This window comes from Phocoena sinus, chromosome 10, assembly GCF_008692025.1.
Source record: "Phocoena sinus isolate mPhoSin1 chromosome 10, mPhoSin1.pri, whole genome shotgun sequence".
NCBI lineage: Eukaryota > Metazoa > Chordata > Mammalia > Artiodactyla > Phocoenidae > Phocoena > Phocoena sinus.
In genome coordinates this window covers 401,497-454,276 of record NC_045772.1, presented here as the reverse complement: position 1 = coordinate 454,276, position 52,780 = coordinate 401,497, and the positions used below count along the sequence as shown (strand labels likewise).

The 52,780-nt window shown below is 62.3% G+C and overlaps 2 protein-coding genes across 16 annotated transcripts; both read right to left on the bottom strand.

Annotated features, from left to right (window-relative positions):
* Positions 1-1,862: 1,862 nt before the first annotated feature.
* PLXNB2 (plexin B2) lies at positions 1,863-31,337 on the bottom strand. 8 transcript variants are annotated; one of them, XM_032644801.1, is made up of 38 exons: positions 31,231-31,332; positions 19,649-19,701; positions 17,490-17,641; positions 14,484-15,570; positions 13,960-14,142; positions 13,737-13,865; positions 13,115-13,215; positions 12,895-13,021; positions 12,354-12,507; positions 11,816-11,930; positions 11,637-11,745; positions 11,456-11,557; positions 10,906-10,998; positions 10,489-10,570; positions 10,246-10,406; positions 9,982-10,130; positions 9,716-9,824; positions 9,378-9,514; positions 9,015-9,185; positions 8,419-8,548; positions 8,104-8,331; positions 7,793-7,969; positions 7,558-7,697; positions 7,364-7,464; positions 7,021-7,250; positions 6,722-6,903; positions 6,255-6,321; positions 5,948-6,094; positions 5,217-5,373; positions 4,979-5,079; positions 4,817-4,901; positions 4,498-4,652; positions 4,258-4,418; positions 4,028-4,175; positions 3,563-3,627; positions 3,271-3,346; positions 2,828-2,902; positions 1,863-2,740 (listed from the first exon to the last, which is right to left on the bottom strand). In XM_032644801.1, the coding sequence occupies exons 4-38, from the start codon at positions 15,555-15,557 to the stop codon at positions 2,636-2,638; spliced, it is 5,526 nt and encodes a 1,841-aa protein (XP_032500692.1). In that variant the 5' UTR covers positions 15,558-15,570; positions 17,490-17,641; positions 19,649-19,701; positions 31,231-31,332; the 3' UTR covers positions 1,863-2,635. The 8 variants fall into 8 exon arrangements, with proteins under 8 accessions (XP_032500692.1, XP_032500690.1, XP_032500691.1 ...); XM_032644799.1 differs by lacking the exon at positions 17,490-17,641 and adding an exon at positions 20,255-20,308 and having other exon boundaries at positions 31,231-31,318; XM_032644800.1 differs by lacking the exon at positions 31,231-31,332 and adding an exon at positions 20,255-20,308.
* A 1,193-nt stretch (positions 31,338-32,530) lies between these two features.
* On the bottom strand, positions 32,531-46,273 carry DENND6B (DENN domain containing 6B). 8 transcript variants are annotated; one of them, XM_032646322.1, is made up of 20 exons: positions 45,923-46,273; positions 40,342-40,380; positions 40,228-40,270; positions 39,499-39,611; positions 38,979-39,021; positions 38,300-38,405; positions 38,099-38,178; positions 37,947-38,009; positions 37,625-37,680; positions 37,002-37,124; positions 36,824-36,919; positions 36,627-36,721; positions 36,448-36,513; positions 36,250-36,314; positions 36,061-36,150; positions 35,914-35,967; positions 35,474-35,583; positions 35,266-35,368; positions 35,049-35,123; positions 32,531-34,967 (listed from the first exon to the last, which is right to left on the bottom strand). In XM_032646322.1, exons 1-20 carry the CDS (start codon positions 45,964-45,966, stop codon positions 34,845-34,847), a joined length of 1,587 nt encoding a protein of 528 aa, XP_032502213.1. In that variant the 5' UTR covers positions 45,967-46,273; the 3' UTR covers positions 32,531-34,844. The 8 variants fall into 8 exon arrangements, 7 of the variants coding, with proteins under 7 accessions (XP_032502213.1, XP_032502215.1, XP_032502211.1 ...); XM_032646324.1 differs by having other exon boundaries at positions 38,979-39,059; positions 45,923-45,952; XM_032646320.1 differs by lacking the exon at positions 45,923-46,273 and adding an exon at positions 45,396-45,696 and having other exon boundaries at positions 38,979-39,059.
* Between the last annotated feature and the right edge of the window lie 6,507 nt (positions 46,274-52,780).

The following is a 52,780-nucleotide window of genomic DNA, read 5'->3' as shown; positions in this document are numbered from 1 at the left end:
AATGCTATCTGGCCCTGTCACAGGGGCCCCATGATTTAGGTGAGGTCTCATGCTCATAACAGGCAAGCAGGGTGTGGTCCTGGGCCGTTTTCTGCAATTTGGAAGGAAAGGTCATCGAGGTCGCTGGTCACCTCCATCCCTGCATCTCCCCACTCCCACTGCATTGGGAGGAAAGTGGGAAGTGGAAAGTGAAGAAGGCTGGGTCACCCCTTGGTCTGCCAGCCTCCTGCCCACCCCCGTGCACCCAACATCCATGCCCAGTTTCTTCACTGGCCCCATGAAAGCATGGCCCCTGGATCCCTTCACACTCCTGTCCTCCGAGGGGGAAGGGAACCCCACCTGTTAGACCTGCAGCAAAAGGTGGGCTCACTGACTCTTCTCCATCTCATGCCTGGCTGAGGAGCAAGTAGCCCACAGGGGTCCAGTCTAGAAGCCAGGCCTCCAGGTTCCTGCTCCCCTGCCCCCGCTCCCCCCAGGGTGAACACTCCCAGACTATGCCGCGCCTGCTCTGGTTTAGCAGTACCTTGTTCAGATCTCCTGCCCATCTGGGTCTGTGGTCCTGACCATAGTACACTGTCATTTCAGGGTCCCTGGGGTGGGGGGGCGTCAGCTGTTTGCCTAGTACCCCTTCCACGTGGGAGGGGTGTTCCATGTGGCTCAAAACGGGCTGTCCCTGTGCAGAAGTGGCTTATGATCGAGGCCGAGCCCATTGAGACTTCTCAGCCACAATGGTGCGCCCCAAGTGGAGGAGACACAGGCTGGGGTGCCCTGCCACCAGCGTCCCAGGTGTCTGAGAATAAAGGAGCACGCGTTGGGAAGAAGTTCAGATAGATGGAACCCAAAGACATGTGAGCACCTGGATCCAGCCATATCTGAAGCTGGACCCCTTCGCTTGCCTTTACGGAGCCACTAAATCCCTTTTCTGCTAGGGTTGGTATTCTTGGAACACAAGGGCTCCCTCAAGGAAGGCCCTTTCTGCCGCCTTTACTGCTGTGTCCCTAGTGCCCAGGACCACGCGTGTTGAGTGAACGAGTGAGGGGCCCAACGCTGGTGCTGTGTGTGCGGTCACGGTACGTGTGCCTGACTGGCCACAGAGGAGCGCACCTCACGACTCCTGCTCCGTGCGCAACACAGGGGTTGGGAGCAGTCTGCCTCCCCACGTCGCCTGCCTCCGGGACAAGCCCCTCCTTCCTACACCAACAAAGGTGCCTCTTGCTCTCAGGCGCCTGGGACCCTAATGGCCCCACAGCCTCGAGCAGGGGGATACAGGGCCTCCCTCCAGGAACCACCGTGTCCAGTGGGGTCTGCACCCAGTAGGGGCTTACTAAATGTGTGCTGGGTGGACCACACCTGTGAGGCACCGCACCTCAGGAAGGAGAAAACAGGTCCCTGAGAGCTCGCGCCACGCCCACCCCTGCCACCAGATGGCGTCCAAGCGGGCCCAGTCCCGCACCGTGGGGGGCGGGGCCGCCGCCCTGTGCCCTCAGAACCTCCACCTGCTTCAGGATCACTTTCAGTGCTGGGGTGCACCGGGATGTGCCTCTGGGAGACGTTCGCACCCCAGCGCTCACCTCCCACCCCTGACCACCATCCTGTCCTGCTGGGGCAGCAGGAAGGCGTGGACTCAGCAGAGCTGGTGGCCGTGGACGGGCTGCCTCAGCAGGCCTGGCCCAGGGGAGCCAGGGACTGTGGGATGGGTGCGCGAGGGCACACGGGCCCACCTTCAGGTGAGCTTCTGGGGCCAGAAGCACACAGGAAGGGAGGCCGTGGGCAGGACAGGCCCGGTACCACAACGGGGCAGGCGTGTAGGGACGGGGACGGCGGGTCGGCAGCCCCGGGAAGAACCCAGCCAACCAGCAGAGTGAAAAAGACAGCTGTATTTGATTGACAATTAACAAGATTTACAAAAAGGGTTGCGGGTGTCCCGGCGGAGCTGCTCCCGGCCCCCCGGACCTGGGCAGGGCCTCCAGGTCAGCCTGTCTGACAGGCCGGGACCCTGACCCCCAGTCTGCTGGGTCCCTTCTGGCCGCCTGGGCCTCGACGTCTGACGTCCAGCTTGACCTTTGAGGTGGGGCCTGCAGCACGGGGTCCCCCGGGAGAGCCAGTGCCCGGCAGGGCAGGGCAGCGAGGTCAGGAAGGCATCGTACCACTTTTCTGCCCCAGTCCAGGTAGGGCAGACGGACAGAGTCTGGGCACTAGGTCCTGGGGGCCGAGGGCACTCAGACCTCACCCCAAGAGGCCCAACCCAGGTATCTGAGGAGGCTGCTGGTGCCTGGGGAGGGGGGCTGAGGCCCGACTGCCCCCAGCAACCCAGCGTGGCGCTGGGGGCATAAGGCACGTTTTCGAATCACTCAGGAGGCTTGAAGGAGACACCCCCGATGCTGGTTCTGCAGGAGGGAACTGGTGCTGGTGGGCGCCCGGCACTATTGCTCAGGAGAAGGGTGCTATGAGGCTACAGATGCTGAGGTGGGGGCCCCCCTGCCACGCACACACTCGGAAGCCCGGGGGCTCTTCCTCTGCCAGAGAGAGAAGGGCTGAGTCCTGCCCGCTTGGCCGTGCTCCCCCGGGGCCGCCCAGCGCCCGGCAGTGGGTGTCACACACCTGTGTCCCGAGACCATGACAGTGGAGGTCGCAGTCAGAGGTCCGTGACCTTGTTCTCAAGCGCAGCCGCGATCTGCTGCAGGCGGAAGGCCAGCTGCATCTTCTGGGCGGCGGGATCCTCCTCCAGGGCGTTGATGATCTGAGGAGGGGTCACGTCAGAGCACAGGCCAGGGTCAGGGTTAGGGTCAGGGTGAGCACGGCCGTCCTGGAAGGACCGGACCCCTACCTCGTCGTAGTACTTCTGCGTGTACTGGTAGAGCTGGTGCAGGGCCACGAGGGTGTTCAGGGAGTCCGTGTGCGCCTGGGAGGGTGGCGGAAGGGCTGCGTGACCCAGGGACAGGAGGCTGTCTCCCAGTGGAGCAGGCAGACGCGAAGGGTCCCCCCCCCCCCCCCGGCAGTCGTGACACGCACAGCCACAGCACACCGCGGACAGAGAGTCTCCCACCCATGCAGACCCACGGCAGGCGGGGCTGGCTCAGAGCTGCTCGCGAGCCCCGCCGTCCCCCATGCCCCCTCGTCTGCGCCTCTCCTTTCTCCCCCGTGGGCACAACTTTGCCCGGCCCCCGTGCAGTCTCCTGGCCCGCGCAGCAGGGCCTTCCGGGGGGGCGGGGGTGGTGGAGGGCTAATCCTGGGGGGGCTCAGCTTGTGGATCCCCTGTGCCACCCTTACCCGGGAAATCTCTGCCAGGTGTGTGTTCATGTCCTGGTCGCTGACCTGCACCATCTGTCTGATCCCCTTGTAGTAGCTGTGGGGGGAGGGGGAGTTACACAGGGTGGGCCGCGGGGGGCGGGTACCGGAACGGTGGAGGGGGTGGCGGCGGTGGCTCCCGGACGCTGGACCCGAAGCTACCCACGGGCCCCACCTCCTGATCACAGGCCTGCACCGCCCGGGGGCCCCGCTGGGTGGGGGCTGAGGGTGCGCAGCCAGGCTCTGGCCTCGTTGGGGGGTGGGGGGGACTCACTCCTCCACCATCTTCTTATAGGTGGAGATCTCCTTGGCGTAGAGTAGCTTGTTGCTGGGAGAGTCCTGTGGGAGTCAGAGCCAAGTGACACCCAGGCCGAGACACCTGCATGCACTCAGGATACCCAGAGAAAGAGGGGTGTGCGGGGGATGGGGGTCCAACGGCGGTAGCTGCCCTACCTATCCACAGACCTGACAGTGTTTTCGTCATTTTGTGATTAATAGTAAAACTCACTTTTTCTCTCTCACGGAAGGGAAGGAGCTCGGGGTCCCAGGCTGCCACAGGTCCACTGCCCAGGGGGCCCTCCCTCCGCCCCAGGTACCCTGCACCTGTCTTTCTACTGAGCTCCAGCCCCCGCTGTGCAAATCCATGCCCCAAAGCGACCTCCTCACCTGCACCACAGCCCCCTCCCCTGATGCTTCACGCTGCCAGGAAGCGGGCTGGGCTGCCCGCAGCTGCACTTACGCGGCTCAGCTTGTGCTCTGTACGTGTGCAGGCGTCCATGAAGGTCTGTGCGATGACCGACAGGGAGGCGTCCACCACCTCGTGGACGTGCACGTCAAAGATGAAATGGGGGTTCTTGAGGATGTTCACCCAGAACCGGAGAGGTAAACTGAGGCGGGACGACAGGGTGTGAGGGGCCGCCGAGGCCTGGAGCAGGGCGGGCGGGGCGGGTGGAGGCACGGAGCCCATACCTGTTGGTCTTCCAGATGTGGATGGTGTCCTCGTCCTTGATGTCGTGCTTTTCCGCCTGCTCGTCCAGGAAGTCGAAGAAGTACTTGACCGCGGGCGGCACCGCGTGGCCAGGCGCCAGCACGCTCTGGAAGAAGTTGTCCACGAACTGCTGCAGCGTGCCCTGCGGGGCGGGAGCGGGGCTCAGCGCGTCCCACCGGCGCCGTCCCAGGTCTGCCTCCCACACGCCCTCCGCGGCCCACCTTGACCGAGAGCAGGCGGGTCAGGTAGATCTCGGTGATGGCCTTGGTGCGCTCCTTTTCCTTCACGCTGCCACGCTTGGACTTGCCTTCGTCCACCTCGTCCGTTGGCCGCACCAGGTGCCACACCCGGTTCTCCTCCTCCAGGAGGGCGTGGCCTGTGGGGGAGGGGGGCGCTGAAGGACGAGGACCGGGGCCCGGGGCCCGGGTCCCGGGTCCCATGCCGGGCTCACAGCTCCCCCGAGACGGCGGCATGGGGCGGACGCTGGCTCACGATGACCTCCAGAGGCCAGAAGGGCCCGGACGAGGGGAAGGGACTCACGCTCCCCAGGCAGGTCCTGCTGGCTGTCCTCAGGCTGCTGGGAGACCCCCGCCTTCGACAGGATGAGAGTGGCTCCATCCCGGACCTGGGGAACAGAGTCATGAGGGTGGGCCTCCTGCCCCACTCTCCGCAGGAGCCTCGGCCGCCCGGCCGCCCACTCACGTTGTAGTGCATCAGCGTGTTGACGCGCTTCCACCGGCCCTCCCGCTGAGAGGTCAGGTCCAGGTCTGACAGGATCTGGGCTGTGGACCCAGGACGCCACTCTGTGGAGGGACACAGCCCAGCTCCTGGAACCCGGCCACAGCCCACCCTGTCCGGGCTCCCTCTCGCTGTCCCCCGCCCGACCCGGCCGACTGGGCTTCCACGGGCACAGAGCCAGGCACACGAGGGTGGTGCTCACCGAGGACCACACTGTCAGCCTTGGGCCAGCGGGAGCAAGGCTGCGTGCGGTACACCTGGTCAATGATCTTCTCCTTGACCTGGGAGATGGTGTCACAGTTGAGGACCTTGACAGGGATGGCGTCGACCCCTTCGTCCTGGACGATCACGCTCACCATCTGCCAGGGGACACAGAACGAAGGGCCAGTTGGGGAGGGGCCCTCGCCCTCGCTCGCCCCAAACCGGGGGCAGTCTTGGGGCTCCCCCCGAGTGGCGACACCCTCAGCTGGAGGAGTGGTGGTGGGGATCCTGAGCCCCTTCAGCACCCAGGCCTCACCCTTTCCTGCGTGCCACGGCTCAGCAGGACAGAGGGCAGAGGACTGCTCACTTCTAGCTATCACGCAACACACAGGCATCACGGGGGCACACACCACGTACCACCTCCACACGCACACGAGTCTACCACCACTCACTTGGTGTGCCCAGGCCCCTCAAATGCCTGCAGCAGGCCCGGGCACCCAGGAGGCAGCTGGCTTGGGGCCATGACACTTAGAGCCTCTCTCCAGTGACCCACGGGCCTGCTGAAGACCCATGACCCAGGCCCCTCCCTGAACACGGGCGGGCCCAGCACGGGGAATGGGTTCTAATGCAAGTCCACGAAGGAGGCGAGTGGCATCAGCTTCTGGTCCTGAGGCTGGCCTGGAACCCGGCCCCTGAGGTCTCCCAGCAGCCCGCCCAGCCCCAGGGGCTCACCAGGGGTGCATACTCCACGTCGTCCCCCAGCAGCCCTGTGTCGTTGAGGGTGTATTTGGCTTTCTTCTGCACAGCATCCACCGGCCCCTTCTCCACCTGATGCTTGATGGCCTTGAAGAGCTTGTACAGCGGCTCCCCTGCGCTGTCCTACAGCAACACGGGGCGGCTGAGCCACGGTGGGACTAATCGTGCCAGGGTGGGAAGCAAACCCGTCCAGGTGGAGCTGGGCCGCAGGGAGGTGGACATTCGGGGGGTACAGCACCACCTCGTCCCTCCCCGCCCCCTGGCAGGGCTGTGTGGAGCCCACCTTCAGATACTGGTACAGGCAGATGGACATCCAATTAGACAGCATCCTCTCCACCACTGTCTCTGACCTGGAGATACAGAAAGGCCTTGTGTTGAGGGGCCCTTTAGTGCCCCTAGGATCAGCGGGCTCTTCCAAGTACCCAGACCACCCTCAGAGCAGCCCAGCCTCCGTCCAGGCCAGAGTCTCCGTCAGGCTGTACGTTTACAGCCTGCAGTGACCAATCTCCCAGCCCCCTCAGGGTGGGCCTTTCATCTTCCACCCCATCCTACAAAGGGCTGATGAGAAGGGGGAGCAGATAAGTGGCCAGCACAGACCACCTGCTAGCAGCGATGCCCCCCGCCATCCCTCTGCCCTACTCACTGGCACTGGCTGTACTTGCTGGCAAACCAGGTGCCTGGACAAGCCTGTGCTGCCCCACTGCCACCCCCTAACGCCCCCCACCGCGGCCTCTGCCCTTCCCCACACACCTGCGCAGCATCAGCTTGGGGTTCTTGGCCACCACATACTGCTCCATGAGCTCCAGGAAGAGCGTGCGCATGATGTCCGTGTAGTACTCCAGCTTCCCGTGCAGCGCCACCGTCAGCAGCGACGCAAAGTAGACCTTGGCGCGCGCCGAGAACTCCCGCTGGTTCTCCAAGGTGTGGATGAACTGTGGGGGAGGCCGGTCAGAGCCCCGCCCCCTCGCTCCAGAGGCCCCGCCCCCTCGCTCCAGAGGCCCCGCCCCTCACAGCCCCACCCCACGCCCCAGAGGCCCCGCCCCGCTCACGTTGATGAGGAAGCACTTGCTGTTGAGCAGGTTGGAGAACTGGTAGAGCGCCTGCTCCACCAAGGGCCGCCGTGACTCAGGGATGTCCAGCTTGCCCGTGATCATCACGTCCTTGTCGCCGTCCTTGGAGGGCAGGAAGAAGACGCGGTCGGTGTAGGTCTTGTAGTCCAGCACGGGGATGCCTGCCTCGTGCACGTCGTTGGTCTGGTCCTCCATCTCAATCATCAGGTCTGCAGGGAGGTCGTGGTGAGGCATCCGCCCGCCGGCAGCCCCCCTCCTCCGTCCCTCCCAATGCAGCCTCTTCCGAGCCCTCCTCCCCCGGGACCTGCAGGGCGGCCCCGACCTGTGAACTCCTTCTTGCAGCGGTCACGCACGCTCTCCTCCAAGCCCTCCAGCTGGGACTTGATCTTCTCGTACTCGCGCTCTGCCTGTTGGCTCTTCCTCCTAGGGGCACAGGGAAGCTCCTGGGACCTGGCCTGGATGGTGCTGGCCGGTGGGTGTGGCCAAGGGGCTGAGGCTGCCGGGGGAGAGGCTCACCAGTAGCAGTAGACAGACACGGCAATGACGGCCACCATGGGCACGATGACCAGCGGCAGGATGAGGCTGAGCGGCACGTCACTCACACGCGTGTCATACTCCACGCGGCCCAGCACCCACTCCCGGGAGCCAAACTTCACCTGCGTGGAGAGGCGGAGTCAGCAAGGACAGGTGTGTGGCCGAGACCACGAGAGCCCGGTGCCCTGTGCCCTCCCTGCCCCCACCCTACACGCACAATGAACTCAGGCAGGTTGTGGGTCGTGTCCCGCTTCTGCCGCCGCTTGGGAGGGGGCTGCACCTCTGGGGGCTCACAGTACAGATCGGTCTCCGTCAGTGTCTTCATGATGCACCGCTCGGCACCCACGAAGGCCTCGGCCTCGTGAATCGTCATCGCCTTGTTCAGATTGGTGCCCTGGGGGGCGGGGGATGGGGCCACAGTGCCCAGGAGGGGTTCAGGGATGCCCCGACCAGCTCAGCCCAGACCTTGGGCTGCTCCCCTACACGCACCCGCTCAGGACCTGACCCCGGGGCTGCACTGGTCCTCACCCGCGCGTGAATGAGCTTGTTGACCTGCTTCTTGACGCCCCCTGTGAAGTTCTCGAAGGTGGGGTCGGCGACGTACTCAAAGGCACCAGCCTCAGTCCTGAGCAGGGCTTGGTGCCCATCCATCTGAATGAGCGCTGTGAGGTTGTAGGCCTCGGGCTCCTCGGGGACGGCCGGGGACAAGAACACGACCTTGGAGTCACTGCAGAACACGTACTCCCTGCCCACGACCTAAGAGCCGAGGCAGGACCGTTAGGCCACTTGGCACAGGCTGCATCCTGCCCTGGCGTGTCCCCCCAGCAGCGGGCACCGACTGACCGTCACGGGCTGCAGGGGTCCGGCCTCCCGCCGCCGCCTCCAGGACTGCAGGGGCTCGGCTATGACCACCATGGCGAATTTCTGGATCAGGCTGAAGCCCTGTCCTGTGACGTTGATGCTCCGGCCACCACTGGGGGGCAGGGAGGGGGATGGTGCCTGAGTGGGCACACCTGGGCAAGGGAGGTGCCCAGCCAGCTCCAGAGCAGGTGCCCTGCAAGGCCGTGTCCCTGCCCCCACCCTGCTTTTGGATACCCTTGCAGGTGTGTGCAAGCCCAGACCTGCTGCACTGGCAGGGGCGGGGGGTGGGTGGGGTGTGTGTGCTCAGAGCACGTGACTGAGCACCGCCACCCTGGACTGTCAGAGAAGCAGGGCTGGGCTGGGTGGCGGGGGGGAGGTGGAGGCGGGATGTCGGGCCTGCCCGACCTGGGGGTACAGTGGGGATTTTTGGAGGCCTCCTCCTGTCACCCAGACCAGCTCTGCCATTTCCTCACAAGCCCAGTGAGAAGAGGGCACCTGGGAAATAGCTAGATGGGGTGGGTGTGGCCAACAGTGTGGGAGTGGGGGGCACCTGCCACGGGCGGGGGGAGAGGTCTCACCTGACAAAGCTCCGCAGCGGCTCGAAGGCCCGCAGGACTGGGTTCTCACGGTAGGTGAAGGTGACGCCCGGGCTGGGCACCGCGGAGCCCCCATAGTAAATCTTCAGGGGCAGCTCTCCCGGAGCCGCCTGGGGGCCGGTGACACACTGAAGCTGTGCCCCAAACTGCGTCCTGGGGGTGGGGATTGCCAGTCAATGTCAACCCCACCCTGGGACCACCCGCAGCCCCAGGCCAGTGGGTCAGTGGGTCTGGTTGGTTCCACCGCCCCCTCCAGGATAGACACAGGGTCACGGCCAGAAGGCCCTCACCCTGTCCCCAGGACCAGGGCAGACCAGGATTTGGCGGCCTGTGGGTGACACCCACACTTTACAAGGGATGTCATTGAGGGTCACCCGCATGTCTTCCTCAGAGCCTGTGTCCAGGTGGGTGCCATTGATGGTCAACATGGTGCCGCCCGCCTGTGGCCCCTGCTTTGGCTCCACACTGAGGGGCTGGGGCTGCTAGAAGAGAAAAAGCAGGGACATTTGACTCAGGGCTGGGGCGGCAGGGCTGCGGCCCTCCCTCCCGGGCCTCGACTGGGCCATGACCGTTGTCAGAAAGAGGCAGGGGCACAGCCTCGCCTCACCCCGAGTCAGCGCATGGCCCCCCAGATCCCACCCACATTTGTCCTGACCTGCAAGAGCCACCTGTCGGGTGCTTACCTGATAGGTGAATTGGACATGGGGAGGCGAATGGCCGAGCTTCCCGCTGATGTCCACCTCGACGCCCCCCGTGAAGGGCGCCTCTGCAGCCTCGATGGTGCACACGATCCTGCGTGGGTGGCAGGCAGGTGGGCACACTCTGTGTGTGTGCAAGCCCTGGGCGCCCACGCATACCTGGACCGTGTCCTTCCCCTCCATCCCCCCAGTCCCCCGGCCCCCCAGGGTAGGGCCTGGCCCAGCTCGGAGGGCCCAGGTTGCCCACTCACCGCGTGGACACGGAGTAGCGTTCTGGCTCAAAGGCACAGCTCCTGCCAGCCACGGTGACCCTCTTCACGTCGTCTGCTCTGACCCCCAGATTTGACCCGAGGATGGTGACGCGAATGCCTCCGCCTAGCGGACCAGTCTCAGGCTGGATCTGAAATTGGCAGAGCCCGGCTGACCTGGTGGCTCGGGCAGGCCAGGCTGCGAAGCTGGTCCCGGGCCGGGCTGGAGTCCCTCCTGCCAGGGAGGTCAGGGGTAAGGGGGCTTACCCTGGTGATGACGGGCGGTGGGCACTCGGAGGTGGCGTTGCCACACAGGGCCGCGTACACACACCTGCTCTGCCCGCTGCACCACACACACCTGTAGACGGGGTCAGCGGCCAGGCACAGGCTGCAGTCGCTGCGGCCGAAGGAGCAGTTGTAGAGGGTCACTGCGGAGGGAGAAGCTGGCCGTCGACAGGGCCGCCCTGCTGCCCTTGCCCGCCCACCAGCCCAGCTGCGCAGCCCACCCACCTTGGAGCCGGCTGTCGATATTCTTGCCGTAGGACTTGACATACAGATGCAGAGGCAGCGTCTCGTTGGCATCGTGGGAGAGCTGGGAGCACACAGGGACACGCTGCACCCCCGCCTCCCACCCGAGCCCCCGAGGGTGACCACCGTGTGTCCCCTCACGGCTGACGGGAAGCAAGGGGAGGCCTCCAGGTGGCTAGAAGCTGGAGGCTCAGAGACGGAGGATGACTTGGACTCCAGGGAGACGGGAGGCCCAGGGATGCTCTGAGGCCACACGTGCCTGCCGGCCCCGCTTCCCCAGAAGGGCAGCTGGTGAGCCTGCCCCCGCCCACCCCTCAAGCCCCGGAGGCAGCTGGGCAGCCCCCGTAGGGCCAGCCCTCGGGGTCCACCAGCCTGGCCCACCCACCCCGGGAGGCGTACCTTTGGGGTCCGAAAGGAGAAGGTTCCTTGCTCCTGTGTGCTGACTGGCTCCTCAAACTTGAGCAGGTCACTGCCCACACGCAGGGAGGAGCCCTGCCAGACAGGCCAGTCAGGATACCCAAGGCGGGCCAGCGCGTCCCACATGCCCGCCCTGGGCCCCGGGGCCTGCCGTGCCCCACACGGCTCCCGGGCCAGCTTGGGCGCCCCCATCCCGACTGACACCGAGCCGCTCACAGACAGGCCCCGCCACGGTCAACACCCAGACTCACCGCCCTGCTCCCTCCTGAGTGGCACTCGGCTGGCCAGCCCCTGCACGCCCTAAACCCTCGAGGCCCGTCCAGATGTCCCCACGTCCACCCTGACCCCTCTGCCTCCCTCACGTGCTGGGCCCTGAGCCGCAGAAGGCTGGATGGGCCCCGGCGCTTAGCTTCTGGTCTGCAGGAGGATGGCTCTGAACAAGCCTCTGCCTCTCCACCAGCCATCATGGCCCCTGCTGGGACCCCCAGGCCTGACCTCACTGGTTAGCCAGGGCCCCACAAGCCCCCCGCACCTTCACCGTGTCCAGGTTCTTGCCCTGGAAGGTCACAGCCGTCTCGTGGTTCATGGGAATGACCAGCGGGCTGGGGTTCAAGAACTGGGGGCAGTCGTCCTCCTGCGGGGGCAGGGCTGGTCAGGTGCTGCCTGGCCTCGGCCGAGCAGCCTGGCCCCCACGTGCCCTCACGGCCCCTCACCATGTGGGCACGGACGATGCCGTCCTCAGGGTTGGGCGAGGCCTCCCGACACTCATGGTAGCGCAGGTCCCACTGGCAGGTCCAGCGGTTGCTGGCACAGGAGATGCACCTGGAGGAGAGGGTGGTGAGAAGTGTGGGGTCCGCAGCGGGGGCTGTGAGGGACAGGCAGGGGCACTCACGGCAGGTTCTCCTCCAGGCTCATGGCCACTCGGCAGTCGTAGAAGGGGTACAGGTGGGAGGTCAGGAAGACGTTGCCGCGTTTGAAGAGAAGCTGGATGGTCACAGCCACGTGATCTGTGGACAGCGGACGGGGCCAGCGTCAGGCAGGGCCGCAGGGGGAGGCGGGCTTGGGCTGGGGGAACAGGAAGCCGGAACTGGGCCCCCCCAGCCCCAACTCCTCCTTCCATCAGAGCTCCCCACAGGCGACCCAGCAGAGAACGGGAGGCCGCGTGTGGAGCCCCTGGTCTGAGTGGGGCCCCGCAGGGCTCAGCAGGACCCGCCGCCGCTATCAGACCTCGGCTCGTGTGTCGCTCCCCAGGGCTCTGCGCTGCTGGGCCCTCGCTCTGTCCCGAGGCACCGAGGGCAGTGGTTCCTGGGCGTCTGGGGCAGAGCGCCTGCCAGGTCCCAGCCGTGTCACCGCGTGGCCCCCACCTTCACCAGTGAGCCGTCCTCCGCTGGCCCCAAATGCTCAGGGGACAGGCTCGGGCGGGGCCTCACCCTGGCCAGGCGGCGTGCTGGGGATGCTGCTTGGGGAGTTGCAGACCACGGCGCCCCCTTGCATGCTCGCCACGTGTGGCGGTGATTCACCAAAGAGGCACAGCAGCTTGTCCTCCTCGCTCAGGGCCGGGAGGGGACTGACGGTCAGGTGCACCTGTGGAAGGGCCACTCAGCTCACAGCAGGACTCCTCTGTCCAGCCTCAGGGTGCAGGCAACCTCCCGCCCCCGCCCTGAGCCCCGGTCCTCTGGCCGTTCTCCGGCCGCCCTCCTGCCCCCGGAGAACCCTCTAGAGCCTGGCTCCATTTCATCTGAATGGGCCCCTCTGTGGTCACCTAAGCCGCTCCTGGGACAGGGCCTGGGTCTGCCCTGGATTCTCAGAAGCCCCTCGGGTCAAAGGGGCCAGGGAACCCAACAAAGGATGGGGTCCCTGTCCCCAGGCTCAGCACCGCCGTCCAGGCCAGGAGCGAGATACTACGCGGGTCTCCTGCCGTCCCCACAGCCCCAGGCCAGCAGCGCCCCTGCCTCCACCCCCACTGCACACCTCTCCCTGCGCCCGGCGGCTCATGTTCTGCGGCTGGGTCTCGGTGACGGCCACGCAGGCCTCACTGCGGCTCCACAGCCAGTGGCCACTCTCTTCGGCCCGCGGGCACTCGGCCCTCCTGGTGCATCTGCGGGGGCAGGGGGCACCCGTGAGCCCTCAGGGTGGGGCGGCACCCCCAGACCCAGGCTGGGCCGAACACCCCAGACTCCCGGATGCTCACCGTCCCTCGACGACACACCAGCCGCAGTAGGGGTCCTGTGAGCTGCGGCACTGGGCGCAGGTGGAAAAGCTCTCACACTCCTGCACGGGGAGCCGGAACACCTAGGGGCACCGGGGCGGTGAGCGGGACTACGGCCGCCGCAGGTGTCGGGCCAGCAGCCACAAAGGACCTCGCTCAGACGCCAGACTTTCCTGGGACCACCAGCTTGATCCCACCTTTACCGCTAAGCCTCGAGGCTGGGCGGTGAGGGCTCCAGGCAGCCGCTGCCGGCCAGGTTCTGTGGGACCCGGCCGGGAGGCTGGACCTGACCCAGGATCGGGTGGCGCAGGATCCCGCGGCCCATGTCCCCCACCGTCTGAGCTCACAGAAGCTGCCTGGGGCCCCGCGCCTCCCTGTTTGCACTTGGGGAAGGCCCACTTAGAGCACTGACCCTCTGGTCAGGAGGGCCCAAGGCCGGGCCGGAGACACAGAACAGAGAGAAACAGTTTCAAAGACGGGAAAGGTGCTCGAGAGACACTGTCAAGACCCAGGGACATGAGAGCTGGCCCCCCTCCCAGCATGCTCTGCGTGTCTCTAGGGGCTGGACCACCAAGGCCCCTCCTCCCAGGCTCCACAGGCCAACCTTGTCCTGGGTCATGGCGTACAGACTGGCCAGGTCTGCGGCCAGCACCAGGTCCCTCTTGATTCTCTTGTTGATCTCCACAAGGACAGAGCCATACTCCGCGGAGCTGCCATCTGGAGCGAGGTACACCTGTGGGCACGAGGGCAGGTGCACGGTGAGGGCAGGGGGCCTCGTGCACTGAGGACCCCTCCGGAAACCACCCTGCCCCAGCCCTGGGCCTCACCTTGAGGACCCGGCCGTCCGAGGTGCCCAGGAAGGCGATGGTGTGGCCATTCTCGGTCGTCACTGTCACAGCTGTCAGGTTCAGGCCTCCACGGTGCAGCACGGCTACAGCTGAGAGTCCGTCTCGGCTGCCCAGCGGGTAGGGCAGGTGCTCTGAGCCACACGGGAAACTCTCGCTGGCACCCTATGGACCATGGCGTCAACGGTGGGTGCAGACCCCTGCCCGAGGCCTCTCCCCACCACGACTCCCAGCACTCGTGGCCCTGCACACGTCCCCCAGGACTGGCCCAGGTAGGGCCCCTACCCACGTGCTCACTGCTCCAAAACCCAATGCCCAGCGTGGCTGACACCTGGGAGAAGTGGCACCTACATCTCACACTCACCTGTCCGCTAGGACACCACACACACGCACACACACACACGGCCTTCACAAGCACGTGGGACGTGGACACGGCAAGCAGTGCCACATGCAGAACCACATGTGCGTGGTCTAAGCCCGTGGGAGAACGTGCTGAGGCCACATACCGACCCGTGGCCACCACACTGGATCTCGCCGTGGAAGGGCTTGTAGAAGGTGTCCCGGCCTGCCTCCCGGGTGCCCGTGTAGCAGGCGTCGCGGCTGGTCTCCATCTTGCTGTGGACCTCGTCCAGTGGGAACAGGCAGAGGCCCGCCCGTGGCCCCCCGCCACCCCGGCCATCTGTGCTGAAGACAGTGTAGAGCACCCCAGTCGCGCCTGGCCGGGCCACGGAGGCCGCCAGGCAGGTGCCGAAGGCGGGGACCCGGGTGTCGTCGGGGGCCAGGCAGCGCAGGTCCACCTCCAGGTAGGAGTAGTAGAACGGGTCGTCCTTGCACATACGCGCCAGCAGCGTGCGGTTCCGGGCCGGGTGCTTGTCCTGCTGGTTGAAGACGAAGAAGACGTAGGGGCCGTCCTCGAAGGCAGCCACGAACTGCTGTGTGTTTGTGGACAGGTAGCCAGCCTTATAGGTGGCGTGGTCCGTGTAGGCCTCAAAGGCCTCCCTGCCCTCCGTCCGGTCCAGCAGGCGTGTGCTCACGATGATGCCGTTGTCATGGGGCCCGTTGCCCTTGCCCACAAAGAGCACGCGCTCGCCGCGCGGGCGCGTCATGCTCACCAGCCCCACGGTGGCCACGCTCTCGTCGTTGCTGGCCACGAAGGACTTCTCGCCACTGCCGTCCTCGTAGAAGAGGAGCGAGGAGATGTTGCTCAGGGAACGCAGGGCGCAGATGCCCTTGAAGAGGCTGCCGCACTCGATGAGGCGGTCCCGGGGGGCGTCGAGCAGCAGGAGCTGGTTGACGTTGTCAGTCTGCACGGCCTCGTGGCACTGGCTCGCCTCGATGGGCGGCGTGCACTTCTTGTTGTCCAGGGCCGGGCCCGTGGCCGCCCGCTGCTCCAGCTGCAGGTCGGCACTCAGCTGGTAGAGCGCGTTCACCGCCCCCACATACACCACGCCCGACACCTCGTCCACCACCAGGTGGTTCAGCTCTGTTTCGCTGCGGAAGTAGTCCAGCTTGCGGGACCGCAGGCTTGCACTCGTGCCCGCCAGGCCCAGGATGGTCAGGGTCCAGAGCTGCAGCGCCATTGCCCCCGGCACCCTGTGGGAAGGGAGGAGGGTCAGGGGAGCCCCAGCCTGGAGGACCCACCCCACCCCACAGGAAGCCCCCGGTGCCTGACCCTGCCCAGCCCACCCGAGCCCACGATCCCTTCCCTGCCTTCCCACCCATCTGGCCAGACACACCCACTCTCATCTCTAAGGAGATCATCTCCCGGCCCTCCTCAAGAAGGAACACCTGTAACCTAACCGCTGAGGGGCCAGGCCACCAGCACTGCAGCTCCAGGCCTGGGTGCAGCCGCCTCCAGAGGACTGCACCCTGTCCTCTGCCCCCAGGTTCCCAAAGCACCTTCAGGCCCACCTCCAAGGCAAAAGAGCACCTCCTCCAGAAAGTCTCCCAGACACTCACGCATGTGCCCGCCCTCAAACCCCATGACCCCAAGAGCTCCAGGTGGTCTGGGAGGCACCGCCCCCAGACCACACTGTCCAGAGCACAGACCCAAGCTGACCGACAGGCCCCGAACATGCAAACAGGTGGGCCACACACCTGTTCTATGCCTGACCCTCGGCACACACGGTGTAATCTGACAGGAAGCAGCAGAGCCGCTGGTGGGCCTGCCTCCCCACCCTCTCCCCAAGCCTTCCGGGCCCTCCCTCCAACCCCGCTTCCCCTGATGAACCAGCAGGAGGGCCCCAGCAATCCACCCGCCCTGCCTGTGCCCCGCCCAGGGCAGACCCTCAGACTCAGGCACGCCGGGGGCAGGTCCTGGGAGGGGGTTCTGAGGTGAACCAGGTCTCTGAGGGGGGACCCCGGAGGCCGCGGGGGGTGCTGCGTGCAGGGCCGGGGCAGGCCACATCAGGGTGCGGGTGTCCATCCGAGCACACACGCGGCCCTGCGTATGTGCGCGCGCCCGTGCGTGTCTCTGGATGTATGGGGGCGAGCTACTAAGGCCAAGGGTGGGCTCAGGGTCCCCAGCATGGAGGCCCCTCCCACCTTGGGGTGGTCCAGCACGATCGCCGCCCTCGGGACCCTGATCAGAATCCCCTGAAGTGGTCTTGGCCGCCACCCCCACCGGCCACCCTCTCACAATCTGCGTGAGCCCTCACTCCTGGACCTGCCGGAACCTTCCCTGAGGGGGCCTGTGCCCGGCAGGACATTTAGGGCAGCTGTCCATGCCACGTGGCCGCGTGGAGACTGACCCCAACGGTAGAGGGCCATGAGGGGCTCAGGCACAGATTGTGAGAGGGTGGCCGGTGGCGGTGGCCTCCCAGACTCCCCCCACAGCTGTTGCACCTCTACAGAGGAGCTGACACGCCCCCTACGGCCCCCTCAAACACCACCGCCCTGGAAACGCGCTCATTCCCTCAAGAAGCAATTACTTTTCTCCCCCGCTTTGACAGCCTGCCCTGCCCCGCCCTGAGTCCTCCTCCTCCAGGAAGGCAGAAGGCTGTCTGCTCCGCTCCATGGCCAGGGGAGACGTTTCTTTGGGGGCACTGGCTTTGGGCAAAGCTGTGCTGACTGGAATAGGATGGACCCTGTGATTCTCACATCAAGCCGGCTTCCTTCTTTGCCTGAGCCACTAGGAAGCCCCCCGGCCAGGCTGTGGCTGTTCTCTATCCCCCACTGCATCCCTCTGTTCTGAGTCTCCACAACATTCCTCAAGCCCCTGGAGGAAGCATAACCAAGAAGCAACCAAGTGACAAAGCCCTCTGCACCCCAGAATCACCACCGGGCATTGACAGGGGCAAGTCTCAGGGCTGGGGAAGGTGCCCCTCAGCTGTGCACTGAAGCCCCTTGCTCTGGAGTGCTCAGTTCCTGCCGGGCCCCTGGGGACCCCACAGGCCTCCTCACGAGCTGCTGGCTTGACAAGAGTCCAGGAGACAGCAGGGACCTGGGAAGAAGGTGAAAATGGCCTAAGAGAAGACGGTGGGATGAGGAGACAGAGTGACCCCAGGCCGCACCAAGACGAGGTGATCAGGTCGGGGAGGAGATGGCGCCTTTGGTCAAAGACAGGAAGAGTTCACAGGACCGCGCGCAGACTGTGCAGATCCTGGGCGGAGGCGGGCCTCTGCCACCGCAGACTCCGCTCGGCTCCGCGGGCAACTGAGGCCGTCTAGGGGAGAGGAGGGCGCAGTTCAGAAAATCCCCAGGCTGGAGCCGGGACGCCCGCGACACCAGGACCGCAAAGAACCAGGCGCGCCAGGAGAGGCCCCGGGCGCTCAGGCACCCTCTGGTACCTTCGCTCAGGGCCCGGGGAGCGGGGGCGGGGGAAGGGCAAGGCCGCAGGGCCCCGCCCCCCGCCGCCCCTCCCCCGCCGCCCCAGCTTCCCTGCCGCCCCGCTCCCGCGCTCGCTGGCTCGCCCGCCGCGGCGCAAAGTCCGCTCCCCGGCGCCGCGGAGGCGGGGGGCGTCCAGGCCCCTCGGCCTCGAGCCCAGGCTGGCCCTACCCACCCCCGCCCCGGCCCCGCTCACCCGAGTCCCCGCCGCGACTCTGGTCCCGCTCTGCTTTGGCGGCGGCTGCGGCTCCAGCCATGGGCCGCCGCGGCAAGCGGGGAATGAATGGAATGTTTCCGGAGCCCAGGGAGGGAGCGGGCGGGCGGGGGCGGACCTGCGGGTGCGGACGGACGGGCGGGGGCGGAGCCGCGGCCGGAGCTGGAGCCGCCCGAGCCCAGGCCACCCATGGAAGCAGACCCCCTGGTCCCCGATGGACCCGTGTCCAGGCCCCTCTGCCGGCCGGCAGCGCGCCTAGGACTTGAACCCAGAACAGACCAAGCGGGGAAACTCCTGCCCCCCGCCGCTTCTGAAAGAGCTCTGCTGTGACCCTGAGCCCTGCCTCAGTCCTGGTAGCTCACAGACGTGACAGGACCCAGGAGATGGAAGGGTCACAGTGCATAAAAAAGAATGCTCTGGGGCTTCCCTGGTGGCGCAGTGGTTGAGAGTCCACCTGCCGATGCAGGGGACGCGGGTTCGTGCCCCGGTCCGGGAGGATCCCACATGCTGCGGAGCGGCTGGGCCCGCGAGCCATGGCCGCTGAGCCTGCGCGTCCGGAGCCTGTGCTCGGCAACGGGAGAGGCCACAGCAGTGAGAGGCCCGCGTAACGCAAAAAAAAAAAAAAAAAAAAAAAAAAGAATGCTCTGGCCTCCCTCTGGTTGATGTCCACTTGACTGAGCCCCTGGGGCAGAAGCCCAGCCCTGTCCTTGGCCCCAGGGGCCCCCAGGGCTGGCACACCAGAGGTGCTCCATGAAAGCCATGTGTGTGGTCACGGAGTGGGACCAGGTCTTGCTGCTGACAGTAACATTGGCCCAGATACTGTGCTGCTGCCCCCGCCCCACCCCCCCTCAAGCAGGCCAGGGCCAGACCTGGGCTCCCTGGCCCAGGACCCCTCTGGGTGGTGGGCAGAGTGAGCCTCAAGTCTAAGGGTTCCAAGGGCCCCTCACGCTGAGCCCAGGTCACACAGTCTGGCAGGAGGGACCTGGGTGACAATGATAGGCCTCAGCTCCCTCCACTTCCGGGACAAACAAAGCCTCAGGTGACCTGCCTGGCCAGGCCCACGGGAGCAAAGGGTGAACCACCTGACCAGAGGCAGCGCTCAGGCCGGCCTTGCGGGAGGTGCCGGGCACAGCCGGCAGAGCTTCCTGCGGCTGGCGTTCCTGGAACGGGCGCTTCCTGTTTTGAAGGCAGCCTGGGACCCCCCGCTTGCTCACCGGGCCAGCGGGGATTTCCTCAGGGGCATCAGACGCCTCTTCCTGGCCGAAGCCCGGAGGTGCACTTCCAAGAAGTCGCACAAACTCCAGCCTGCTGCTGGCCAGGAAGGCGTCTGGCCAGGCGCCCCCTCCCCCAGCCCAAATTCCCAGCCCTAACGTTCCAGATTCCAGCACTGCAGTCAGCGCCCAAACACACCGCCCCAGTCTCGCAGCAGAGCCCACCCCTCCCAAGCAAATCCTGGCCCCCCATCAGAGAATTGGGGGGCCTGGCATCGGCCCCCACAGCTAGGGCACCTGGGTTCGGGCAGACATTTGCACACCGGGCCCGACCGGACCAGAGCCTCAGGGACACCAGACGCCTTCACTGCGTAGCTGTGGCCCCCCTGCCTTCCCCAGGTGGTGCCCAGCCGTCACTCACCCAGGCTCCAGTAGTCCAGCTCAGTCTCTGCTCCAGGCCAGCATGGAGATCCTCTAGGAAGCAAAGGAGAGACAGTGGTCTCACCACAAGCCTGGCCCCTACCTCCTCGTCTCTCCTCTGCTCCACATCTGGGGGGGCGAGGAACAGCCCATGGGACCCCAGCTGGCCTCTGCCATCCTGGAGCAGGAGAACCTCAACTCCAGCCTCCTCCACCCGGCCCTCACGTCCCCCCCTCAGACACTGGCCTCCCAGCCCCTAGCCCAGCACCCCAGTGCACACATGCCCACTTGGTGTGCATGCCTGACACCGCCCTTCTTGCCTCTGCTCAAAAAAGGCAGAGGGAATTCCCTGGGGGTCCAGTGGTTAGGACTCTGCACTTTCACTGCCGAGGGCCTGGGTTCAATTCTTGGTCGGGGAACTAAGATTCTGCAAGCTGCGCTGAACAGGAGGAAGAAAAAAAAAAGGAAGAAAAAAAAGCGGAAGAAAAGGGCAAGGAACAGCTTCTCGTTAAGTCTCTTGGTACTGTCTGCTTATTAAACCAGGACGTTAAAATTAAACTTGCTTTCTGAAGAACATGCATACACACGAGCCCGCAATTCTACTTACTAGCTGTGTGACCTTGGGCAAATTATTTAACTTCTCTGAGCCTCATTTCCCCATCTGTGAAGTGGAGACAGTCATAGTGAGCTCCCCCAGGGGTCTGTAAGAACTAAATTATTCCAGCCCGAAAAGCCTCCGGAGAGCCTGTTACACTGTAGCACTCAGCAACGCTTGCTATTGTATCCTCTCCTGGATAAACACCCATGTGTACCCACAGGGAGAACTAGTCCAAGGATACTTCTCAGCACGGTTCATTATAGTGAAAATTTGGCAACCACCCAGCATGCAACCAGAGGACCCTGAAAAACCATGGTGCTGATGAAGGTGGGTGGGCCATGCTGACCCAACGGAGCCCAGACCTGTTGGGGATGGCTGTGGAGCAGAACTCCAGGTATCACCACACGTGGGTGTCGATACAGACACACATGGTTTAACTGAGAAGTTCTAGAAGCCTTCATCCAAATTGAAAGTCAAGGTGAAGCCGGTGGGGGTAGGGGGGTAGGGAGGAGGGGACTGAGACAGCAAAGCAACTTCATTTGCCAGTTTTGGAAAAAAATTTGAGAAAGATATATTTACATACTACTTGTCTAAATAAAAAGAGTTCTGTGTAATAATAATAATCAGACCCCCTCCAGCCCCACTCTGCCTCAGGACACGGCTTGCCAGGCGCTCAGTGACCACACCCCAGCCATCTCTCCGGGCCTATCCCAGGTCTCCTCCCCAGGTCTCCTCGGCCATGGCCCACTGGCTCCCTGCCTGGCTGCCCTCCCCAGCAGCGTTCCCCCAACACCTCCTCCAGCAGGGTCAGGCCCTGCTCCCCCCGTACCCCCCCAGGCACTCCCCCAACGTGGGGAACGACATTGCGAGTAGGGCCCAGGCCTGGGAGGACCCACGGCCAGTCCAAAGGAGACCAGCAGGGGCAAGGCCTGCGGGGGAGGTGGGTGCCACACTTGCGCACACAGGCAGGAAATCCCTCTGGGGCCCTCAGCCCCTGGCTGAGCAGTGACAGGTTAACCCAGGAAGAGGGGCTCAGGGCTCCAGGTGTGAGGGTGAGGGGTGTGTTTTGCCCTAGGCACTCGACAACACAGCCTTTGTGAAAGGGGCAAACTCAGGGGCCAAACCACAGGGTGTCAGGATGATGGAGCCGCATGAGAAATCTGGACCAGGCCTGGCCTCGAGGCTGCATCCAGTCCAGGTGGAGGCTGAGCTCGGGGTCCACAGCACACAAGGGCACAGGGCATGCAGACCTGCCACCCTGAAGGGACATCACTCTGGCCTCCGTGTGCCCTGTGCACCGCCCTCCACTGGCCCAGGCCCCTCCCTGGCCGGGGGTGTGCGTGCTGCAGGTGTCGCCAAGGGAGGCTAGCCTCTTCCAAGGGACACCCTCTTCATGAGGCCACACACCCAGCCTCCACAGCCACCACCTCACCCCTCGACAGACCTGCCCCAAGTGACCCACTAGGGTGGACCCACCTCTCAGACCCTCCAATTTCTCCTCCCAACATCGGGCTCCTCCAGCCAGCACTTCCTCCAGAAAGAAGCTTGGTCCCCTCCCCTTCCCCTTCCCCTTTCCTAACCCGGCCTCAACCACCCTGTCCTGGCCCCCGGCGTGTCCATCCTGCCTCTGCTCTGGAGGGTCATTCCTTCTATCTCAGATGAAGGCCACTCTCCTGGACACCCACAGGCCCCTGAGGCCATGGGTGTCCCCCCACCCCACAATCACACACCCAATGCTGCTGCCCAGAGGGGCCTCAAGGGCTGCGCTCTGGAGCCATATTATTGGGTTCAAACACCAGGTCTCTTTCTACCTGGCTTATGTGGGCTCTTTACAAACTTACACTGTGCCTCAGTTTCCCGGGTGTGACATGGGGGGTAATAACAGCACCAACCCAAGTGGGCTGCTGCGAGGTGTAAGTGAATCCGTGTACAGAAATCCTTCGGTTGTCCTCTCAGTGGAGGAGGAACTCACGGTGACGCCATGATGTCGCCATGTCTCTGCTTTTGCTGTTCCCCCTGGGAAACTCCTGCCCATCCGTCAGAAGCCTGAGACACCCATCCTGACCTGGCCCTGCAGGACCGTCACTCCTCCGCTGTGGTCTGTGGTCTTCACTGGTGAGCAAGGTCTGAACACAGGATCTGAGGCCCTAGGTGGGTCTCAGCCCAGTGAACCGGCAAGGGGGTGACACACAGCAGAGGAAGCTGAAAGCACATGTGCCCCTACAGCTGGCCCCTCGGCCTCACGCACACACTGGTCTGTTCTCCCCCAGCCAGGGCGCTGACGGGCACCGGGCTGCGGGCGGCCCAGGCCTCTCCTCGCACGTCCACAGGAGTGGGAAGCAATGGGAAGGCGCCTCGGCCACTGGGTCCCCTGAGGCTCCCCCTCCTCGGGTTCCTTTCTTCTAAGCAGTAGCTGCCCCCACACACCCGGAAAAGGTAAACAGGAGGCGCCCACTGGGGAAGGGCAGGGTCCTCAGGCCAGGCCAGGGCTGTCAGGGTCCCCCTCTGGTCTTGGCCCCCCCGGGAGGAGGGCCCTGGGGTGCCGGCTAGACCTCCCTGTCGCTAGGGTCAGGCAAACACAGATTGAGCAACTCCTTAAAGCTGAAGGCAAAGCAGTGCACAGCAGCCAGGGCTGTGGAGGCCCCTGGCAGCCTGTGGGCTCGGGAAGGGGACCCAGAGGCAGACACGGAGAAACCCACGATTCAGGCTAAGGCTCGAGTCCAAGGCAGGGACACCCTGAGATGGGGGTGGGGGGAGTCTTAGCACCTTGTGGAGGTCACTACGGACCCCCAACGCGGGGGTGGAGTAACCTACACCCGGCGGACAGGGCGGGGGCCGCGTCGCCCCGGGGCCAGGCCAGGATGCAGCGAGGGTGGCTGTCCCGCCTCGGGCGTCGCCCCTCCCCCGCCCGGCAGCTGGCTGCAGGGGACCGGCCTCTGCTGCGTTTTCGAGGCGAAAATGCAAATCTGCAATTAGCCGGGAGCGCGAAACAAATCAGAGAAAACTAAACAGGCGAGACGCCGGCAAATCCGAGCCTCCGCCGTTTTCAAAACAAGGGCGAGGGAGGGGCGCGAATGGGGCCGGGGGGAGCCCTGCCCCACCCGCGCCCTTCTGGGGCCCCGGGTCTGAGTTCAACCCGGGAGGTGGGGCGGTCCCCAGACGGGGAGGGCCGGCCTGGCCTCGTAACCCCAGGCGACCAGGTGGCGGCGCGGCCCCGGGGGACGACCCCTCGGAAGCCCCGCCCGCACCCCGCGGCCCCGGGGGGAACAAGTGGGCCTCTGAGGAGCCTCCCAGGGGACCCAGGGCGCACGGTCGGCGGGAGCCTGACCTCCGGTCGCCGTGACGGCGGCGGCGGCCACGGCCACGTGGGCCCAGGGACCCGTCCCCAAGGAGCCTCGCGGGGCGTCAGGCTGTCCTCCGGCCGGGAAGGGCGCGGTGGCCAGGCCCCCTGCTCCGCGGTCGGCCAGTGATCCGCCGAGGCCCCAGCCTCCAAACCCCTATCCTGCCAGACTCACCGGGCAAAGGCCGAGCTCCCCACACAGCCACCTAGGAGCAGGCGCGGGCGGGGCCGGGCTCTAGGGACAACCTGACGTCTAGCCCGAGCCTTGCGTCAGCGCGGGGAGAGCCTCCCACAGGACCCCTCCCAGGTGTATAGGGTGTCACCTCCCCACCAGCCCGGCTCACAGCCCGGTTCCTCCGTCAACTGGCGGAGGCCGTGGGCCAGACTGCCCATCCCCGCCGGGGCTGGGGAGGCTAATGAGCCTCCCCCTTGCAGCCTGGGCTCCGGGCCCCAGCATGAAAATCACCCCTGCCTGGTGGCCGCGAGAAGGTCAAAGGCCCAAGACCCCAGGCCAAGGGGGAGTGGGCGCAGAGAAACCAACCCCAGGGCTTTCTCTGCCACCTGCCTTTGGGGTGTCCGGGCCTGCTCCCCCGACCCCATGGGCCTCCCCCCAGCCAAGTCCATAGCCTCCCACTCCTTCCCGCCCTGTGCTCCCAGGCCGCCTCTCAGCCCCTCCGTCTGATACCCGAGGTCACCGTGACCAGTGTCTCTGCATCCAGCCCTCACCCTCAGGCGTCTCAGGGGCTCACCCGGCAAAGCCCTAGGATGTGTGCCGCAGCCGCCCACGCGCCCATGACTGCAGACCCTGCCGTGTGGGCGCTGACCCAGACTGGGATCTCCACGCTGTCGGCAGTCGGGCCCCTCTCCGGTCCCAGTCACTGCCTCACCATGCAGTGCCTAACCTCGTGGAGAGACGGCTTAGGACGACTTGGTTTCAATCGATTACTGTCCTTCAAGAATACCTGCCTGGGCGCTGCCAGCAGCCTCCTGGGCCTCCCAGACCCTCAGGACACAAGGTGGGATTCAGTAGGTTCTGGTGCCCAGACGCCCCACCATGATGCAAGACCCACCTCTCCTCCTGGCCGCCCCCCTGAGTCCCAGCCACCATTGTGTCCCACCTGGACTCGGTTTGGGCCCCATTTCTGATTCCCCCCCAGGCTCATCCATGTCTCTCCTCTGCGGAGCAGTCCTTCCCGTCAGAACACTGCAGCTTAACGCCTCCATCGACTTCCCCCTGCTCGTGGGGACCCCCCAAATGGGCCCGCTGACCTACCCCATCTGCTCAGCCCGAAGCCCCCAAGCGCTTCCTGTGTGCCACACGACGGTGCTGTGTGCTGGGGACAGAGGGACAGGTCTCTACCCTCCAGGGTCCGGGAGCCCCCGTGGAGCTCCCAGCAGCTTGTCGGCCCTGGCACACAGCGGCCACAGTCAACACCCGGTGAACAGATGAATGGGGCTGGCACTCAGGCAAGTGTGGACATCCTCCAGAGACCACCTCTCCAGTGGACAGCCTGTCAGGGTCAGGCTGAGAGGGACAGGAAGACGGGGTTAGATACTGGGAGAAGCCAGATGTGGGCTGGGGCCGGCTGAGAGAGGGCGGGCACTGCAGGGCATCAGGAGCACAGATGAGGCCAACGGGAGCTGCCCAGCCGCCCAAGCACCGGAGGGGCTCCTGGATGAGGAGCTGCGCCCCCGTTCCGCAGTCCCAGCCGGGAGACTGGGGACATCGGGCTCCACGCAGGCAGGAGCCTCTGGTTCTGAGGTCTGCCCCCACCTGCCAGCGCCAACCGCTGAGTTGCCCGCACTCACCTACCCTTTCCAGGCTCACCTCCCACAGCTGGCTGGATGCTGCCCGCCCGGAGCCCCCTTCCTTTCCCAGGCCGTGCGCAAGAGGCAGGAGTGGGACATGGGGGCGGACGGGTGAGGGCCCGAGCGAGCAAGGAGCCGGCCAGACCTGTAATCTCCCAGTCAGTCTGTCAGCGCCTCAGCGGTCACCCCGAGCCCCCTCCTCCATCACAGCCGAACCCCACAATTAGCCTGCGGCGCTGTGCCCAGTTGGCATGCCAGCCACCACTCACACACACGTGAGCACACATGTGCAGGCACACACGTCTGCCCCAGACCTCAGCACCTGGGCTGGGTGAGCCTCGGGCAGCCCCAGCACTGCGTCCGCCCAGCACACCCAGAAGGGCCGAGGGGCCTGGAGGAGCTGGGCAGGCCTGGAGCTGGACTTGAGGGACCTGTGTAGGAAAGGTGGGCCAGGGCCATCTGCGAGGGGGGACGGCTCCAGGCCGCTGGCCCGGTCTCTGTCCAGGTGGGGTCGGGCCCTGGTGAGGTGCAGGGTGCTTGGGGGGCTAGGTAGGGTCTGGAGTCCAGGCTCAGGGTGGGGCGGTGGTCCGGGTTAGGGTTAGGCTTTGGAAGGGCAGAGGGACCGGGAGTTTCCAGCGAGGAAATACCCCGGCTCAGGGGAAGGCAGAGTGGTGAATGGGACAATGGTGCAGGGGTCAGGGGGCAGCGAGGTGGCCGGGACTGCATGGGGGGAGGCGGGCATCCGGCCTCCCTGGGACCACACACCCAGGAAGTAGCCCACAGGTCCCTGGGGCCAGGCCCAGCACCCACCCCCTCAGCGGCTCACTCAGTTCAGCAAGGAGCTGTCACACACAGGGGTAGGGCCAGGGGCCACCTGCAGGAAGCGTGGCTGGGTCTCCTGCCCCTCACGTCCCCCGGCCCGTCTGGGGGAGCAACTCCAAGGCTGAGAGGGAGCAGGTGGGCTGCACTGGGGCCTCTCCTTCCCACCACCTGCCCTCAGCCCCACCAACTCACCGAGCTCTGGTCCTACCACTGGGTGCAAGTGTGACAGCAGCCACCTTCCCTGGGGAGGGCAGCAGCCTCACCACGGCAGTGTCCTGGGCCCTGGCCCTCCTCCAAAGTAGGCCCCCCGCTCTGAGGATGCCCTGGGCTGGGGCTGGGGGCTAGAAGCCACATTCAGGCCCAGAGCCCACACCTCCCATGGCCGGGTCCACACCCCCTGGCCACCCCAATCCTGCCGCTCGTGCCACAGGCCCCCTTGTACCCCAGGACAGACCCATGCTCCCTAACCTATCAGGGCTGTCCCCAGACCCCTTCAGCACCCCTCCCTCCAGCACTCAAGGACCCAGGTGGGCACCAAGCCAGTCACCCTCTTCCCACTGTCACCCATGCTGCACGTCTGGCTGTGGCCGAGGAGCCCTGGAGCCGCATCGGCCTTCAGCCACCAGCTTGGCGCCGGGCAGGGTGCCTGGAGGGGAGCTGACGGCGCCCCCCAGAGAAGTCCAAATCAGCACAGGGCCCATGGCCTGCACAGGTGGCATGCTGGCTCAGGGGGCCCAGATCGGAGCAGAAGGCCAGCAGCCGGAAGTGTCCCTGCCTTGGGAGCAGATGCCCCTGCCCTGACTCTGTTCATACAGGTGGCCTTCTGCAAGGCTGACAAACCCTTTTCCTTTCTTGCTCTTCCTGAGGAGGGGGTCCAGCGGGGGCTGTGTCACAGAGATCTGAGCTGGACACGGTACCCCTCCTCCCAGAACCCCCCATGGGAACTGCCGGCCAACTGCACCGAGGGCTCTGGTCTCCACATCCGGAAGGGACGAGTGCAGGGCAGGGCTGACGCCAGCACTGGGGTCAGAATCCAGGCTGAACCCAAAGGCTGCACTTTTGCTCCCACGGTCCCCAGGCCAGGACTCATCTGGCACCAGGATGGAGAACTGCCAGGTTTCAGAAATCACGTGATCTTAGGACAGGGCTGAGGACAGGGCTGAGGACGGAGGCACCAAGTTGAGCCCTCTTCCCAGATGCCCCATCCCCAGCCCAGGAGAGCGCCTCCTCTGCCTAGCGCACAGGGGAAGCAGGCACTCGGGTGGGCCAGTGGCCAGCCCACAGGGTGGAAAGCTGCCAGCCACGGTGGGAGCAGTGCTGGGGGAGACACTCTCCATGTGAAGGGGGCCCTGAGCTGCAGGTGGGGGACCAAAGGGTGACAAAGGGTGGGAAACAGGACCCCAGCTCCAGGTGCGGGGGCCAGCCCCGGGCTCCTCCCTGTGACTGGAGGGGCAGACCGACAGGCGTGCCCCTGGCCACCCCGGGCTCCGTCTGGGCTTCTGGGTCCAGTCAGTGTCACAGGCTCAGGGGTAGGCACTGGGGGCAGGACAGCAGAGGCCCTGCCCCGCCCTCAGAAGCCCCGCCGGATGGGAGGGAAGGGCTGGGAGCAGTTGTGCCCCGGTCTGGCTCGGGGTGGGGGGCCCAGGAAAGGGCAGGGTTCTTGCCTGGTCAGCAGAGGGAACGAGGTCCTCAAAGCCCCAGGGGCAGAGGGAAGCAGGAGCCCATCAGAGGATGTGAAATCACAGAAGGGAAAACCATGAAGGGACCACATGTGGCCTGGAGAGAAAAAGGGAAGCAACAGTGCTTCCCCCAGCCCCCATGCACCCCAGTGCCCCCCACCAATTACAGGCTACCAACCACCGATCCAGCCTGTAATTTGAGACCAAAGACATGTAGAGGCCCCACCCACCCCACCCCACCCCACCCCACCCCAGACACACATAGCCATTAGCCTCAGGGGGAGGGACTCTGCCCAGCCCCCACTGCCAACTAGGGACTGGCCCCCAGTGAACCTGTATCCAGCTCAGCTGGGAGACCAGCCTGGGTTGAGTTCTGGCAGGTCTGATGGCTCACCTCCTCCCCTGACTGCTTTCCCGACACCCTGGTCCAGGGCAGGCTCTGGGCCCAAGAGGCTCTTCAGCAGGGAAGAAAAGCTTACTCCCCCCACCCAGGAAGCCAAGGCAGGAGGCTGGTGTCTGTTGCCGCAGCAGAAAGGACTGAGGCCTGACGGGAGTAAGAAGGACACGGAAGGAGGACCAGAGGACCTGGCGCCTCAGCGCGGATCCGCCCAGACCGGAGAAGGGGCCGTGTGGGAGAGCACTGAAGCCACAGCCTGTCCCCACCAGCTCACTCCCCTGGTCCCAGGGCTTCACCAGCTCCGGCCCCCAGGATGCGGGCTCAAGGCAGGGAACAGGAGGTTCCCAGAATGGCCCGGGTCCTGAGACGGCTCAAGTGCCCGCAAGCAAGCTGTCCTGGGGGAGACGGGCACATGCCATATGGACCCCTCCCCAGGCTGCCGGCCCACCCCAGTGCCTTCCAGTCCAATCTCTTCTGCTCCACTCACCTGGGCTGAGGCCAGGCCCCTGGGTTTACTGCACGCTGCCCCAGCTGCCAGCTCTGCCTCACAGCGTGGTCCCTACAGGGGCCACTGGGTGGGTGGCTGCGCACACGCCCACACGGACCTTGGGAGCCCAAGCGGCAGAGGCAGCATCCCAGTCGGCTCCTTGCATCTCTGGCCTTGGGCTCCTCACCTGTGGGACCCCTCCCCTATGGGATCCTTCACCTGTGGGGTGGGGACGTGGGGGTGGGAGCTGGGCTGTCCGAGGGGCTTGGAGGGAAGTGGTGCATCCGTCAGCTGCTGGTTAGTGAGTCAGTCAAGAGGCAGGAGAACAGCCAGAGATTCGGCCCAAGGGAGACCCCAGTGCCCCACCACGCTAAGCAGCCTAAGTCACGGCCCTACCTGCCCCGCCACCCCAGGGAAGCGCCGCACAGGTGTCAGTAACCAGCCCAAGGTGTGTCCCTGAACCCAGAGCTGAAGGGCAGCCACGCAGGACACCCCGGGTGCCGAGAAAGGAGTCTAGGACTCCTCCGGCCCCACGGCCTCCCCCAGGGGGCCTGGGCCCGCGCCAGGCTCACTGGGCGGGGCCTGCTGGGGCCGACCTTGGGCGTTCTCCATCTCAAGGGTGACGCATCCCCTCCCACCCCACCCCTGACCGGTCTGAGCAGCCATGGGAGGTGGTGGAGCTGCCCAGACTTGCCCGCCCCTCCCTTCTGGGGCTCTCAACCCACGGCCCCGGAAGTGGATCTCTCTCCCACAGCTGTAGCCTCCCCCAGCTCTAGCCTCCCCGCCCCCCTTGGGTGACTGGACATGGCTGGATAATCCAAAATAATTCCTTCTTGGCAGGCGGCCGGCGGGGGAGGGGGGACTTGCATTCCAAACCCTTGTTTTTCTCTGTAACTTCCCTTCCCTCCTGGGGCAAGGAGCCCCTGGCCAGACCTCAAGCCTCCCCCTACCCGGCAGACGGAGGTGGGCCCCCTATAGGTACGGCGGGAAAAGGTGACAGGCCCAGATCTGCCGAGACCACCCGCTCTTCCTCGGTCTTCTCTGGGGATTCCTAAAAGCTGACACGCCATAAAAAACACCCAACAGGCTCAGCCAGGCCGATGCTGACCCTACCCTCCCAGGACCCTCACCTCAGAGCAGAAGAACGACCCCCCCCACCACACACACACACACACACACACACACACACACACACACACACACACACACACCCGACAGCTGTCCAGCTCTCAGACTCTCCCCTCTGTGCCCGGGGAACATCCCGAACGGGGTCAGACTGAGAGCTCCCACCCCTGGGGGCCGTGCTCTCCCATCTCCACGGGCCCCGGCCCGGGTGTGTGTGTGGCACACAGGGGCTGCAGTTAGACATGACAGGGACTCCCCAGGACAGGCACGGAGAGCCCTCCGAGCTCCAGAACACTCCACTGGCTTTGGGGGTCAAGCTTCACCCCTAGTCTTGACCCCCACCACAGGCCCAGGGCACGGATAGAGCCCTTCCTTTCTTTTCCAAGTTGCTAGAAAGAGGAGGCCAATGAAGTGGCAGGAAGCTCTGAGGCTCTTGGGCTCAGGGACCCCCCTCATGTCTGCCAAGCAACCTGAACACAGATGGGTGGGAAGGGCCCATCTAGGAGGGCTTCCTCCGGGAGGCTGCACAGAGAGGGGCAGGGTCCTGGCAGTGAGTAGAGACTTCCTGTACTCACTTCCTGGGTCCCAGAGTGTCCACCCAAACACCACACCAACCAACACTGGGAACTGTGGTGCTGGCTCTGTGCTGAAGCAGGCCCAGGGCCACCAGGACTTGCCAGGTGCTGGCGCTGCTGCCAAGCCACCCCTAGTCCCAACCGGGAGCCCTGCACCCGCCTTCCAGCCTGGCCAGGTGCAGACCAGGGGCTCCCAGGGTGGTCCTGGCTTATGCCCGCCTCACAAGTCCCCAAGGGGTTTGGGGGCTGCCAAGGCCTGACCGCGAGCCCAGCTCCCTGGGGAAAGCCGGGGCTCGGCCACCCCAGGAACCAAGGCTGGGTGGGCGCGGGCCTGGAGCTCTTGTACAACAGGGCCGATCCCCCGCCCTGTGCACGGATCTCGGTGGCCGGAGGGTCAGCGGGCATGAGTAGGGAGGGAAGATCGGGAACGAGAAGCGGTCCGAGCGGCTCCGGAGGGACGCGGGCGGCGGGAGAGGGCGCGGCGCCCGTCTAGGGACCCTCTGCTGGGCCAGGCCCGCTGCCCTCGGCGCCGCGGGCCTCGCCCGCCACCTGGAAGAGCGCGAGGCGGGAGCGGCCCGGCCCCGGCCGGCCGGACGCACGGACGGCGGCCGAAGCCCGAGTGTTCCTCCGCCGGGCGGCAGCCGCCCGAGTCCCCGCGTCCCGATCGCCGCAGGCCAGGACGGAGCGGCGCTGACGGCGAAGCCCCCCACTGGCGCGGCCGCCCCGCGGGCCCCGTACCCCATTCCCGTACCTGCTTGTCTGCCGCCGAGGCTCGATGGCGCCCGTGCCGCGATCGGCGCTGCGCTGAGGCCAGCGCGGCTGCCATGGAGACGGGCCTTTGTGTGGCCGCGGAGGGGCCGGAGCGCGCGGGAGCAGCGGCCCCGCCCCCGGCGGGGGAAAGGGGGAGGGAGAGGGAGAGGGAGAGGGAGAGGGAGACGGGGAGGAGAGGGAGAGGGAGAGGGGAGAGCGGGGGTGGAGAGGGAGAGGGGAGAGCGGGGGTGGGGAGGGAGAGAAGGGGGGCTCGCCTGGCGGCGCGCCCCCCGCGCGCCCCCCGCGCGCCCCCCCCCCCACCCCGCGTCCCCGGCGCCTGGCGGCCGCAGTGGGCGACTGCACCGCGTCGCCGGGGAAGTTCGGCCCGGTTCGCGTCCAGGTTCGCGCCAGAGGAGCCCAAGTCTGGGCTCTAGGGGAGAACGCCTGCAAGACCGAGGTCCCCGGCACCCCGACCCTCCGACTGGGGAACATGCCGGCCACACCCCTACCCTTTGGGCGGTTGGGGGCTGCTGCGCCTTGTCCCTCAACTTCCAAGGGGAAGAGGACGCCTGCCCTGAGTCCCCTCGCAACCCGTCCTTGGCCTCCAGCGCCCTCCTTCCCCCGCCTCCCTTCCACCTCCCTCCACCCACACCCAGGACCCGTCAACCCCTGCTGAAGTGCTTGGAGGTGGGTGGTGAGACCGAGCCTCTCCCTGGGGCATCCAGCTCTGGACTAGAGCTTGCCCCGCTTCTGGCCGCTCCAGCCCCCATCAACCCTGGTCCTGATGCCCCTGGCCACTCCCACCACAACTTGAGCAGAGTTAGGGACCCCTATGGGGCCAGCTCTCCCGTGTGTCCTGCTCCCCTCAGGACAGTCTGCAGTCACAAGCCCCGCTGTGCTGAGCAGCCGCTGGGGACCCAGGGAGGATGTGGGGCCATTCCCCAGCCCTAACCTGTACTCCCACTCTGGGACCCCCCTTCCTTGGGCACCCGCCCTCCACCCAGACGTTCTGTTCCCAGCAGATAGCCCACTCGTTCCTGCCCACCCCACCCAACCCGGGCCTGGGACCTGTCCCCGATGCTCAGGAACGCCCGGCTCAGATGAAGCCACTGGAAAGGGTCAACTCACTAGTTCTTTCTGCTACCCCCCTACCCCCAACCAGCCAGGCCACACCTTCACCCCTTTAGCCCTGAACCCATCCACAGCAAGGCCCACCCAACGCCCCACCAAGAAGACCCTAAAGTTACAGCTCTGATAGGGATGCCAACTTTTGATCAGAAAAGGGAGTTAAAGGACAAGTATCGTGTCACAGAAGGACATTTTAATACCGAAGATGTGGGAAGTCCACCATCGCAGACCAAAACGGAGTCTTTAAATAGAGTGCAGGAAGCTTGGGGGTGAAGACTGGCCTTCCTGTCCCTGGATCAGCCCACTGCCCTCCCACCCCCATCCCGGCCACCACACCAGGCCCACACACAATCCCCAAAAGCAGGCGGCTTCACATACTGGCTGCCGACCACAGCGCCCTCTTGGACCACTGGTTCCTGTCCATCCAGGCCCTCCTGTCCACGGGGCTCTAGTAGGTGGTGGGTCTGCCTCTTTTGATCTTCCTGCCCCTTCCTCCCTCCTCACTGCCTGTCCCCAGCCTGGTGGGGGGACAGAGGCTCAGCCCAGCCGGAGCTGACCTGATCCTGAGAGGGAACCCGGGGTCTTATGGGGGAGACGATGGAGTTGGCAGGACTCCACCCCCAGCCCGCACCCTCAGGCCCCTGTCTGGGCAGGGGGGGTCAGGCTGTGAGGAGGAGGCCCCCCCCACAGCCCCAGGCACTCCAGGGGAGGGACCTCCTCCCACCTGTACCCTTCAGCTTTGGATTCCACCCTGGGCAGTGTTGCCCACTCTGCCAGGCGTCCCTCCCCCGACATCCCGCTGCACCAGTGTTCCTGAGGACAAGCCGCTGTGAGGGGCTGCTGCGTGGACTCAAGCAGAGTCCTCGAGGGAGCATGCAAGGATTCAGGGGAATCAGGTTGTGTGCCTTCCTGGGCTGATGGAGGCAAAAGTCCCTGAGGGCTTTGCGGAGCCCCCTTGCAGCCGCTCCCCTGCAGCCCTCCATCACCTGCAGTCACCCTCAGAAGGCCAAGGGAAGGGACCGTGCAATGTGCTGGGGCACACCCCTCACGGCCCGTGGGCCACCCCTCACGGCCAGACAGCAGGGCAGACTTTCCAAAGTGGCACTGGGGCCACAAAGTCCTTCCTCACTTGAGGGCCTCCAGCTTGGCTCTCCCTCTGCTGCCTCGATTCTGTCCTCTGACTGCGGTCGCACACCAGGCCGAGCTCAGCTGTCTGCAGGCTGCGGACGCGCCGGGCTGTCCTAGGCAGTGGTCAGGGCCGGACAAGACGACGCTGGCAGCTCTGAGGCCAGCGCCTCTGTCATCTGGCAGCTCCAGCGAACTCCGCTTGGGAGGAGTGGCTGCATCACTGCTCCATCCCAGGACACGGACTGTGGGGAATCAGGAGAGAAGGGAAAGCCCCCCGCTCGGCCTGCCTCCCGCACCACATCGCTCAGCCAGGACTCAGCTCAGGTTGCCGCCAAGGCCCACGCGGGCATCTACGAGGCCTTGTGCCTCAGGTGAGGCATCTGGGGTTGGGTTCAGTGGGACTTACCCAAAGGCCTGCAGCTCTGGGTCCGTGCCTCCCCCCACCCCGCCCTGCTCCCCACCAGCTGCCACTGTGCGCTGAGCTGTGATGGTGCCGATGACAGCACGTGACTGCTTGGCCCAGTGCTCCAAGGTGTCATATGGGGGCGTGGATCCCTTCTGAGGGGCTTTCACTCCTTGCCGAGGAGCTTGGTGCCCCAAGGCCGCGGGCCTGGTCAGGATAGAGTCCAAGCCTCTCACTGCCTGTGGGGCTGCATGGACACGGGGGTGTCTCGAGGGCCTGCCAGCCGACGAGCAGCAGCGCAGGGCAGAGTGAACGGAGAAGGTGCCCAGTGGGGTGTCCCTGGAGTGGAACAGACAATGCCCTGGACCTGCCTGGCAGCCACGCGGGACCTGGCGGCATCCCAGCGAACCACAGGGCATAGCTCTTCTCCGGGCAAAGCGGCTTCTCCCCTCCCAAGTGATGACCGCAGGCGAGGTTCCCCCCTCAGCCCCCAGGCAAGACAGGCGGGGGGCGGGCCGTGTGAGGAGAGGGGTCTGCCTGTCAGCCGCCTCCTTCCGTCCTGAGCTGGGCAGCCTGGTGGGTCTAAAGGACGCATCAGATGCAACGCCTGGGCCTGCAGGGCTTGGGCAGATGGGCTCCTGGAGGGGTGTGTGGCCTTGGCCCAGATCAGATCAGCAGGGCTCACAGCCTGCTCCCCACCCCTGCCTAAGACCCTGGAGAGGGCAGGTGGGGCCCAGGGGGAGGGGAGGCTCTGCCAGCACGTGATCCGCCAACAGTCAGGGGCCAAGCTGTAGTTCCAAATGCCACCTTGTCTGCTGGGATGATGGTGGTGCCAGGTGGGGGGCCAGGGGCAACCGGAAGCTTGGGTGGGGGAGCTCACGCTTGACTTGGGGGAGGGAATCTCGGCCAGACCCAGGCCCCGAGGGGCAGCCAGGCCCCGGGCCATGGGCCCCATCCTAGGGAGGGCACAGGACGACCTGCAGGTCCTTGGGCAGGGAGCCGACGACTGTCTCGATGTACAGCCGCGCCCGCTTCAGCGTCGCCTCCTTCACGGGGAGCTGGTGGCCCTGTGCCCGAACCTGCAGGGGCAGCGGTGGTGAGGGGCAGGCGACCTTCACATCTGGCTGGCCGAGGCGGGGCAGGGCTGGGAGGCATCTCACCAGCCTCTCCCGAAGTTTCAGGACCAGATCCACGACCTCCACCTCGGACTTGTCCTGCATCCAGATCTCGAGGTTCTGCGGGGACAAGATGGGACCTTCCATCGCAGAGGCCCTCGCCCAGCTCTGGGCCTGTGTCCGCCCCCGCTACACTCTCCTCCGGCCCCTGCGCGGGGCTGGCACCCCTCTGCGCTCTCCCGCAGCCGAGCGCCCCCCTCACCGCCTCACAGATGGCCTCGAGGTGCAGGGCCTCCAGCTTCTGGGCCATCTCTTTGTGCCGCTGTCGGTACCAGCCATCAAAATGGGGGGACTTGAAAAACCGCCTGTGGGGGGCAAGGGGCAGCAGGTGTGGGCTGACGCTGTGTGTTGAGGGATGGGCATGGCCACCAGCAGCAGGGGCCCCAGGACCCTACCTACTGTCCACCCACCTGTAGAGGCCCAGCCAGTCGCCCTTGAGGAGGCAGGTGAGCTGGGGCCCTGAGTGCTCCAGGCTACGCAGGAAGTCATCCTGGCGGAAGGGGTGGATCTGGGGAGGGGTCTGAGACAGGGGCTGGGTGAGCCTGGGTGCTGGGGGGTGGGGGGCACAGCCTCGCAGGCCCCGCACCTTGGCTGGTCAGGACCTTCCCCAGGGCACTTGGCGGACGGACCCCTTGTGTGTCCCCCAGCCCCCACCCTGTAGGGACAGATCCCAGGGTGACCCTTCCCAGAGAAGAGGGCCTCGAGCCCCTCCCCCATCCGTATGGCCCGCATTTCTCTTCCCTCTGAGGGCCACCTGCGGGTGTGGGGATGGGCTGGCCCCAGGGGCTCCTGCACACCCACGAGAGGGTCGGCATAGGGCCCATCCTCCCAGCCCCTCCCTGGACCACACCTTCCAGGGCGTGATGCTCTTCGGCAGGGGCATGAGGCTGGCCATGTAGTGCTCCTGGGGGGGAAGGGAGTGAGTCTGAGTCTGGGCCGCGGCCTGCTGCCTGCCCCTCCAGCCCCGGCGCCCTCCTGCCCACCGGCCAGGCCTCACCAGAGGGATGATGAAGCTCTGCGTGAGCTCCAGGAGGTGCTGCCTCAGCACTGCAGTCTGCACGTCCGACGGCCGCTTCTTCTGCAGGCCCTGGGGGGCGGGGGCGAGCGCTGAGCCACAGCAGGCCGCTGTGCCCCCTTCACACACCGAGCCCGGCCTCCCCGCCCCCGGAGCGCCCCCCAGCGGTACCCTAAGCAGTCGTCTGAGCAGGGCCTTGTCTCGGTGGAGGTAGGTCGTGTGCGCAGTGTAGAGGCCTGGGGAGGGCAGAATGGCAGCGCGCTCTCCTCGGGGGCAGGGCACCCCCTTCAGCTGTGCCAGCACATCTGTCCGCCCAACCCCGCCCCAAGGTGTGTCTCTGGGTCCCGCGAGGAGAGGAGGGGCACAGACCTGGCTTGGTGTCCAGGGTCTTCAGCCTTGAGGGCTTTTTCAGTTTGATCTGCTTGGGAAGGTCCCCTACGAGACACGCCCCATGGCCGGGCCTCAGGGTCTTGGTTCTGCCTCCGCAGGCTCAGACCCGGCGAGGCCCCGCGTTCCCAGGACCCTTGGGTGGAGGCTGGGGACCTCACCTGGCATCTTGGGCTCCCCGATGCGGAGGACGTGGGGCCAGTGCTGGAGCGTTTTGATAAAGAAAGGGTTTGTGACTCCCAGGACCACGCTTGGTCTAGAGAGAGAGAGAGAGAGAGAGAGAGAGGGAGGGAGGGAGGGAGGAGAGGCAGACGCAGGCGGAGGGCGCAGGGCGCAGGGCGGGCAGGGCGGCACTTACGGGGCCTGCGTGCGTGTTGTGAACTCCTTGAACTCGCTATCGTGGACGGTGAAGTAGGGGCGGTAGTCGCAGCAGAACTTGAGGGGCTGCAGGCAGCTGTGGGGAGGGACCCGTAGGGACAGTCAGTTCGCAGGGCTGGTCCGGGGCCCCCGGCCCCTCGCGTTGCCGCCCGACCCACCTGGTCAAGGCCAGCACCATCTCCGAGGACACTGCGGGCGAGGGCGCCAGGACCAGCAGGGGCTCCCCAAGAAGCATGAGCTCCCACAGCAGCTGCACATGGGCCAGCATGGGCCGGAAGCACCTGGGCCGGCGGGGGCGTTGGGGAGGCCGGGTGGGAGGCTCCCCAGCTTGCCCACCTGCCCCGACCCAGGCCCAGGCAGGCCCTGTCTGGGTGAAGGCTGGGCCTCACTCCAGAGGAAGGCGGCCGTGAGGCCTTGTGAAGATGCCTGGCCTCGCGCCCCCGCCATGCCTGAAACCGACAGCCCTGGCTCCCGCTGGGCCCAGCACAGGGCCAGAGGGTCTCCAAAGGTGGGGTCCTCTGCTGGCCCCCCAGAGAGGGCCCCTCTGGCAGCATCTCCCACCACAGCTGCTCCCTTCCCTGCACCTGCCTGCCAGGACCTGACTTCCTGCCCACGGTGCTCACTTCCTCTGGGGGCAGACATCGGGGCACCGGGCTCCTCTTCTGCGGACTCTCCCTCTCAGAACGGGCAGGGGGTTAACTCCTGATGTCCCCCAGCGCCCCCACCCCGTGGGATCACTCATCACCTACCGGGGCAGCAGGTGGTGGCCTGCCAGGCTCACCTGAACAGGTCCAGCTCATGGACACTGGTGAGGACGACCGGGGCTGGCAGCAGGTTCTGAGAGGAAGGGGGGGTGGTGTCAGGCCAGGGGGAGGATGGCGCCTCACAAGCCCCGAGCAGCACAGGTCATCCCGGGAGAGTCCCGGGGGCCGCAGTCCCTACCCACGTGCCTCCCGGCGCCCCACAGCCCTGCACGGATACGGAGGCCCCTGTGTCTGGGGTCTGGCCACCCCCCAGCAGGTGAGGTGGGGAGGCCCAGGCAGGTGGGAGGGTTGAGGGTTGAGGCAGGTATGGGGCCGTCAGCCTGGGAGCAGGGCGCCCACCTTGTGGCTGCACTGCTTTGGAGGACCGGATTCAGGCTTGTCTGCACTGGATGGGATGTACACCTATGGATGAAGGAAGCAGCTGCCGATGGGGCCGGGTGGCGTGTCGACACGCACTGGGGCCATCCCACCCCAGCCAGCCAGCCCCTCACCTGGAGGACGACTCCCATGACAGGCAGGTTCAAGGTCTGCCCCGGCACAGGGGCCGGCCACTGGTCAATCTCATTGCAGACTGTGAACACAGGTGGCCCGCGTCAGAAGCCTGTCCTGGAGGAAGCTGCCCGCCGGAGCCACCAGGAGCTACAGCTGGGATGACGACGAGGCAGCTCTGGTAGCGCCTGCTGGCCACTCACCCGCTTCCAGGCAGGGCGCCAGCTTGTCGAAGTACTCGGGGGCGACCAGGCTCAGCAGCGCCTGGAACAGCCGGACGAAGGGCAGGCGGGACACCAGCACCAGAGACTGCAGGGCCCAGGGCCGGTGAGATGTCGCCCCAGCCCCTTGGGACCCTGCAGGGACCCCTGAGGCCCGGCTCATCCAGGGTCGCCCAGGGCAGGGTGTCCCACCGACTTCCCAGGAATGGCCTGACGTGGGACTCCAGGCTATTAGAAAACCCCAGGTGCAGCAGGGCAGGGCTGGACCCCAGGCCTTCAGAGGGAAATGCATGTGGCCAGGATCATGGCATGGTCTCCCTGGGGCTCAAGCAGCCTTTGCTTTTGGTGTCTGAACTCAAGACTGAAGTCGTCCTAATCTTGAAAGTGTGACGAGGGCCCCCCTCCTCCCTCAGCGAGGAGCAGGGAGGCCTGGGCTAGAGCCGGGGCTGGGCGAGGGAGGGGCAGCGGAGCCTGTTCTCCAGAGGCCGCCCCCGCCCCCAAGTGGCACGGTGGCCCCCGCCCAGGGCCAAGTGGCTAGGGCTGCGGAGGGGTGGGTGCTCCTGGAGGCTCAGGACCCCCAGCCCCCAGACCGTCAGCCTCTCCCGATGGCTGCTGGCCCCCAACTCTCAGCGGGGCCACCCCAGAGCAACCAGCTGCTCACCTTCTGGAAGTAGCCCCTCTTCACAGAGCTGTCCTTCACCTGCCTGAAGTACACGTAGCCAAAGTAGTGTGCGGGCTCCCTCTGGAAGGAGGGGTATCGGCCAGGCCACGCCCACTGCTCACCTCCCACCCGCCCCCTCGGACCCCCACGCAGGCTGCTGCGTGCTCTCCCCAGACCGGGGTCTGCCTGGGAGTCACGGCCCGGAAGGCAGGCGACCGCTCTCCAGGGACAGCTCCGCAGACACGGTGGTGAGCGGCTCAGGGGCCCAAGAGCACCGGCCTCTGCACACCGAGCCACGCCCTGGCGCACACGTGGAGCACAGGAAAAGCCCCAGGGACCCTGGCAAGTCCTCAGAAGCGCTGGCCCACCCCCAGTCGAGGCTGGGGTGCCGGGCCTGGCCTGCGGCAGCTGGAGACCCTGCTGGCTGGGGCTGGCCAGGCGTCTTGAAGGGCTGCTCACACCCGCCTGACCCTGGCCGGCAGGGGCAGGGGAGGAGCACTGGAGAGGCAGCCCGGCTCACCTGCAGAGACACGGGGGCCCCACTGTCACAGCGCCTGTCATCCGTGTGCCAGGCGCGCCTCTGCCCTCCACACTGACGAATGCGGAAGCAGAACTGAGTATCCCCGAGGCAGCCTGGGGAAGAGGTGGTCCCCTCACGCTGTGTCCGGGTTGGGCTGGCGCCTCTCCTGCCAGCATGTGGGGTGGGGGGCCAGGGAGGGGGCGAAGCCCCTGCCGGGCTGCAAATGCCTCGGAAAAGCCCAGCCCTCCGGCTCTGTGTCTCCCGACAGAGGTCCCCGTGTCTAGATTCCTGCACCTAAGGGTTTAAACTCAGCACACAGAGAAGCACAGCCACAGCCCCGCAGCGTGTGCGCCGTGGGCAAGCAAGCACAGGCCGGGGGCTCGTGTGGCCCGGCGTAGCCTGCCCAGGGCGGAAAACCAGGCCGACCCGGCCGGACACCCGAGCCCTGGAGAGGAGCCGAGGCCAGGACCCAGCTCCTGGTGACCCCTCTGCTGGGGTGAAGGAGACCAGACCCCACTGCCCAGAGACACCTCTTTCCGCGGGAACCGGGGAAACCGGCTGCCGCGGCGTGGGGCTCCGGCTGTCTCCCTGGAGCCGGAGGGGGGACCGGTGCTTACAGGCTGTGCAGGCCTGGCCGCAGGGGCTCTTGGGCAGCCTCATCTCCCTCCTTCTTCTTCTCCCCACAGCCCCAGAGAGACACCCAGACCGGGGCGAGGCGGGGTGGCCTACCTGAGTGGGAGTCGGGAAAGGACAGGTAGCAGATGCTGCTTTTCTGAAACACAGGAAAGCCAGTGAGGGCCTGCTCCCCAGGTGAGGTCTGCTCCTGAGAGGGCTGGGACCCACCTCCTTGTCGGTGAGCTGGAAGTCGCTGGGGTACACCAGCTGTGGGGGACACAGAGTACTCGGTGACATGGGCCTGGCAGGCTTGGTGCTGGGCTGCAAGTGTGTCCCCCCCACCCCAGCACTGTCAGACCCTCTGGCTCTCCCCCACCTCTGGCTCCCTGCTGACCCCTCCTCCTCTCTTCAGGGCTCCAGCGCCCTGCCCTGCCTCCCCAGGCCCCTCTCGGCCCGAGGCCACTCCTGGCCCCCATCCTTCCCTTTTCTCGGCCAGCGCACAGCTGGGTGAGCTCCTGGACTCCCTTCTCACACCCCTCGCCCTCAAGGTCACTCGCCCTCAAGCCCAGACTGGGCTTCCCTGCCCCATGTCCCGACAGTCTGTCCCCATAGCCTCCTCTCTCGCCTAGAGCGGATGCAGGGCCTTGCCTCCTGGCCCCCACCTCCTGTACCCTCTCAGCGCTCCGAACCCAACCCGACCCAGCCAGAGGGTCTTAGGCTCTGCGGCTCCTCTGGGCCTCCTCTCCCAGACGGCCTGGCCAGCCTCCCCATCCCGTCTTAACTCGGATGTTGCCTGACACTGGCACCCCTGCCTCTGAGCATCTTCACTCCAAACCCTGCTCGTCAGGGGTCCGGGAGCTTCTGGCCTGCTCCCCGCTTGGAGTGTGACCCCTGGAGCACCCAGGCCCCTGGAGTGTATGGTGAGCGTGACCAGCTGGACAGGCTCTACCTGGGAGACAGGCCACACTCTAGGGGAGCCAGTAGCCCTGTACACAGGCAAATGGCCAGAATGGATTTCTTTGCAGGAAAGGAAAAAGGCAGCGAACCTCCAGAGCCCTCACTCCCTGCAGGCCCCCAAGTGTCTCCTGGGGACCTGGTGCGCCTTGGGCATCACTGCTGCCCTGGCCCGTGCTCAGGTGCAGCAGGATGGCTCTCCCAGGAAGCGGCTATGCCGGGAGCCAGGAGCTGAGGGCCTGCATGCGTGGCCCCCTCCTTACTCTGTCGGCCAAACTCCCATGCGGAGGAGGACTTGGGTTTTGGTTGACAGGAGGCTTCCTCTGGGGTGTGCCCTGAACCCCCAGATGGCAGGGCACTGTGCCCTGGGACTCGCACTGTTGTAGTAATGTAGCTTCTGTCTTTGCTGCTCTGGGCTGGCTGCTCTGGGCCTACTCTGCCTCCCACGCTGCCGCCAAGCGTCCTAAGGACAGGGACCGTGTCCCAGGTGCCTCCCAGCCCCTGGCAGGGTAGGCCCTCACCAGATACTGCACAGCCACACCCTGTTTGTCACATCTGTTTTATTGTGCTTCACGGATGTTGCATTGTTTACAAAATAAAGGTTTGTAGCAACCCTACAGGTGCCATTTTTCCATCAACACTTGCTCACTTTGTATCTCTGCATCATATTCTCGTAATTTTCACATCTCAAACTTTTTCATTTTTATCTTTGTTACAAGGTATCTACATTGTTTTTTAAGATATAATGGTGTTTCTTGCATACTTAATAGACTCCAGTCTAGCGTAACCATAACTTTTATATGCGCTGGGAAACCAGCAAATCTGTGTGACTTGCTTTTCTGCAGTGCTCTGGAACCGAACCTGCAACATCTCCAAGGTGTGCCTGTATTTGTGGAGTGCGTGAAAACATGTCTCCAAAGAATAATGGAACAGGTGGGGCATGTGGAAATCTCAAGATGTCAGCTAAGGAGGCACCAAGAAGGAAGGGCCAAGAGGACGGAGGGGAGCCAGCCAAACAGTATTTGTCTGTGGGGCGGACCCACAGAGGTACCTTGAGATGGCTCCAAGAGAGGAGGGGCCGCAGGACCACTCGGGCCCCTGCGTGTCCTTGTTGGGAAGGGCAGAGGAAAGGCGGGTGCCTGGCAGCTGGCAGGGCCACGATGGGCCCTTGGAGCTGAGGTCAGGGGTCTGAATCTGGTCTGGAGCTGAGGTCAGGGGTCTGAATCTGGTCTGCAGTCACAGGAGTTTTGTAGCATCTGAGCAGGCTCCACAGCCATGCCCAGGGCTCCAAGTTCACTGTTCACAAGCTGGGAGCAGAGATGGAGGGACGGCCCTGCCTGACTGAGGAGAGGAATGGAGCGGACTCTCAGAGAGGGGCAGAGGGCGAGGGTCTGCTGCACCATGAACCCTGTCCCCTGGAACCACAGGGGTCTTGTCCTTTCCACGGGAGCCAGTCTGCAGGGGCTGCAGCGCCTGTAACCCAGTCGCCCCTGAGGAAGACAGATGCAGCGAGCCTCGCCTTGCTGGAGAAGGTACGTCTAGGAAAGTGCTTCCTGAAGGGTGGTGTGGGTGCCCTAGGCTCCCAGAGGCCGAAGCTGCCTTTTTCACTCTCTTCTCACTGTGTGCAGTGTGGCTTCCAGAGGCTGTGACACAGGCCATCAAGGGGAACTGACTGAAGCTGACGTGAAGATACAGCTGCCTTCTATTTGGCCTTTAAAAAGGGACGTAAAAGTGTCAAATAATGCCATTCTCCTCACTGAATTTGTTTCTGAAAATGGTTGTTTTTGTGGAAATAGATATATTTTTAAAGTAAGTAAATAAATATTTATTTATTTTTGGCTGCGTTGGGTCTTTGTTGCTGTGCGTGGGCTCTCTCTAGTTGCGGCAAGTGGGGGCTACTCTTTGTTGCAGTACACAGGCTTCTTCTCATTGCGGTGGCTTCTCTCGTTTACACATGGTATCCGTTGTTTTTTTAAATGGATTAATAAGCATTTAAAATTTTTCTGTTTTAACTTCTAGTATAGGAAACCTCGATAGATATGACGCACATAAAAAGCCCCTTGGGGCCCTCAGTACTTTTGAAGACTAAAAGGGTCCTGAGACTGGGCAGTGCAGGAGCTGCAGCTGGGAGGATGTGGACACCTCGGGGAGGAGGGACCCTCTGGGCCCCGGGCCGCGGTTCACTGCATGGGCTTCTTGGGTCAGCGGGGATACCAAGAGGAGAGTTTCCAAGGGCTGAGGCAGCAGAGCCAGGCCCTTTGCTCAGCTGATGTGCACAGCCTTGCCCACTCTCCCCTCATGTCTGATCCCTGCCTCGCCTGCAGGCTCCAGTGCACCCACGCGGGTGGGACCCCCTCAACATACCCTATGCGCTCTAGGGGGTCCTGAACCCCTTACTCTCTGCGTCTCTAGCACAGAACGTGAACTCCTGGTGGGCAGGGCCCTGTCATCGCATTCAGCTCTGTGTCCATGTGTCCAGCACCAGTACTGTGGGGCCTGGCTGGTGGCAGCTGCCCAATACTTGATTTATTGAATGAGTGAATGGTTGGCTCCTTGCCTTTGCTTTCGTTGGCTTTTTTGGGGGAGGGGTTACCTGAAACAGCCCCCTCTCCCCTGCCCGGCTGCCTCCTTCTCATCCTCCAAGATATGGCCAAACCCCCATTCCTTCCTCTGAGCTGCGTCTGTCCACGGAGTCTCCGTGATCCATGAGCTCCTGGAAGGCAGTCCCTGGGTCTTCCATCATGTCCCAGTGCCAAGCACAGTGCCAGCCAGAGCCTCTGTGGTGCTCGGCCAGGCCAAGCCCGGAATAAGCGAGCGCAGGGCAGATGCTCCATGAGTGATTGTGGACGCAGCTGAAATGACCGCTGATCTTCCTCGTGATTTCCAGGGGAGAGGAAGAAAGATAAGATGCAAACCTGATGAGCGTCGTGTGGTTGCACTGCCTGACTCCTGCACAGACTTGATGATTAGGAGGGGCCGTGGGTCCCCCCAACACTCCCTCCCTGAGCTATACAGCCTCAGCAAAGCTCAGAAGCCCAAGCACATGGAGCCTTTAACAGTTCTTGCCTGAATAGTCAAGTCCTAGAAAATTATACATGAGAATGCCTTAAGGAAACAGTAGACCCTCTTGTGATTTTACTGGGAACAATTTGGGCACCAGCAGGAATGTGGGCTCTGTGACGTCAGGCAAATCACCTCACCTCTCTGTGCTCAGGTCCCTGCGTCAAGCTAATTTGGTGCACCGCGTGGGGACAGGTGCGGTGGAATGGGGTCTCCACAGCGAGCTGGGCAGTGTCAGCCCTTGCTGTTTGTTACGACTTGGGCTTCCCACAGCCTCGTGGAGTTCAGCAAGGCCTTGGAAAACACCCTCTCCCCCTGACGCTGGCTTTCCAACGATGGCTGATCAGCCTCATCTCAGCCAACTGCAGTCACGGATGCGCCACCTCCCGGGTTCTCAGGAAGTTCCTTCTGACAGCGTGCTGAAGCGTACCTCACAGCCTCCCCTGCCCTGGTCAGCTCCGTGGTCTATGTCATGGCCTTCAGGGCCTGGAGAAGACCGTCCCCCCAGGCCTGCATTACTACAGAAGGCCTTCCTCCCTGAGTCTGTCATGCTTTCATCTACACCCACGCGGGTGGGGGTAGGGAAGAGCCTTGCAGATAGTGGGGACATCCCAGGCTGGGGGGGGGGGGCTGGGGGCAGAGTCTGTGAACAGAAAGATGGCTCTTGGGTCTGGTTGTGACCCGCAAAGGGTCTGGATCAGACTCTAAGTGAACAAGGAGGTTTCCAAAGATTTAAGCAAGAGAGCCACAAATATTGGACTGGGGGGTACAGTGGCAGTGGTAATGAACCTGACAGCCCTGCTGTAGGTGGAGCTGTCAGCCTTGTTCCCGGATGGGATGTGGGGTGGAGGGAGGGGAGGAGTCAAGGGTGACCCCTGGGATTTTGGCTGGAGTAAATGAGAGGAGAAGGTATCATAGTGTGGGAAAGGAGGGGGAGAGGAAGGGAGAGGAGACAGCTTTTTACTGGGAGAAAAATCAAGAGTACCACTTTGGGTATCCGAAGTGCAGGGCTCTTCGCTCCTCCACCCCAAAGGGCGGTCTTGGCAACTTAACTTTTTTTCTTCTGCTTGGGAGCGCACCTTTCAGAAAGTGACAGGTGCAGGGTTTCTGAGGAGGAAGAGAACACCTGGGGGGTCTGTCTGCCCGAGGTTACCTCACCTGCGGAGGGATTCCCGCCGCCCCTCGGCGATGCCTGAGCCACACTAGCCGGCGGCGACAGAGCAGGGCCCGCCCTCCCCGGCCTCCCCCCGGCCCGCTGCCCCCCTCACCTCCAGCGCCTGGCCCAGCTCCAGGTCGAAGGTGACCACACACACGCACTCCAGCCAGGCCGAGAAGCGTGCCCAGGGTGCCCCCGGAGCCCGCGCTCCGCAGGACGGCGCGCCGAGGCGGCCGCGAGCCCGGTGGGGCCCGGCGCCCGACCCCTGGTCCATGGCCCCTGCTACTGAGAACGGCCGCGCGTTGCCGGGGGAACGGCCCGAGGCGTTGCCGGGGGAACGGACTGGAGGCGGTGGCCTGGGCGAGCCCGGACGGCTCCGCGGAGCGGTCGAGCGGCCGTCTCAGACCAGAATGGCTCGGACTCGGCCTCGCACGCCCCTGGCGGCCGGAGGACAGCCGTGCGGTGGAGCGGCGCGGAACCCACCAAAGAGAAGGGACCGCGCGGGCCAGAGCGGCCCCAAGCCTGGAGGAGGGACTTCCAGCGGGGCGTGTGAGCCCGGGGGAAGACGGGTTAAGGCGGGGTCGCGGTTCCCGGGGACCCCGTGAGGACAGGCGAAGTAGAGACTTGCGGGTACCTTACCCGGCCAGCTTTCCTAACCGCATTTCGTCGTTACGAGCTCCCATTCTACCAACTATCACACACAGTTTCCAGCGATTCTGGGAGTCCCTCGAGTTTTCTCCTTTGGGTCGCCTCCGGGTATGGGGTCCTGCAGAGAGCTGTCACGTCCGGGGTTCGTGTCTGACCACTGGGGCACCTTTGTTTCCAATGACTGGTCGTCAGTGCGTGCAGACCCGCCCGCGCCAGTCCCTTCCTCGCCTCTTGCGTCCAGCGTTCTTCCAGATATTTCCGGGCCCCCTCTTGGGCTGCCTTGCACACTGTCCCAGACCCGTCTGTCGAAACCAGACACAGCGTATAACACACATAATTCGAGCCACCTGTGCTGTTTTATTTTCTGCTGCGGCGGCGAAGTGTGGCTGGGGGGAGGGGGGCAAGCGCCCCTCCCTCTTTGACGTCGCATCTGCCTCCAGCATTCCTCTTGGCAGAGCCAGGCACCAGCCCTTGCTCCTCGAAATGTGGCCGCAGAGTCCCCCCCACCCCCACCCCCCAGCATCACACAGCCGATCATGGAAGGGCGACTTTGGAGCTGAGACAATAAGTTAACTGACACGCTATATATATTTTACTTTTTTTTTTTTTAAATTAAAGCTCCCCACTCCAAAGTTAGGCTAGGCTAGGCTAGGTTGAAGTAACAACCCTTGATCAAGTCTTAAGCAGGTTTTTCACTGTGCATGGACTGGTGGGAGAGTCAGGTGGCTCTCCTTGACTTACCTCTGGAACACATGGCCTCCTAGGTCATTGGCAGTGGAAAAGGGTTTAATGGAGGCCTGCTAGCTATTAATTGCGTTGGCCGACAACTGATATCTACAGAACTTCTGCCTACAGTCCATAGGCCAAAATGAGTCAGAGAAGGCAATGCAATAAGGGAATAAGATAGAGAAACTGGTAGTTGCCACACTGCTGGCTTTGAAGATGGAGGAAGGCACCATGAACCAAGGAATGCAGGCAGCCTCCAGAAGCTAGAACAGGCAAGGAAACGATTCTCCCCTAGAGCCTCCAGAAGGAATGCAGTTCTGCTGACACCTTGATTTAAGCCCCGTAAGACTCATTTCAGATTTCTGACTTCCAGAACTGTAAGATAATAAGTGTGCATTGTTTTAAGCCGCTAAGTTTGTGGTAATTGTGCTAATACATACAATATGCAGCCTATTCTGTCTGGTTTCTTGCACTTAGCATAATATTTTTGAAGTTTATCCATGTTGTATATATCAATAGTTTGTTCCTTTATATGAATAGTAGTTCATTGTCTGGATACGTGACATTTTCTTTAACCTTTCACAGTGGAATTATTTAAAGAAACCTCAGTTGAAGATGGAGCCAGGACAGGTCGTTAGGGTGTTCTGTCATGCCCACCGTGCATCCGCAATTACCAGAAACAGGAAGACAGGTGCCTCTACTCTCTCTCCAACAGGAGGAAGAAATCCCTCCAGCCCAAGGACATCCCAGCCAATCAGAGATTGTCACAGCCCAAACAATGGGAAGCCTCCAGGCTCCTCCAGCGGCCTCTGGTTAACACAGTACCTCCCAACTGACCCCTTTTCCCTATAAACGCAAACTCCCTTTTCCTGTTTTTTGGATTTACTTGTAGTCTGCCATAGTTTCCACATCATGAATTACAGTTCCTCTGCTATTCCTGAATAAACCTGCTTTTGCTGGTGAAACAACTGGCTATTATGTTATTAGAGTCAACACACCAATTGATGTTTGGAACGTTTCCAGTTTTTGCCTGTAATAATGCTGCTATGTACATTCCTGTACAAGTCTTTTTGTGGACACCTGTTTTAACTTCTCTTGGGTAAATACCTAGGAGTGAAAGTATTGGGCTGTATGTTCAGTTTATGTTTAACTTTATAAGAAACTGTCAAACTGTTTTCCAAAGTGGCTTTACAATTTGACGTTACCACCAGCAATGTATGAAGGTTCCAGTTTTTCCACATCCTTACCAGCATTTGAGGTTGTCAGCCTTTTTAATTGTAGCCATCCAAGGGGTTGTGTAGTGACATGTGGGTTAGTTTAGAATTTCCCTAATGATGACTGATGTTGAGCATCTTTTTTTTTTAATATTAATTATTTGGCTGCACCAGGTCTTAGTTGCAGTACGCAGGATCTTTGTTGTGGCATGTGGGCTCTTAGTTGCGGCATGCGAACTCTTAGTTGCGGCATGCCTGTGGGATCTAGTTCGCTGACCAGGGATCGAACCCGGGCCCCTGGCATTGGGAACGCAGAGTGTTAACCACTGGACCACCAGGGAAGTCCCTTGAGCAACTTTTCGTGTGCCCGTAAGTCATTTGTATTACCTTCTTTGGTGAAATGTTTATTTAAATCTTTTGCCTCTTTTTAAATTGGGTCATTTGTCTTATGAGTTGTAAGATTTTTTAAAAATATATATTCTAGAATCAAGTCCTTTATCAGACATACGATTTAAAATTTTTCCTGGTTTGTGGCTTGTCTTCTATTTTTCTTAATGGCATCTTTTGAAGAGCAAAGGTTTTTTTATTTTGATGAAGTCTAAGTTATGAATATTTTTCTTTTTGGTAGTATGTTTATGGTCTCATATCTATAGAATCTTTTCCTAACCCAAATAATTTCTCCTATGTTTCTTCTAGAAGTATTTCACCTCTCAGATTTAGGGCTGTGATCCATTTTGAACTAATTTTGGTGTATGGTGTGAAGTAACGGTTTAACTTTTTTTTTTTTTTGGAATGTGGATAACCAATTTTTCCAATATCATTTTTTAAAAAGATATTGCTTGGGGGACTTCCCTGGTGGTGCAGTGGTTCAGATTCCATGCTCCCAATGCAGGGGGGCCTGGTTCGATCCCCAGTCAGGGAACTAGATCCCACATGCATGCCACAACTAAGAGTTCACGTGCCACAACTAAGGAGCCCGCCTGCCACAACTAAGACCCACTGCAACCACATAAACAAATAAATAAATAATTTTTAAAAAATCATTATAAGTCAAAGACTGTCTCTTTAAAAAAAAAAAGATATTGCTTGGGAGTTCCCTGGTGGCCTAGTGGTTAAGATTCTGGGCTTTCACTGCCGCAGCCCGGGTTCAACCCCTGGTCAGGGAAATGAGAATCCACAAGCTGTGCAGTGTGGTCAAAAAAAAAAAAGATATTGCTTCCCTATTGAATTGACTTAGCACCTTTATAAAAAAAAAATCAATTGATCATATTTTTGAGGGTTTTTTTTTGCTACTCTGTTCTATTGATATATATGCCTATCCTTATGCCAATTCTACTCTGTCTTGATTATTCTAGCTTTATAGTACATTTTGAATTCAAGAAGTGTGAGTCCTCTAATTTTCAAAACTGTTTTGGCTACCTCCATCCTTTGCATTTCTGTGTAAATTTTAGTGTTAGCTTGTCAGTTTCTATTAAAAAAAAATGACCAACTGCTGATAAATTCACCGATAATGCACTGAATCTATTGATCAGGTTTGGGGAGAATTGCCATCTTGGCAATACTGAGTCTTTCTTTTTATTTTAAGGAATTTTTAAAAACTAAATTTATTTATATATTTATTTTTGGATGAGTTGAGTCTTTGTTGCTGCGTGTGGGCTTTTCTCTAATTGCAGCGAGCGGGGGCTACTCTTCGTTGCGGTGCGCGGGCTTCTCATTGCAGTGGCTTCTCTTGTTGCGGAGCACGGGCTCTCGGAGTGCAGGTTTCAGTAGCTGTGGCTCGCGGGCTCTAGAGCGCAGGCTCAGTAGTTGTGGCACACGGGCTTAGTTGCTCTGCGGCACGTGGGTTCTTCTCGGACCAGGGCTCGAGTCCGTGTCCCCTGCATTGGCAGGCGGATTCTTAACCACTGTGCCACCAGGGAAGCCCAATATTGAGTCTTTTAATCCATGAACATAGCATGTCTCTCCATTTATTTAGGTCTTGTCTAATTTTTCTCAGCAGTGCTTTGTAGTTTTTATTGCATGGGAGTTGCAAGATCACCCCCAGATTTGATGATTTGTAGGAGGGCTCATAGGACTCAGCATAGAGTCATTTTCATGGCCATGATTTATTACAGGAAAAGGATACAAGGTAAAATCAGCAAAGTGAAAAGGCTCATGCGGCTAAGTTTGGGGGAGACCAGGTGCCAGCTTCCACGGTCATCACGTAGCTACACAGGACAAACTTAATTGTCCCAGGGAGTTGTGACAATGGGTGTGAAATGTTGCCAACCAGGTAAGTTCATCAGAAACTCAGCACCCACGGTTTTATTGGGAACTTATATTTATTTCCCAAGGCTGCTGTAACAAACTGATACAAACCTGGAGACTTCAAACAACAGAAATTTGTTCTCTCAGAGTTCAGGAGGCCAGAAGCCTGAAATCAAGGTGTCTGCCTGGTTGGTTCCTTACGGAGGCTCCGAGGGACAATCTATTTCAGGCCTCTATGCTACCTTCTGGTTGCTGCCAGCAATCCTTGTAGGTTTATCACTCCAATTTCTGTCTTTATCTTTACATCACTTTCTTCCCTGTGTCTTCTCTCCTTTTCTGAGAAGGATACTTGTCATTGGATTTAAGACCCACGCTGATCCAGGATGATCTATCTTGAGATCTTAACTTAATAACATCTGCAAAGACCCTTTTTCCAAAGGTCGCATTCACAGGTTTGGGGTAGATGTATATCTTTCGGGTGGGGCCACTGTTCAATCCATTGCAGGGCTGGCCCTATAGGCAGTCTCTGCCTGGTGCCTAACAAAATTCCAGGTACCCGGAAAGAAAGCAGATTTCAACATAAGTCATATTGTCTGGCTCAAAGAGCCACTCTGATCATTTCCAGGGATGGTGGGAACCTCCCCGAAATCCAGGTTCTCAGATGCCCATCAAGGGCTAACTGTGTAAGCAGGGAAATTTTATTTGTTTGTTTGTTTGATTTTGTTTTGTTTTTTGGTAAGTTGTTAGCCTGCTGCATTGACTCTTTTCTGTATGCACTTCTTTTGTTATATTTATTCCTAAGTATTTTATTCATTTTGATGCAGTTGTAAATGGAATCTTTTTCTTTTCCTTTCCTTTATTTATTTATTTTTTTTTGGCCACACCGTGTGGCATGTGGGATCTTAGTTCCCCGACCAGGGATTGAACCCAGGCCCTCGGCAGTGAAAGTGCGGTGTCCTAACCACTGGACCGCCAGGGAATTCCCTGGAATTTTTTTCTTAATTCCATTTTCAGATTGTTTGTTTCTAATTGTAGAAATACAACTGTTGTTTGTATGTTGATATTGTATCCTGTGACCTTGTTAAACTAGTTTATTATTTCTAGATTTTTTTGATAGATCCCTTAGGATTTTCTAAATAGATGATCTTGTTATCTGTGAATAAAGACAATTTTGCTTCTTCCTTTTAATCTGTATGCCTTTAATTTTTTTCTTGCCTCATTGCACTGACTAGAACCTTTAGTGCAATGTAGAATCATTTCAAATATTTCTTCTGCTTCTTTCTTCTTGTTCTGATATTACCATTATGTGTATGTTACACCTTTTGTAGAGCACAAGTCCTTGGATGTTCTGTTTTGGGTTTTTTTTGCAGTACTCGGGCCTCTCACCGCTGTGGCCTCTCCCATTGCGGAGCACAGGCTCCGGGCGCAGGCTCAGCGGCCATGGCTCACGGGCCCAGCCGCTCTGCGGCACGTGGGATGCTCCCGGACCGGGGCACGAACCCGCGTCCCCTGCATCAGCAGGCGGATCCTCAACCACTGCGCCACCAGGGAAGCCCGGGCGTTCTGTTGTTTTCTGTCTTTGTTCTCTTTGTTTTGTTTTTGAAGATTCTATTGAGATATCCTCCAGTTCAGAGATTCTTTCCTCAGTGTTATCCAGTCTGCTAATAAGCCCATCAAAAGCATTCTTCATATCTGCTACGGCGTTTTTTATGTCTAGCATTTGTTTTCGGTTCTTTCTTAGCATTTCCATCTCTCTGCTCGCATTGCCCATCTGTTCTTACATGTCGTCTACTTTATCCATGAGAGCCCTTAGCATATTAATCATAGTTGCTTAAACTCCCGGTCTGATAATTCCAACATCTCTGCCATATCTGGTTCTGAACCTTGCTCTATCTCTTCAAATTGTGTTTTTTGCCTTTTACCTGTGTAATTTTTTCCTGGTAGCCAGACATGATGTACTGGGTGAAAGGAACTGCTATAAATGGGCCTTAATAATGTGGAGGTGAGGTGTGGGAGAGGGGACGCCTTCTACGGTCCTGTGATCAGGCCTCAGTTCTTTTACTGAGCCTGTGCCTCTGGACTGTGAACTTCTCAAGTGTTTCTCAGTCCTTTATCTCCCTTTGGTTGGGACGGGCTGCCCAGAGAGGCTGGAGCTGGGCATTTCCCTTTCCCTGGTCAGTTAGGCTCTGATAACACGCCAGCAGGTCAGGCTCTGGTTAACAAGTTTCCCTTGAGAGCAGCCTTGTTAAGGGGAGCAGAGTGCTCTGTCGCGGTAGGAAATGGTTCCTTCCCTCCCCCTGCAGAAAGCTTGAGGGGGCTTTGCTGATATTTACTTGGGAACCTGCTCAGGCTCCAGGGGTAAATCTCACAGTATTGTGTGGGCTCCCTCATGACTGGGTGCCCCGGAGTTTTTAACTCTCACAGTTGCTGACTTTGAACCTCCCGAAATTCATCAATTACAGTTCAGCGCCCCCCCTCCCCCGCACACACAGGTTCTCAGGCCGCTTTCTCTCATGAACCTTTGCTCTGGTAAGCTGTGATGACTTGTATTCACCTGCCTGTCTCTCCTACCTTGGGAGCAGTGGTTTGCTCTGTGTCCTCCCTTCTCTTATAGATCCAAGAAGAGTTGCTGATTTTTCAGTCTGTTTTAGCCCTTTACTTC

Excerpts from the sequence above, each read along its gene's own strand:
- PLXNB2 (XM_032644798.1), bottom strand. The coding sequence starts at position 15,557 with ATGGCGCTGCAGCTCTGGACCCTGACCATCCTGGGCCTGGCGGGCACG. Across the intron at positions 13,216-13,736 it reads ACGCCATGACCCAGGACAAG|GTGTTCCGGCTCCCCGTGCA; the intron begins GTTGGCCTGTGG and ends CGGTGCCCCTAG. Across the intron at positions 7,970-8,103 it reads ACAAGCTCATTCACGCGCGG|GGCACCAATCTGAACAAGGC; the intron begins GTGAGGACCAGT and ends CCCGCCCCCCAG.
- DENND6B (XM_032646318.1), bottom strand. The coding sequence starts at position 45,557 with ATGGACCAGGGGTCGGGCGCCGGGCCCCACCGGGCTCGCGGCCGCCTC. Across the intron at positions 39,022-39,498 it reads GGGCCCCCGTGTCTCTGCAG|GCAGGTGAAGGACAGCTCTG; the intron begins GTGAGCCGGGCT and ends CGTGTACTTCAG. Across the intron at positions 35,369-35,473 it reads GACTGGCTGGGCCTCTACAG|GCGGTTTTTCAAGTCCCCCC; the intron begins GTGGGTGGACAG and ends TGCCCCCCACAG.